Below are 60,948 nucleotides of genomic sequence, written 5' to 3' on the forward strand. Positions count from 1 at the left end.
TGACTAACTAGATTCTTTTATTATCTTTAGTACACACGATGTGGCTCGCAATGTTTCTACCCATATCTTTTCCCTTTTGCATTAATGGTTTTCCTTTGGAAATTCATACTTCCCCACCTCCCTATTGCTCTTACAGTGCTTCATTTGTTGTCATCATATATCCCCATCTTGTAATTGAAGGGGACTTAGTGCTAGTTATTACATGATTTCACAAAAGGTGCAAATTCCTTGGAGATTGGATTATCTGATAAGAAAGGCTAGGCATCATTGCAAACAGTGGAATATCTCATTTTCATGGAAACCAAGGTCGGCAAACTCCTTAGCATATACTCTTTTGTGAGCCAAGAGTGAGATGAATAGACATACTTAGTACATAGGGCAGGATTGTTTCTTGATTGTTTATGTTTTCTTATGCTATTTAGTTTGAGCTGCAGATCAAAATGTTTTTTTTTTTATTGAATTCCTGCTGTTACGATATTGATCTTAGGATTTTGATCTTTGTATCTTTGCTGGAAGGTGAAAACAACAACATAACTTGGGAAAGACCCTCTCTCTCTCTCTCTAATGCAAATCAGATCTTACTATAAAAAAAAACACATCTTTTTTTTTTTTTTTTGGTTTCATGGAAAGAAAGAGAAGTTGATTAAAATATAGTGTAGGTTAGATTGGCAAGATCTGGGAGATCTAGGATTGTAATCAATAGAATAAAATTAGCGAAAGATTTGCATGACATTGAAGGAAGATTAAGTACAAAAAGAAATAAAGATCGATGACAAGGAAAAAAAAGTTCAAGTACTAGCAACAAAGCATCCTCACTTTTTTTTGGGATTAATTTTGGTTATCAAAACTTGTCCACTTTGCATGATTTGGTGCTGTTTGTAAGGTTATTTACCTATTTAGGAAGATCTTCATCTTGTGAATTTGAGTTGTATGAAGAAGCTTAAGATTGATTTAGTTTAGGTAGTTTAAAAGTTTAAGCAATGTTATGTTAGTCTTTTATTTTGTTTATGATAAAGGATCTATACTAGCCATTATATTACATTAGAACTGATGGTCAAGAATTTCAGCATTGATTTTCTTACATAAGCAGTGAGAAGGCCAATCCTAAATAGTTTTTTTGTTATTTTTAATACTATTCCTGAAGTTATTCACTTTTCTTTTTATCTTTTGAGAAGCTTGAGTGCTATTTAATTTATTTGACTCCAAAATATTGTTAGTTTGTTTGGTTCCCTTTGTTGATGTTAACTACTATGCTTCCCAACTTATATTTTTATTTAATTATTGTTACGAATTAAGTTCCAACATTTTTAGTATATTATACTAATGTTTATTCCATTTAACTTGATCAGACTCGTGTTGTTGCCGAATGCCGAGAAAAGAAGTTAGTTTTTTTGGTAGAAGGAAAGAAGCTAGTAGGTGAACAGTTTTTTAAATGTTGCAAATATAAAATTTGGATAAAATTATCTAATGTTCAATATGGTTTATCATGTATATTTAATAAAATGTGTAGTTTTATCTAATAGCAAGTAATCGCAAGACCGGTTAATTGGGTGGACTAGGGTGTCTAACACCTTTCTTGAAGTATAACATTGACTGGTACTCAAACCGATGGTTCGACCAATTTCCCATTGGGTAGTCTTGGAGTTAACTTTTCGTTTTATATGGGTCGTAGACCCTAATCTAGGAAGTGATTCTATTTGATTCATTTCATCTATGTGAGGTGGAGCACATGTCGTGATCTCGCATTTGTCCATTGTTTTCATAGTGGTTGACACCTTTTTTTTTTTTTTAGGGGTTCCTCCTTCCTGACACTACTTCTATTTGGAATGACCAAGCATCATCTCCATTGAATTGTCTTCCAGATTTGCTTGACCCTCCATTTGAACCATTAGCATCCATTGGCACTGGTTGGATTAATAAGGTGGGATCAACCTTTGTTGCACTAGGGCTAGGTGGAGGTTCACCATATTTATTCATGTTACTTGAACTACCAGGATTTTCTTAACTCTTTGGTACAATGCTCGATGGAGAGAAATTTGACAAATCTATCTATAATAGGATCTCTAACCCAATGCTCCTTCTAGCAAGAAATAGTGCGATATGGGGGAGATCATAATATGGGATCCCACACGGTTGACGGATAACTAGGGATTAAAGAAAATGGGAAAATAAGGACAAAACAGGTGGCAATCTCTTTTCTAAACACTGGTTTAGACGACATGCATACACAATAAAACTCGACCACATAGACGACAAGCACAAGCAACAAGACTCGACCAAACAAGAGTTAGCTCAAATAAAAGTGACGTCAACTAGGTAGCATACTGAAAGAAGGCTTATCTAAGTTAAAAGGACTATCAATTGATAGATGAACCACTTTGTTTTCTAGGACCTTATCTCCACATTATAGGATGTTTTCATGGGTGGAGCTCGCTCAATCAAGACATCCTCTTCTTCACCCAAAAAAGGTTGTTTAATTGCCTTTGTGAATTCACCTAGAGGAGGGGTGAATAGGTGAAGCTAGGGAATAATAAAAAATTTATGCGAAAATTAAAATAATTACCAAAGTAAAGACAAGCAATGAATAAAAGTGACATAAAGGATTTATAGTGGTTAGACCAACACTTGCCTACGACCACTCCCCTCACCTTAGAGAGAATTTCACTATGTCAAATCTTGAGTAAGAGCAAGAGGACTCGTACAACTCTTGAAAAATGAGCAAGAGGACTCAACAACAACCAATCTTGATTATTGAGCAAGAGGACTCATCCTACTCTTGATTCCGAGCAAGAGGACTCAAAACAACATATAAATGTAAATAAATACTAAGATTAAAGTTACCTCAACCTTAGTGAAGCTTTGCTACCTTTCAAACTATGAAGCTTTATGCAAAATGAGTGAAGGAAGCCAAACGAGACTTGAATGCCTTGAATGAGTGCTTGAATTCTCACTTGAGATTGACTTATCTTTGGAGACTCTTAATTATGATTAGCAGTGGTGTTTAGAGCCTTAAACAAGTGGGTATTTATAGGCTAAGTGGCTTGAATTAATTAGGAATCCAAGTAAAGATCGGATTCTACAAGCCATATATAATCCAGTATGCTGGATTCTAATCCGGGATGCCGGATCACCTAATTTCCTTTTTAAACAGAGGAATAATGGTCAAATATAAACACAGTAATACACTCATCCGGTATACTAGATAGCCACCCAGTATGCCGGATCAGGGTAATATGCAGGCAGGCAGGATCTGGTATGTTGGATCCTTATCCAGCTTGCTTAGGAGAGCCACTGTGACCATTATCCTGAGATTCCCATTAATCCGGTATGCTAGATGGAAATCCGGTATGCCGGATTGGGAATTTTCAGTGTAAATAGTCCAATGTTAAAAAGGGTTTGGTTTGGGAGGGTTCCAACACCAAAAAGTCAAATGTCTAAGGGGTCAAATTACCACCTAAGGACATTCTAAATGGATGTATGCGTGTGTGTGTGCATTACATCAATTGTGACTAAAATCTTACACATGTTTAATTACAAAGTCTTCAAATCTTCAATCTTCAAAATGCTTAAAGCCTTTTAGTCTTCAAGTTTTGACTTCCATGCCTTTTGAGATGTCTTTGAGCAATGTTCTTGTAATGTATGCAATCTTGTGTATGTTCTTGTAATGTATTTGTATATGCTCCCCCTCACTTGGTGCTATGCTTCAAATCTAAATAACTTAAACATAAGCATTAGTCCAAGGGTGGTCTTATTTGTTATCATCAAAACATCTATGTCATCATGGAGATGACTTGGAGTGTATAGGACCATTTGCATTTCCCTAACAACCTTATCTCGTTATTTAAAAAGTGATGCGACGCAATCATGATATTTTCAATCCAATGAAACAAACAATTTGATTTTTTTTAAGAATAAAAGAGTAAGCAGCCCTGCCTCATCATTAACAACCAAACTACCTGGCATCTAGATTCAACCCAAATCTCAAAATCGTGATGGCAGTTATAGGAAAATATTCAGTTTGGGCTCTAAAGCGTACGTCCATGGCTGAGTAGGCGGGAATCTCCCCATAGTACCCAATCATGTAATTAAACTTGTGAGTCCTTATTGGTATGATCCCAATTGTCGGAACACGAAGTGAGTCAAACCTCTATATCGAATGAAGTGAGGATCATAATGAACAGGACTAGTTACACTAATTTTTGAACAAAGATCTCTAACAAGTGCTGATGTTAGTGTTGTTGTTCCTAGGTAATGTAATGGATCTAGGTTCGATATGATGCATGCATAGGTAGGCCATAGGACAGAAAAAGGTCACCTTTGACAAGGACTATCAGGTTGCCTATCACTTGCATACGCATAGTGAGTCAAAGGCGGTTGAAAAGTCCCTTTGCTATACATGTAAAAGCCAAGCAGTTCGACAAGTGTAACGTGCCTCCAGGAGGACCCAAAGGACAACGTCAGTGACCACTCTAGCCGGTGACTCCACAATGCACAAGATCAAAGGTTGTGATTTCATTATGGGTTGTCCAAGTATACGTAAGGGGTCCAGACAACTACACCACGAAGTTTAAGTTTGCTATGCTATGATCCATCCCCCCAAGTGTGTGTGTGTGTGTGAATGCAATAAAAAAAATTAACAAACAAAGCCTAAGCAACAAAATGTATGCAACTAGGTCCGAAATCAAGAGTCTGACGTCCCTACTGGAGTCCCCACTGTAGAGATACACAGGAACAAATTCCCTAATGTGTCATCTTGGGGATACACCGGATATACCACCCTTAAGTCTTAAAAGGTAGACCTAGTCAAATGAAGGGAGTCTCCATCTAGGTGTAGGGCCTAGGGCCCAAAAAAGATTCTCTTCATTTTAGAAGAGAAAAACTAATGACTCTCATAATGGATAAGGTACCGAATTTGCATCCGAGTCTCCGGGTAAGTGTCAATTTACAAGTTGGGAAGGTGTTAGGCACACCCGACTTGCCCGACCCTAGGGTCAGACTCTTTCTATTCGGGACCTAGTATCTTATTCATGAATAAATCAACTTTCCTATATTAAGTATCAAGGTACAATGTTACGTCGTCCTAGACCCATTTTCTATGTCCTTTTCTATCCTAAGGCATATGTTGATAATACAACAAATGAGATGAAATATCACTATTCACACAAAAATTAATAATTAGGATGTTCATGCTCAAAACAAATGCACATGAATACAACTTTGAAATGTACAAATATGTTAATAACACAATAGACGAGGTAAAATATAACTATTCACACAAAAATTAATAATTAGGACGTTCATGCTCAAAACAAATGCACATGAATAAAACTTTGAATTTTCTCTTTATTTGTTTTAACTTGACATTCTTGAAAGATAAAACAGAATTTTGAATGTAGGCCTTTAGTCTTGTTGGAATACCAAACTAGTTGATATCCAAGCACCCTAGACTTAGACTACCTACCCTTGACTTGGTGCCGGACTCGTTCTTTATTAAGGAATTACCCTAGTCCATTATCAGCCCAACTCAGTGGTTGAGTGTTGTGCTTTTTGAAGAAAGAGGACAAGATTTTGAAGGAAACCAGCTGGATTCGTGTTCAAACCCATGTGAAGATGAATAACGGGCTTTGTTTGTAAGCCCTAAGGGTTGGTGTTCGAACCCTTGATCAAAAATGATATTTGGAGGGTATGACCTCCAGGCCAATGGACTAACCTTTGTCCATCCCCAATTTTGATTTATAGACTAGAAGGTCACTTTAATGTAAGCCCCCTTTTGTTGAAAATCAATAGATGATCCAACTTTGAGATTTATGGCTAGACAAAATAAAAAGCACATTTTAGAAACAAAATCTTTTTGTTTTTTAAGAAATTATTTAAAAACAAAACAGCAAAAGACAAGAACAAAACCAATAACCCAAAACAGATCTAATCAGACCCAAATCAAATCAATGTGATTGAACTCAAATCAATCACAAAGCTATATGGATAAACTAGAATAAAAGCCCAAAATCCATCAATTAAGTGGAATATGAGTTGAAATCCTAACTAAGCAACTTAACCCTAGATGAATAAAACAAAAACAAATGTATAAGATTGGGCTATACAGTAAAGGTGAAATCAGAAAAAAAATAAAGACATTTTTGTTTTAAAATCAGAAGATCAGTGTTTAGATCATGAAGATGCCTACTAAAGTGCAAGTAACAGAATGCATTGTTTAAACTTAAAAATTTCAAAGAAACTCTATTTAGATTAGGCACAACATAGCAGCAATAAATGATTATAGGAAAGAGTAGTTAAAAGTCGAAGGCAAAGTTCTCAAATACAGCCATAGCATCACAACGGTCATTAGCATTCTTGCAAAAGGCTAAAATCAAGTAAAAGTATGTCAATTGCAGCCATGACAGCAATATAGTCAAACATCCATTAAAAAAAAAAGAAAATCTTGAAATATCGAATCGAATCAATAGAGCATAGCCATAACAATAACATGACAGTAGCACAATAGTAAAAGCCCTAAAAAAAAATATGATAAGGTCAATCTTGCATAACCAAGATGATAATTATGACAATTGGGCTCTTAAAGCAGAATAATTTTGAAGGAAAATCTCATGAGATGAAGTATACTCAGCTGTAACAGAGGCATAGCAGTGAAAAAGTGCTTGAAAAGAATCTAATAAGATCAACCGAGCACAATCATAAAAATGGCATAACTACAAACATCCAAGTAAAGAATTTGAAAAATTAAGATAACACTAGTCAAACAAGTGTAACCATGGCAGCAATGTAGCCCTGACAGTAGCTTACCTATAGGATTTATGCATAGACCCTATTGGTTTGTAACAATAGGGATCCATGTAGTAAAGATTGTAAAGAATCAAATGAGGTAAGCCAAAATGCAACCAATGCTGTAGCATAACCATAAGAATTCATATTACAGAAATCATGAAAAAAACTAAATGAAATCCACCAAATACAGCTCTTGCTGTTGCATGACCATAAGAATTTGTGTGTTAGGTACTTGACTGATATGCCAAAAGATCCGAAGCTGATGGAATACGTTAAATCAAGCCCTTTAACCTATCCCATACTAGGTTGGCCCAATCTAGCGCCCATACACTAGAGTGAGCCTCATTAGGCACATAACAAACCACCATGCTTTCGCAGCCATCATCCTCGACTACTCTCATTCTAGACAACTTTCACTCTGGCGGTAGGTAGCCCTTTCCACATGGCTCCACTCTGCTCCAGGGCTTTTGCCTGGTAGTAGGTAGCCCTTTCTTGATAGCTTTCACTCTACTCCAGGTAGCCCTTTCTTAGGTAGCCCTTTTCGTGACTCGAACCCGTGACGTGGTGCCCAACTCTGATACCAAATGTTAGGTACTTGACTGATATTCCAAAAAGTTCCAAAGCTGATGGAACGCGTTAAATCAAGCCCTTTAACGTTGGGGTAGTTTCTGGTCTATATTTTAGGTTGTTACCGTTTTGGGGATTGAAACGTGGTATTCTCATTTCTTATGTATTTATGAGTCCAATGGGAATAAAGGAGGAAAATGAAGTTTAATTATATTCAAAGACTTTGTCTTTAATTGGAGGTTGGTTATTCCTAAAAAATAACCATTATCGTTCCATTTCTCTAATTACAGCTCGTCTCTTCCCATGTTACTCGACAATATAGGGAAATCCAAGAAGGCCAAGTGGTTGAATAGGATTCGAACCCAGGACTACTTAGAGGATACTATCTGATTGGCATTAGAGCTAGGCATGATAGACGAGCAACGGCTTAGAAAGTTGGAGGCAGAGGTGGGTTCCCTGGCCACCGTGTAGGAGAAAATACTCAAAGAAATGTAGGAAATGTTCGCTGCGATGAACACCCGCCTTGACCATTTGGCCGCCAGCAACAAGGACGTGGGTGAAAGCTCTAACAATAGGAATGGGATTTCGTGTAGCAATGGTCACAACGGGTATGTTCAGTCTGGGTCCTCCATGTCAGCGCTTCCCAAGTTGGCTAGGCTCAATTTTCCTTGTTTCAATGGTGGGAAAGATCCCACTAGTTGGATTTGCCGCGTCGAACAATTTTTTGATTTTCAGCACACACCTGAAGATGAGAGGGTACCTCTAGTCACCTATCATCTTGAAGGAGATGCACAACCATGGTTCCAACTATTAAAGGAGGAAGAGGGGACTGTTACCTGGGAAGTTTTGAAGAATGGCCTGCACTCACGGTATGGGCTTACCAATTACGACAACTTCTTCGGAGAACTTACAAAGCTGAAACAAAATGGGTCGGTAAGAGATTACAAAACTCAGTTACAGAGGCTATTGAGTCGGTCAGAGAAGATGAAAGCCAAACAACAAGTAGGCTGCTTTGTTAGTGGGTTAACAAATTCTATTAGATTAAATGTGCAAGCTTTGAAACTCGCATCCCTATCAGTGCCAATTGGATTGGGTCGGTTGTATAAAACCCGCAACGAAACTCAAGTAGTGCCTACGAAAAATAATGAAGATCCGGTCCAATCAATGACTCCGATTCCAGTTAAGAAGATGACCCAAGCGGAATTGCAAGAGAGACGTGCCCAAGGCCTTTGTTTTAATTGCGACACTAAGTCTTCCCTGGACACTGTTGCAAAAAGTTCTTTTTAATTGAGGCTTGTAGAGAAGATGAGGCCTCCCATGTTTCAGGGGTTTTGGGTAATGATATTTACTCACCAAAAAAAAAAAATAGATAAAGGACTTCTCATGAGCAATATAATTGTACATGAACAAGCATTTAAGAATGGGACAATAGATTCAAACAAATCCATATGTTAATGGTGTGATGAAAATTCATTATAGAATATAAGTTTACGAATTTATTGAAATTAGATAAAGTAGATAGAAAATTGAGGCTTCATCAATTTGGAGTTCATATGAACATACAACAATGAGGTTCAAACAGATCTCTTCAAGCTTAAAATGTTAATGACGAAGACATCATAATGGATCACGGGTGAAGGAACGATTAAGGCATTGAGGACAATGCCGGTCTTAAGGGGGAAAGAATGTTACATGACTAATGATTTTCCTATTTTCTTATTTTATTATCAATAAAGTGTATAGACTTAGAGTCTTAGAGTCATAGTACGTTGAAGAGGTCATTGTTTGTTAGTTATTAGAGTCCATGTGTCCTAGTGTCCTTGCTGAGAGTCCATATATGGGATGGGGTTTTGCCTATTATTTAGGAGTTGTTGGGAGGTTAACGTTGGGGTAGTTTCTGGCCTATATTTTATGTTGTTAGATAGAAAAGAAAAGCAAGAAGGGAATGCAAGAATACAAGAAAAGGTCTACCAGAAAGAGTAAGAAAGTGTAATGGCAGAACCTAATGCATCACCAGCTAAAAACAAAATCAGGTAACAAAAACACTAACCATCAATGTCAGTGTTTTTATTACACTGCAAGGCGTTAGTTGGATCCACGCAGGCTTCACACTGCAAAGCATTAGTTGGATCAAACCCCAACCCCTTCTTCCTTGATCAAACACAAGGCTTCTCTATGGAGAAGATAAGTTGCAACAACGAACTTCAATTTCAAAATCATGAGTAAGGTGATGAACCTTCTCATGCAATTTCCTTTATATAATAAATCTAAAGCAACAAACCTCCAACCAACTCTATTAAAGATGTCTAGCCACTTAGTCAATATTGACGACTCCATTAAATGTGCTAGCCACTTAGTCAATATAGACGACTCTAATAAATGGTCTAGCAACTTACTTAGTCAATATGGACTTCAATGCTGGGTCCACTTATTAGATTCACTATAATTTAAAAGACTGAAATTAAAACACTTGAGTTGAACAAAAAAAAGGGCATGCCCAGTGCCCAAGGCTCCCGCCACTGTGGGGTCTGGGTAGGGTGATAATGTACACATCCTTACTTCTGCTTTGCACTTCGCAGAGAGGCTGTTTTCAGAATTGGACCACATTTCAATTAATAAACTAAGGCTTAAAATAAGCTAAGCATATGAAAGCAGATAAACAAAACAAAACAACAACTGTTAGGCCACGGATTGGCCTAACCCCTTGGATTTCTTTCTTTGAGAGTATGTCTTTCAATCTGCATCAACTCTCCCCGGCTTGAAAACATTCGTCTTCGATGAATGAGTGAAAGACATCTAATGCTCATACAAGTCGGGATCGAGCTTCTTGAATTCATCAACATGAATCCAAGTACTATCATGTCGTGGATGATGTTTCCAAATAATAAGGAAAATATGGTATCTAGTGCCACAAGACGAGATCTCATGCGATACGACGAGTTTCTCGATTTTTCAAGACCTCGAGACGAGATCTCATGCAATACGAAAAACTACCCCATCTCGACGAGATCTCGGATAGACATCTCGGCGAGATCTCGGGTCGAGATCTCGACCCAACCTAGATCTTGACCCAAAGTCAAGCATTTAAGTTCTAGATCTCGACTCTATCTCGGTGGTTTTGGTCATCTCGGTGGGAAATATTGATATACAGACACCTATCTATGCAAACCTTGGTATATAGACACTTATTTATGCTAGAAAGCAGGACAAACACTTATTTGTATACAGACACTTATATATGCTTTCAAAACAAGCTTTCCAACAAGTCCAAGGTTGCTTAAATCTAATTTATATTGAAAGAGTTATGTACCGATCAAATTTAATTTGGTGTGCGCAAATGCTATCAAAATTGCTCAAAATGAAAATATTTTCTTGGGCATCAAAACAAATGAATATTTTACCGCACTTTTGGTTTTTAGCAATGTTTTACCATATTAAGATTTATAAAATTTTTAGATTTGAGAAAAACCCTTACATTAGAAAGTTGAAAATTGCACCTACTGCCAAAAATCCAATTTTTGTTCTTGAACTGGAGGGTTGAATTTTTTTTCCTTTTGGATTTTGGGCCTCTTTGGTATCACTTTTCATTTTCATTTTGGCCTATTTGAAAAAAAATCATTACTAAAATCCATTTTGATAAAAAATGAAAAACTGTTTGGTAACTACTAAACACGATAGATTGTAGAATGAAAAATGAGTTTGGTAACTACCTATATGTAAATAATTATCACAATAGATAGGTGAAGAAATTCTCCCATTACGCATCTTCTTTCCCATTCAAGCTTTGGTGAGTCGATTACGATTCTGCCGTGAAGAAAACTTCAATCTCTTGCTTGGTGAAACGATCGTGACTCCCCCAGAGGAAAGCTTTCAATCCCATACTCACTCACTGCATCAGCCTCACCACAGCCCTGATGCACCAAAATCCTGCACATCAGCCTCCATGCACTGCACCACTAGTGTCGCCCAGCCTCCATAGTTGTAAATGAGCCCAGCATCGCCCAAACCCCATGGCTGCAACTCTATTCAAACACTGCTACCCCTGCCCATTGACCATCGACCAGTAAAATCAACCCATCTGCAAGCCCTTGCACTGTATGCCCTTGATTAAGCTTCAGATCTACACCCACTACTTCAGATCTATACTCACAACTTCAGATCTGCCTCATAGAAGCACCGCTTCACTGAGCTTTTCTACAGAAATTCCCGTGTTCTTATGATCGTTGTGGGGTTTCCAAAACCTCAAAAATCTTCTCTGCAAATTCCTAAATTTCAACCGCTGCTACCCCTACCCATCGACCAACGCCTAGCAGGAAGGTGGGCTATAGAGCCAGACTAGCATCTGATCGGGTATGAGTCACCCTATAAAATCGAATACGAATCACTGAGCGAGAGAGAGATCTTTTAGAGGGGACTGAGAGAGTATAAATGGAATGGTGACGGTGTGTGTGATGTGGGAAGAACCGACACACAGATGGAGTAGGTGAAGAAGAAAAAGGAGAATGAAGAGTTTTTCTAAAATCAAAACAAAATATCTATTTTACCCTCACTTATTCTGCTTTACGAGCACGTACTCATTACTTGAGCAAAAAAATGAAGAAAAATGGTTTTTGTCCATAATCCATAATGGACTCTCATTTTGGGGGTGTTTTCAATTATTTTGATGTTTTGTGAATAGAAATAGGGTCCATAAATTGTACCAAACACTTATAAAAACGTTTATATGTCAGAAAATGAAAATGAAAAGTGATACCAAAGAGGCCCTTTGATTTTTTAACTATCATTATTGGATTCAAATAGGGGGTGTTTGCTTATTTATAAATTATATCTTAAGTAAATGAAATACAATTTCATTTATTTAAATGATATTAGTCATAAATAAGTGTTTGTCCTGATTTCTGGCATAAGTATATGTCCTGAGTTCCCACTAAATGAAACTCCTATTTGGACTTTGAGTTTTCAAAATCCGATAGTGTCATTGTGTTTAAATGGCCCAAATTAGGCTGTATTCCAACCTTCATGACCAAACTAATTCTAAAACCCACTGAAACCAACCATCGAGCTCAAAAAAGAAAAAATACCCCAACTCGTCGAGATCTCGACTCAACTCGATTTTTGGCCAGTTCAAAACCTGTACTTGAGACGAGTTCTTGATCTATGCCAATAACATCATCAGTTGATGGCTTGAGTTGGGGCAACCTCAACATTTGTTTAGTGTCATCATCGTCTGAGTGATGTCCTACATATAGATGTAAGTCAGCCACGTTGAAGATGTTGCTTATGCTCATTTCAGTAGGTAACTCGAGCACATAAGCATTAGGTTTACTATGTTTCAGCACCTTGTACGGACCCATATTCTTTGGATGGAGCTTGGTATTGACACCTGGTTGGTATCGCTCAGGGTTAGCACGAACCATCACCATAACTCCTGCCTTAAACTCCACATAACGACAATGACGATCAACTGTATAGCCTTGTAGACATCATTGCATGGGGTGATACGTCGTCGAACGTCTGCATGTACTTCTATGATGTGGCATAAGAATTCATCAGCTTCAAGGCTGATTTGAGCCTAGGGTGGTAAAGGAACAAGATCAATAGGACATCTTGGCTGAACTCCAAGTAATATGTCGAAAGGAGTATGTCCTGTGGTCCTGTTCACTGAACTATTGTTGGCAAATTCAGCAATATCAAGAATGACTGGCTATGTCTTCTCATAATCTCTGACTAAGCACCTCAACAGATTCCCAAACTTCTATTCAGTACCTCTATTTGTCTGTCAATTTGTGTAAGAAATGCGATTCAAAGCTGTAGCTTTGTGTTAGTTTTCAGCCACAATGTCTTTCAGAAATACCTCATGAACTTGATGCCACGATCAGAGACAATGCTATTCGGCAGCCCATGTAGTCATACAACCTCCTTGAAGAACTACTTTGCAATGTGAAATGCATTGAAGGTCTTATGACATGGCAAAAAGTGAGCCGTATCTTTGAGAAATGATTGACTACAACCATGATGGAATCATATCGTTCTCTCCTAAGAGGTTGCAATGGTGCATGAGGAACTGGTAGTGGTGAGTATAGACATGTGTTCTGCTTGGCTCCCTTGGCTAGTTGACAAACTCGACATCTCTTGATAGCATGATCAACATCTTTTGCAACATGAGGCCAATAATATCAATTAGTAACCTGTATGATGGTCTTATCCTATCCAGAATGACCTCCCAAACCTCCTACGTGTAAATCCCGTATGATGTGATGCCGTAGGGAAGAGTTTGGAATGCATAACCACGTTTCCAAGAACAAATACCCGTCGTGAAGCGGTGCTATTCCGCCTTGTTGTAACTCCTCATGTAGTACGCTGAAATCTTTGTCAGATGTGTACTCATCACATATCTGATCAATGCTAACTGTATGTGCCGAAAATGTGTTAAGAGTAAGTACTTTTTGGCTCAATGCATCAACCACTGTATTCTCCTTTCCAGCTTTGTACTTCATCGTGAAAACAAACTCCTGTAGGTAAGCAACCAATTTGGCATGCCTATTGCTAATTGATTTCTGTGAATAGAGGTGTTTGAGTGCCCCATGATCAGTGTAGATAATGAACTCTTTGCCTATGAGATAATGTCTCTAGTGGCGTAACACCTGGATGACAACATAGAGCTCAAGATCATATGTTGAATAATGTCACTTGGTATCATTGAATTTCTCGCTATATAAAGTGATAGGGTGCCCATCTTGCATCAATACACCTCCCAGACCAATATGTGAAGCATCAGTTGCAACCTCAAATATAAGGTAAAAAATCTGGTAGGTGGAATACCAGAGCCTCTGTAATCTTTCTCTTGATAAGATGAAAGGCTTTGGCTGTCGTAGCTATCCATTCAAACTTGCTCTTGCTCTGTTTCATACATTCGGTAATAGGTGCCATTGTTGCACAAAAGTTTTGAATGAATCTCCTATAAAATGAGGCGAGTCCATGGAAACTACAGACTTTAGTGATTGTCTTTGGGGTAGGCCAGTCAATGATGCTCTTGATCTTCTCCAGATCAGCTTCAACTCCCTGTGATGAGATAATAAAACCAAGGAACACAACCTTGGGTAGCATAAAAGAGCATTTCTTAAGATTGATATATAACCTCTCTGGGCAAAGCACTCTCAAGACTTGCCATAAGTGATTGATGTGGTCATTTGGATGATTGCTATAAATAAAGAGATCATCAAAGTATATGACCGAAAATCGACCAATAAAAGGATGAAGTACCTATGTCATAATCCTCATGAATGTGCTAGGTGCATTCGTCAAACCGAAAGGCATGACTTTCCACTCGAATAGTCCGTCATTGGTCTAGAAGGCGGTCTTCAATTTCATCTCCTGACTGAATATGAATTTGATGGTAGCCGCTTCTAACGTCCAATTTAGAGAAGACCTTAGCTCCGGACTGTATATCTAACATATCATCAAGTCTTGGTATAGGAAACGTGTACTTGACTATAATCTTGTTGATCACCCTACTGTCCACAGACATATGCCATGAACCATCCTTTGGAATAAGCAATGTTGGTACCCTTTGTGTAGTAGCTCATCAACCTGTTGTTTGAGCTTAGTATGCTTTGTAGGGTTGAGATGATAAGTTGGAAGATTTAGTAGCATTGAACCGGGTACTAAATCAATAGTGTGCTGAATGTCTCGCATAAGAGGTAGCTCATTTGGTAGCTCATCTGGTAGTAGATCAGAAAAGTTGCTAAGTAGCTCCTTGATACGCTGCGGGAGTTTTACTTCCAGTTGTGGAAAGACTTCTCTAGTAACAAGAGCTAATATCATACCGGTGTTGTGGCTGGTTTGAATGTACTCCTTTTGTGGAATGGCTAATAGCTTATGCTCAAAGTCGGTGCTCTTCTAATTAGTCCTCAAGGATCGTCGCTTGTGCATTTCAGCTGGTATGTTAACAGGATGAAAGACTGTACGCTACCCTCTATATTGAAACACACATTGATTCTTCTTACCCCCAACCTTGACGTCATTGTCATACACACATTGGCCTAACCCCTTGGATTTCTTTCTTCGAGAGTATGTCTTTAGATTTGCATCACCATAGGCCTGGTCCACTATGGTGGATCGTGGGTTAGACCCCTTAGGTTCTTGTGGCCTAAGAACCTATCTAAATCAAGTCTACTTGGATTTGAATTGCCTAGAGATAGGCTTCCTTTGACCCAAATCTTAGGCAAGGTTCAAAAACTTGGATTTTGGTCTCGTTTTGGCCTGACCAAAATGACCGAAATATATCGGAACTACCAAAATTTTGCCAAACAGTGCATTTTTTGCTAGTATGATTCGGTTGGCCATGTCGGGGGGCAAACAACCATATTAAACTCTGATACTTTAGGGAAGCCTTATTTTAGCCTTTATAAACATATGTAAACCTTTATATTGCAAGAAAAATCACATAAAGTGGTGGTTTGGATTTGCACCCTTGGTCGACAGCATACATCGAACCCTATTGTATACCTTCTGTAATGTTCACTATTCTACACATTGTTTTAGTACTAGAAGACAGAAAAGACAAGTAAAACAAGTAAATTATGCACCATGAATGAAGAAACATAGTATTAGTTAATTATCAAATATTATAAAGTATTTAAATAATATAGATTTTCTCCTTCCCACAAGCGAAACAGTCGATACTTACGAGTTATGGCCAAAATTTTGACCAGAACTCGTGAAACATTGTACTTAAATATCCCCAAAAGTTGTATTGCAATCAATATGACACCGAAACATCGACCAAAATTGTGTCGATTCCTTAATTCACTAACTGTTTCGTCTTGGTCTTGTCGAATTTACCGAAAAAACCAAAATTCGATGAGTTTTTGAACCATGATCTCAAGCTCAAAGGGTAAGGAACCAGGGGGTTTGAGGTATTATATAACACTACCAATAACAATAGTTGCAGGAACAGAGAAATAAGACAGTGCCAGGATAAGGAAGAAGAATTAGAATAAAGGAAGGGAAAAGAGGAATTGTACCTAAGAGTAGGAGGGAGAAAAGGGAAGACAGGAAGTATAGTCGTCCCACATCACAGCCAATGAAGTTATCATAAAATTAACTTCAAAATTCCTTCCAAAAAATCTGTCTAACGAGGGACTACCTACATCTATTTAAAGAGTTGTAAATAAGAAACCAAAACCTGTTCAGACTGTATAACTGAAGTAGAGTTTGAATCAAACTCCACAACTCATCTCCTACGACTCTATCCTAGGAATTAAAAAAATGAAAACAAAATAAAGCAATCCTAATCTATCTAGTGTGTAACTACATCATACTTGTTAGTTTCACTCTTTTAACTCAACTGTCTACCTGCGGTGGAACTCAAATAGTAATTTGCTTATGTAGGACTTGGACTTAGAATGTTTTAATATATCATACACATTTATTTTTGAAAGAGTGTCTCACATCCATAAGGTGTGTGCCTTGCATCGCATTGCATGCACCAATAGGCCTTTGTTCATCAAGTGCATCTGGTGCCCTTAATCATTCTGGTTGGTTGGACCTAGAATTAAGAAAGAGAAAGGTCAAAATGAGTTAGATTTATGTTAAATGCATTTGGGTTGATAGGATAAGTAAGCTAGCTAGTTTCTTAGATGTTGATGGAAGGTTGAAGCCCTCATGCAGAGGCAATGGTTAAGCAGATTTGAGAATTCAGGGGGAGTACCGAGGCAGCACATTGTTGAGAATCAAATTTCTTTTAATTAAGTTTTGGTCTCCAAGAGAGACAATATATAGAACAAGTGTATAGCCCTAGCCATCAGTTACAAAGAGATTGATATCATATGTGATTCTATGTGCTTAAGAGGGATAGACATGTACATGGAATGGGAAACTGTAAGGAGAACCGAATAAGAGGTTTCCTAAATGGAGAAAACCTCTATTCAGTCAATACACCCCCCTCAAGATGAAGGGCAAGGGCACCAAACCTTCAACTTGTCCCTTAAAAACTTGAATCTTGTTGTAGAGAGTGCTTTGGTCAAGGCATCAGCAATTTGATCAGTGGTGGAGATGAACTGGACAATAAGCTAATGATTAGCAACTTGTTCACGAACAAAGTGATAATCAATCTCAATATGCTTGGTGCAGGCATGGAACATAGGGTTGGCTAATAAGTATATGGCGCCCCGATGTTGTCGCACCAGTGAATAGGCGGTCCGTGTAAAGAAAAACCCAATTCAGTGAAGAGGGCTTCAAGCTAGATGACTTCAATAGATGCATCAGTGAGGGCCTTGAATTCAGATTCCTTAGAGGAATGGGCAATCGTCTTTTGTTTGCAAGATTGCCAGGAAATAATATTAGGGCCAAAAAAAACTGCATAACCACCAATAGAGCATCGGTCAGAGCTGTCGCCCGCCCAATCGGCATAAGAGAAAGCCTATAAGGTAGGACTAGAAGAGCACTCAATCAACAAACCATGCATCCTTGTGTGTTTGAGATAGCACAAAATGCATTTGACGGAGGATCAATGGTCATTGGTGGGGGAGTGCATAAACTGACAGACCCAGTTAACAACAAAAGCAATAATTGGTCGTGTTAAGGTGATGTACTGAAGAGCCCCAACAATGGATCTATACTTCTTGGGGTCATCCATAAGAGCACCCCCTGAGTCAAATGTAGGGGGAGTAGTGGCCATCGACGTGAGCATAGGCTTGCAATCAAGCATGCCAAGCCATTGCAAAAGATCACTGATATAGCGGGATTGAGAGAGCAATAACCCTTTAGAATGAGGAGTGGCCTCAACACCAAGGAAGAAGTGAAGGGGACCAAGATCTTTAATAGAAAATTCCGCCGCAAGGTGGGTCAATAAAGTATGCACCTGAGTTGGGATGTTACTTGTAACAACGATGTCATCAACATAGACTAAAATTTAAGCCACAATTGAACCTGATTTGTAAAGAAATAGAGATGGGTCGGTCTTAGAAGTAACAAACCCCAATTTAAGGAGAACCTGTGATAGCCGATGAAACCAGGCACGAGGGGCCTGTTTGAGACCATACTGTGATCGATGAAGCTTACAAAGATGCTTAGGTTTATTAACATCCTCAAACCTTGGAGGTTGCACCATGTAGACATCGTCTGTCCAGACCCCATGAAGGAACTCATTATGGACATCAAGCTATCGTATGGACTAGCCTTGGGATACTGCAATGGACAATATGGTGCGAATAGTAGTAGGTTTAAAAACAGGGCTAAAGGTCCCATTGTAGTCAAGCCCTTTCTGTTGATGAAATCCCTTTGCCACTAAGCGGGCTTTGTAGCATTCCAGGGTACCATTAGCCTTGCTCTTAATCCTGTACACCCATTTATAGCCAACAAGATTCATATATGAAGAGGGTGGAATCAAGGACCACGTGCCATTCTTCATAAGGGCATCAAACTCGGTAGCCACTGCGTGGCTCCACTTAGGATGTTTGCAGGCTTGAGAGTAGCAGGTAGGTTCGGTCAGGGGAGATGTGGTAAGGGAGAAAGCATGCAGTGGGTGTGTAGATGTGTGGGATCGCAGGTGCATGGAATGAGTCCATTGAGGAGGGGCAATGGGTGAGGGGATAGGAGGGGGGAAGAGGAGATACTCGGATTGGATGGGGGAGGGGGTACACGAGGTAGAGAGGCATAGATATCACTCAAAGGGCGGGTATGCTGTGGGAAGCTGTAGAGGAGGTAGAAAGTAAGGAAATCGGAGTGGGGGAGGGCACAGATGGGAGTGGTGAGGGAGGTAAATCAGCAACGGCCATCGACATTGGTAAAGGAGAAGGAAGAGGGTCAACACGAGGGGGAAGGGAACGCCATGGGGCAGAGGTGGTAGGTGAGGCAGTGGAGGGTTGGGTATCAAGAACCAAAGAGACAAAATTAAGGAAAATAGCTCTCATCAAACTGAACGTGGCGTGCTATATACATCCAATTAGTGGAAAGATTGAGACACCAGTAACCGACATGAGTGGGACTATAACCCAAAAAAACACATGGAATAGACCATAATGCAATTTATGATGATTGTAAGGGAAAATGTAGGGGCAACAGAGACACCCAAAAATCCTCAAAAAGGTATAGTCTGGAGGTTTATGATGGATGAGTTGAAAGGGGGAAACTCAATTGGAGGTCTTAGAGGGCATGTGGTTACTGAGGAAAACAACGCTTTCAAAAGCATAATGCCAGTAATGCATGGGAATAGAGACATGGGCAAGAAGGGAGAGACCGGTTTCAACTATATGTCGATGTCGTTGTTCCACAAACCCTTACTGTTCATGGCTATGTGGACAGGAAACACGGTATGAAATACCAAGGCGTCAAAAAAATTGTGGGAACTGGTATTCCCCTCCCCAATTAGTTTGAATAGCCTTTATCTTACGAGAAAACTGTCGTTCAACAAGAGACTGAAAAGTAGTGAAAATAGAGAAAACTTCTGATTTATGCATAAGGGGATAAAACCAAATGTAATTGGTATTATCATCAATAAAAATTACAACATGAGAGGGACCCCATACATCACTGTGAATTAAATCCAGAGGAAAAATACTGCGAGAATGAGTTTCCCTTAAAGTAAGATGACTAGCCTTTCCTAAATGATAGGCTTGACAAACTGACCGCAACTGTGTGGACTAACACGTGATATTATTGGACTGTAAAATAAATCGGAGAAGATCTGCATGAGGATGACCAAGATGATTGTGCCACCCATTAATTGACATGCGTGCAGTAAGATGAACACTAGGAGAGGACGAAGAGGAAGGAGTCAATGTTTATGGCCCACCTTTACTTGGTTGCGAAGAGCAAGGTTCTCTTGGTGGTGCGATCCTTGACAAGAAAATACCCAGGTGAAATTCAAAGTAAAAGTCATTATCACATGCAAATTGATGAACAGACAATAAAGATATGGAAATTGCAGGAACATGAAGAATATTATTGAGATCAAATAAATGAGAAGAAGAAAAAAATGGAAGAGTGGTGGTACCAATATTGGCAATGCGAAGGCCCTTACCATTGCCGACATGAAGCTGATCATTACCAGTGTAGGGGTCATAAGATAAGAGGGATTGAACGTCAGGGGTAACATAGTGAGCGACGCCCATATCTGGGTACCAGATGAGAGCAGTAGAAGGATTATAGAGAGGGGGGTAAGATAGGGTGGGAAGAAGTGGGGCATTGGATAAGTGAGCAGATGGCGGATTGGTAGAGTAAGAGGGAAGTGAAGGTTGCAGGTAAGTTGGATAGGACTGTGGTTTATAGAAACAAGTTTGAGCATAATGATTTGTTCTATGGCATATGGTGCAGTGCCAACCCCCTGGCTCCATATTGGAATAGAACCTACCGCCACGGCCACGGGTGCCATGACCACCACAAAATCCACTTCCACGACTTGAACCCCGAGTAGTAGAATAGGTGCCCTGATCGGAGCATTGAACAGTGTTAGCCAAGAGTGGTGGAGAGCTCGATACAGGAGCTTCAGTCAAGCGCATTTTCTGAAAAGCCTTGATGCTTTCATGACTTAAGAGTAGTCCACTGAGTTTAGCATAGGATTGTGGTGTCAAGCGATTCAGAATAGGAGAAACCGCATCTTGTAAGTCAGGAAGGAGAGAGCGAAGGACATAAGTGTTGAAGTCCTCTGGTGCAAGAGCCTTGCCGGCAGCGGCGAGTTCATCGGTAATAAACTTAGCACTTTGAAGGTAGTAGAAATTGATTCCTCAGGGCCTTGTTGGATATTTTGAAGACTCATATTGAGAGCCGTGAGACGTGTTGTAGAGGCAGAACCAAAAGCACCTTGAAGAGCAGTCCAAATGTCATAACTGGAATCCTTGTCAAGAACCAAGGAGTGAACCTCATCAGAGAGAGGCGAGAAGAAGACTGGTAATCACGGCATCATGAGTAGACCAGTCGGCAGCGGCATCTAGATCAGAAGGGCAAGTATGCGAGCCATCAAGATAAGAAGAAAGCAGTTGGCCTTTGAGATATGCCAGAATCTGTTTCCGCCAGGATAAGTAATTCTTGAGTGTGAGTTTTAAAGAAACGAAGTGCTGAGCATGAGGGAGAGTGACAGAGGAAGAAGAAGAAGAAGAAGAAGAAGAAGAGAGGGTAGTAGTGATTGTTCCTGAGGCACCCTCCATTGCGAGAAGAGAAGGCTAGGGCCAAAAAAAAAAAATTAATTAGGGCTCGGTGGAGCTTGAGGCTCTGTATACCATGTTGAGAATTAGATTTCTTTTCATTAAGTTTTGGTCTCCAAGAGAGACAATATATAGAACAAGTGTACAGCCCTAGCCATCAGTTACAAAGAGATTGATATCATAAGTGATTCTACGTGGTTAAGAGGGGTAGACATATACATGGAATGTGAAACTGTAAAGGAGATCCGAATAAGAGGTTTCATGAATGGAAAAAACCTCTATTCGGTCAATACACATAGAAGAAGATCACATTTGAAATTTAAGGAAGAAGAAGCAGCAGTAAATACCAACAGATCTATTTGTTCCCTCTCAAGTTGTGGCTAAGAATGTCGTCAGATAGTATCATTTCTCTTCTGGACTGTTGGAACAATCCAAAGAATAAAATTTCCACAGGCCCTACTATCCTTGTATACAAACCAGTAACACTTAACTTGCAAGGAGTTTAGAGGGTGTATGTACTGGATTAGGTGCTGTTTAAACGCAACGAGCAGGATCGGATGATAGCAGTAGGTGTAGAGCAACAGCTCTTACATGCCAAACAGATTCTATGACATTTACCATTCAATGTTCTGACCATCCCTATCAAGTGGCTAAAACAACAGTGAAAGATGACACTGTGAAGCTTCTTTAGCGGTTCAATGTTTCAGAATTTCTTATGTGCTGAGCGAAGTAAACAGAATAGCTCACAACATGGGAATATAGGGTACCTCATTTGGATCACGGATTCTGGATTTCCCCTTTGCCAATGCTTAGCACCACATTTCTAACCATGATTTTAAATTCCAAGTATATCCACTGCTTCATTTACTTAGGCTCCGTTTGGTTGCAAGGGGAATTAAAGGGAAGGGAAGTGAAATTTTCATACTTAAAAAAGAAAATTTTGTAATCATTACCCCATGTGACAATATCACTAACTCCAAACCATACCATATTTGGTTATTAAATTCCACTTTACTTTGCATCCAATTCCCTTTGGTTTAAAAAGTACAATAAATATTACATGTAAAATGTATCATTACTAAATATGATAAGAAATTTAAGTAATTTATAAAATCACATGGGGTAATGATCACAAAAGTTTATCTTTTAGGTTTGAAAATTTTTCCTTCCCTTCCCTTTGATTCCCCTTGCAATCAAACGGAGCCGACAATGACAGTCTTGTGAGTTTCTGGGAAACACATACCTTTGTGATGTGAATATTTTTCTAAAAATAAAAAAATAAAACCAGAGGAACTATCTTTCATGTGTATCTTTCTAAATTATTTTTTTTTTTTGATGAAAAAAAAACTTCTATATATAAGAAAACAGAGGGTTACATAGATTTGTACATGGAAAAGGAAGTATCACACCACTTAACAGTTATATTTGTAAAATTCGCAAAGACTTCAACAAACTCAAAAATCTTCGGACTGCAAGGATTTCTTTGAAAGTGGAGTGGCAGTGCTATTTAGACGGTTTGAACTGGGCACTGCGATATCCACAAACATGTCTCTTTCCTGCTTTTCTTCAAGGAGGGCTGCCGCCCAATGTGTATCACTGGCATCTATTTGGAGAATCCGAAGGCCGGTAGATGGGATTTGGAGAGGAGGAAGCTTCTGAGCAATAGCTTTGAGGTGCTTGACTGTTGTTGTATGCTGGGATGACCATGTTGGAGGGTTCTTCTTGAGGAGGGCATTCAAAGGGCCTGTATACTGAGTTTGATTGGGGATGAACTTAGTCATATAGTTTATGATCCCGAGGAATTGCTGAAGCTATTGAATGGTAAACAGTCCATCAGAGAATTGTAACAAAGATTTTCCAATATGAGGTTGAAGCTCATATTTTCCTTGGTCAATTGTGATGCCATGAAAGTCTATTTTGGGAACCCTAACTTGCATCTTTGAGGGAGAGAGCATGATTCCATACTTCAGGGTTATTTCATGGAAATGATGGAGTAATTGGTGGTGCTTTTCTTCTGTTTTGGAGAACAGTAAGATATCATCGATGTAGATCAATGCTTGAGATTAGATTGGCTCATATATCTTCATCATTGCTTTTTGAAAGAGTGAGGGGGCAACCTTCAATTCAAAAGGCATTACCGTCCAGTGAAAATGGTATTCTGGGATACAAAAGGCTATCTTGGCCCTATCTTCTGGATGAACTCCCAATTGCCAAAATCTTGCTTTCAAATCAAATTTGCTGAAGATGTTAGCTTCCGAAAGCTGCAACATCAGTGAGGGTCTGGTAGGCAAGGGGAATTTATCATTAGTAAGAAATGCATTTAGGGGTTGGTAGTTGATAACCAGACGCATCTTTCCACAGTCTTTCTCAGCTCTTTTGTTGACATAAAAAGCTTCACATGCCCACTGAGAAGAAGTATGTTCAATGAATCCTTGATTTTGGAGTTGGGATACTTTTTCTCTTTCCAGAAGGAGGTGATCAGGGTTCATTCCTGAATGACTTGCTTTGGTTGGGTTAACATCTTCATTCTTCTTGAATGGCAGGCGAATGAAAAACTGAGTAGTCTGCCATAGAGGGTGAGCACAATTGTCCAAAAATTTAGTATGAGAATTTGCACATGATTTTGACAATATCTACTGCTAGATATTTGCAAGAGGTGCTGCAAGAAAAAGATTAGAAAGAGTTGTCCAGTGAAAGAATTGTTTCTTGTAGGTCAGGCCCTCTGAACTCCATCAAAGAGAGGGAAGTTGGCTAAGAAGATCAAAGCCAAGAAAGAGATCTCTACCTGGGAGAATCGATCCTAAAACTCTATGGCTGACCACAAGGGTGGAAAAGAGTTTTATTGGACAGGTTCTTTGGAAATGAGGTCAACCGTAAAAACTTGACCATTTGCCACTTGGAAATGCTGCTTGTGGGGTTTCCAACAATGAGAGGGAGGATTTGAGGAGCTAAAATGGTCATGGAAGCTCCCGTATCAAAATATCCAATTACTTTGATCGGGCGGTCATATGAGGTTGGGACAATGTATACAGGGGCTAGTGGAAGGGTAAAGTTGGAGGTGGATAAAGCTGGTAATGGCTGGGCTATGGATGGTGGAGAAGGTGGATGAGAGGTAAGCTAGTAGAGGGGCTCAAAATCCTCGGACTCATCTGATGTGTCTGATTCTTCTTCTTTTGTGACTTCAATTGCAAATAACATATCAGGGGAGAAATCATCATCAATGGAGTAGAGTGACTCAATATCTCCATCATCATTTGGGGAAGTAAACGGATCAATCATAGAAATAAACTTCTTCTGCTTGAATTGATCAAGGCAACTTTTTGCAAAATGGTCTTTCTTTCCACAAACATAACAGCGGTCAGAAGTTTTTCCTCTAAATTTCTTCTTCTTCAGATATTTCCATTTCTTCTGATATCCTTGCTGGTGCCTTCCTTTTTTTTGAAACCTGGAATGATGCCTTCGGTGCCTGCTTACTGGTGAAAAATGTGACTTCTTTTTAGTAGGACAGCTGCAGTTATTGTCCTTATATTTGATCTTCAGGTAAGAAGTGTTGCAAACATTGCTTAGTTTTTCGGTGGTCTTTTCCCAATTTTTCCAGAATTCTTGCTGGCTGCATAACTTGGATAGAGAAGTTAAAACTTCTTGGTACAATCGTCCAAGAGAAGCCTATTAGATTTGGATACCTTGGCCTGTTAAGATTTTTGCTGCTTCTTTTCCGAGTGGTTCTTGAAAAGAGTTGAGAAAAACCTACTTCATGTTGACATCATCAATTCCTCCAAGAACGTAGAAACGTTCGGACATACGCACATAGTGCTTGTCAAGATCTTTTCGTTGAAATGAACAACATTTCATTTGAAAATATTCTTCTCTGGCCTTGGTTCTACTATTTTCCACCGGGCCTAGAAATTCATTGTAGAGGGCAACAATGAATGCTGAAATCTCCATTTGCACCCATTGCATTTGCCTATAGGGACCCAGACTCATGTACCATTCTCTCTATATTTCCCATTGGTTTGTATATATTGTTTATGCAATTTGATACATGGAATCACATATCTATGTGAGAAAATCAAAGACTAAGAAGATTAGAAGTAAGGGTAGTTGTTGAACTCTCAAGTCTCAACTCTAATCCTAATCATAAAAACGGTAAAGATGTCAACGAATAGTCGAAAATTTGTATTCGATCCACGTTCATGTCCATTTAGGAGAATCCGCATTCAAAAAACCACTATCCGTTGTCAAGATCTTTTCATTGAAATGAACAACATTTCATTTGAAAATATTCTTCTCTGGCCTTGGTTCTACTATTTTCCATCGGGCCTAGAAATTCATTGTAGAGGGCAACAATGAATGCTGAAATCTCCATTTGCACCCATTGCATTTGCCTATAGGGACCCAGATTCATGTACCATTCTCTCTATATTTCCTATTGGTTTGTATATATTGTTTATGCAATTTGATACATGGAATCACATATCTATGTGAGAAAATCAAAGACTAAGAAGATTAGAAGTAAGGGTAGTTGTTGAACTCTCAAGTCTCAACTCTAATCCTAATCATAAAAACGGTAAAGATGTCAAATAGTCGAAAATTTGTATTCGATCCGCGTTCATGTCCATTTAGGAGAATCCGTATTCAAAAAACCACTATCCGAATCCGTCCGAAAACCGATAGGATATTATCCGAATCTGTCCGAATATAAACGGATACGAATATGATAATGCCACTATCCGACCGAATTCGATCCGTTTACATCTCTATGTCCCCCCTCCACCCCCAAGAAAAAAAAAAAAAAAAAAAAAGTCTTTAAGTGATGCAATTTTGCACATGAGAAAATAAAGGGTAGTTATGTTATTTTACTTAAAAATATAAAACCACCCAACCTTATCTCCGATTCTCCGTCTCTCTCTCCGCCAAATCTCTCATGCCATACAAATCTATCTCTCCTAGGCTTTGTGCCTGGCTAAGCCAACATGGATCAAGTTCGGGCTTTTTGAGATCCTAGCCTAAGTTTGGCCCAAGGTGGGCTTCAACTGAGGTTGAATAATTTTGTGCTGGGCTGGGTTTTCAAACCTTAGAATCCAATTGAAAATTTTACAGTTTTATTAAACACATATTTTTAATTACAACGAAAACAGGTGCAACTTCTGTCCAGTCACTTGAAAGTATTGATGAATATCGTGTGCCAACTTTGGATCCCCAATCCGATTTGGCACATGATGTTCCAATTGATAATCCGAATGGGGACTTGGTGACCACTCCACCTAATGCGGATGATAGTGCTTTTGACGTCAATGGCAGCGGAGTTTTTCGATCTAATGGTGGATTTTTGTATCGGGGGAGTCTTTCTTTTTCTTCCAAGAATCAAAGCGGAAGTTGGGCGATTCCCCCCATTCCTCGTCATAATCCTCATGGGAAGAAAATCAACTTTATATACAGTTGATTGGTTGTTTGGGTCTGATTATGTCCTTTGTTCTTCGTTGTGTGGTTTCCCTTTAGCTTGATTAGACTGCAGGTTAGTTGTTGTTTTGTTGTGGAGCTTTTTCCTTGTATTCTTCCATGTTTTTTTCTTTTTTATTTTTTTTGGGAAAAAGATTCTTTGTGCTTTGTTAATATATTTTTCATTCAACCAAAAAAACCAAGTATTGTTGAAACAAAGGGGTTTTTTTTTTTTTTTCTTCTTTTTCTCAAATGGTTTGTTTCATTAGTACTTCCAATTGACTGGGGAGGATCCGTGATCAACAAAACAACGAACAGTTTTCTGTTCAGGGGGAGAAAAAAAAAAAGAGAAGCAAAAACATTGTCAAATGGAACATGCTTGTATTCCTATTATTAGAGGATTCCAATATTTGGCAGCTGACATGGCAGGAATCCCTCCCCCCCCCCCCCCCAAACACAAAAAAAAACCAGAATACTTTTCGATCATACAAGTGGCAAAGTCTGTGTTCTTTAACTGGATATCTTTCTCACCTGGGACATTAAATAATTTTCTCAGGACTGGCATTGCATACATCTCAAATGTTGCAGTTCGGGAGAGGGATCGGCGTAGAGGGATAGCAAAGAGGCTTGTAGCAGCAGCAGAGGCACAAGCAAGGAGCTGGGGTTGCCATGCCATGGCACTCCACTGCGATGTGAATAACCCTGCTGCTACACATTTGTATAAAGGCCAGGGATTCAAATGTATAAAGGTGCCAGAAAGAGCAAACTGGCCCGAACCCAAGACCTCACCAAATATCCAGTTCAATTTCATGATGAAGCTACTAACCACCCCAACACCCACTTGACTCATTTTTTGCCGGACTTGAAGTATAAAAACAAAAAGATTCTTTTGGGTTCCATATATATATATAAAAAGATTATTTTGGGTTAGCTTCTGTATATATGTATGTAAACAGTTATTCTGGTAGATTCAACACAATATGTGATATCCAAATTATAAAAAGCAGAGATGGTATTCTGATCATTTTCTATGGTTCAAGACTACTATGATATGGCCCTTTCCCTAAGAAAAATAAATTGCAGAAACTTTCCACTTCTTTGAAAGATGATAGGGAATGAGAAAGGAATGACTGTAAATTCTTATTATTTATTTCATATTATACTGGCATGGGTGAATGGTTCAGTAATTCAGTTAGACCCCCAAAATATAATTCAAAGGGAAAAGAAAAAGAAAAAGAAAAAACTGGGAATTTAACCCGTCCACTAATACATTAAAACAAATACTAGGTATTTAACTCTTGATGCCAGCCCAAACATGAGATTGATCAGTTCTATTTTATGAAGAATGAGACCTCTGCAAATGGTAAAAGTGAACCTAGGATACAGAACTAGAGAGTTCAAGAAAAGAAGGTTGAAGATGTTATCATTGGTACAGATTTTATTGCTTTCACCGGTACTAAAATTCATGGGTGCTACATCCTAGTGCTGGCCTGGCCACGTCCACTCATCTCACACTCCAGGTCCTCATCTCCCAACTCCCTTTCTTATTTTTATTAGATGTTTGCTCTTTTATTTTCTGTTTAAAATTTTACGACACCATACTCAGTCACTGGTATGGACAAAACTGTGCTGATTGAATCAAAGAAATCCTGGTAGAAATCGAGCTCCATTAGTAAGCTCAAATTATATTTTACAGAAATTTTGCAAGGTGTAAAATAGCTGTTGAAATAGGCTGCCTACTGCTTACCCGATTGGGGTAAGCAGTCCTAGTTCCACTAGGATTGGTCCTACCTGTCCTAGCTTACTCGGATTAGTCCTAGTCGAGTTAGGGTGGTTAGTCCCACTTTATTTATGTTTATTTTTCTTTATTTTTTATTCCTTTTATTGTTTTTCCCAGCTGAGTCCTAGTTTGGGATTCCTAGTTGTATTAGGAATTTTGTTCTTTATATAAACAGAGCCTGAATGATCGATTTATTCATTCAAGCATTCTCTACATCGCTCTTTTAACATGGTATCAAAGCTAGTCTCTCAGATCTAGCCTGGTTCCTAGCCCCCACCCTCCTTCCATTATCACTCGATCTCCATCTTCCCCCCCCCCCCCCCCACTCAACTCTCTTCACTTTTTCTGGTTTTTTCTCCACTTAGGGCAGATCTAATGAGGTGATTTGTAGATGCTGCCCTAATTTTTCACCTCAACAATTGATGATTTAAGAAGTTCTTTGATCGATAGCTGCTGCCCACACTTCTGCAAATTTTTTTTTGGAGTTCTCCCTTATTGAAGATCAGATTCTCTTACAATTACAGGCTGGTTTTCTTGGGATCCAACACTGCAGGTTTTTCTGGACAACTGCTGTCTCTGTTTCTCTTCCTACCATTGAGGCATTTATCCATATCACTCTCTAGGTTTTTTTGAACAAATATTCAAGACCTGCTGCTTCTCGATCTGGTTTATTTCTCCTCTTTGCGTGGGCAGTTTTGTTGCACAGATCTGCATCAACTTTGAAGACAGATTCTGCAATTTTTTTTACGACTTGAAGACCCCTGAATCTCAATCGACTTCTCTTCTAGGGTTTCCTCAAAACCCTACCTATCGATTTTTTATTTAGGGCTAGTTCTTGTTGCTACAGAAGGGACTCATCTTTCAGTTTTTATACTGTTTTGTCTACAATATAGGGGACTCAGATGTAACCACGACCAACTCTGGAGTGGATTCTCAGCTGCGGACAAAATTTCTCCCTTATGCTGCAGCTATTAAACTTGAGGGATCAAATTACCTCATCTGGGCCAAATCAATCTCCTTGACTGTGGCTAGTAGGGGACTCACTGGCCATCTTACTGGCACCACCACACAGCCTACTGAAGAAGGTGATGCCCGTACTAAATGAGCTGCCAATGATGCTATGGTGATGTCCTTTATTACGAATTCTATGACCACTGACCTCTTCAGTCAATATCTACTCCTTGACACTGCTACCCAAATCTGGACTGCTGTCAAGGGAACTTATGGTCGTTCAGGTAATGATGCTCAGGTGTATGACACCAGGAAGACACTCCAACATACCACTCAGCAGGAGTTGTCTGTCACTAAATGCTATGCTGCCCTCAAGTGTTTATGGCAGCAATTGGATCACTATGCTAGGTTTTCACCTACTACTACTACTGACATCACTGCCTATTATTCCTATGTTGATAAGTTTCGGGTCTATGATTTCCTGGCTGGCCTCAATGATGATTATGATCCTATCCGGGTACAAGTCCTTGGTCGGATTCCTTTCCCCACTTCAGAGGAAACTTTTTCTTATGTTCACAGTGAAGAGACAAGAAGGGCTGCCATGATGATTACTCCCAAAGTTGAGAGATCAGCATTACTGACTGCTGCCTCTGCTCCCGTTACTTCTTTTGACAGTATTGGTGCTACCACTACTAAAGAGCCTATGAAATGTGAGCATTGTCACAAACCATATCACACGAAGGCTCAGTGTTGGAAATTACATGGCAAGCCTGCTGATTTTGAGGCCAAACGAGGACGTGCTAAGTCTAAAAGCAAAGCCAATCACACTGAAAGTGTAGCCCCAACTCCTACTGCTGACATCGATTTCTCCCAGGAAGAACTCCAGGCTCTCCGTCATATGTTGAACACATCCACTACTTCTACTACGACTGCTGCCAATACAGGTTCCTTCTTTGCCCGTACAGGTATTTCTTTTGCTGGTCATTGTGCATCGGTAGTATCCACTCCATGGATCATAGACTCCGGTGCTACTGATCACATGACAGGTCCTTCTAGCCTTTTTGATACATATTCTCCTGCGTCTGGTAAAGATAAAGTCAAAATTGCTGATGGGTCCCTCTCCTCCATCTCAGGGAAAAGATCCATTGGTTATTCTCCTTCCCTTACCCTGTCATCTGTGTTGCATATTCCCAAATTTACAACTAGCCTTCTTTCCATTAGCAGTATCACTAAATCCCTAAATTGTAAAGTGACTTTTTTTCCAACTCATTGTGTTTTTCAGGAGCTGGATTCGGGGAAGACGATTGGATTGAGTAAAGTGCATGGTGGATTGTACCTGCTTGATGGAGATCCTACACCTACTCAATCTTTACCTTTAGCATCTTTCTCTTCTGAAATACATAAATGGCACTCTAGACTAGGCCATCCCCCCTTAGGAACTTTATCAAATTTATTTCCAGCATTATCTAAGGATTGCAATAAGGAAGATTTTTTTTGTGAACCTTGTGTCTTGGCTAAACAGACACGTTCAACTTATCCTATTTCTAATAAGAGATCCTCTTCCTTATTTCATACTGTTCATACTGATGTATGGGGGCCTAGTAGGAAAGCTTCCCTGACTGGCCATCGGTGGTATGTCACTTTCATTGACTGCTATTCTAGGTTCACTTGGGTATATCTTATGCACACAAAAAATAAAGTTTTTTCTTGTTTTCAGCACTTTCATCAATTAATTAAGACCCAATTTACTGCCACTCTTAAAATTTTGAGGAGTGACAATGGGAAAGAGTATACGGAAGGTCAGTTCCAAAAATATCTTGCTGCCCATGGAATCCTCCATCAGACCAGCTGTGTTGACACTCCAGCCCAAAATGGTGTGGCTGAGAGGAAAAATCGCCACCTCTTGGAGGTGGCTAGAGCTCTTATGTTTGCTCGCAATGTCCCTTCCCTTTATTGGGGAGATGCAGTTCTTACTGCAGCCTATTTAATTAATAGGCTGCCCAGTCGGGTTCTTCTTTCCAAGGTCCCTATTGAGCTATTACTTGGCTCTTCTTCCTTCATAGTCCCACCTAAGGTGTTTGGCTATGTTTGTTATGCCAGGGATACAAGGTCCCCTGGTAAACTTGACCCACGTAGTCTCCGCTACATTTTCTTGGGTCACTTTGCTACCCAGAAGGAGTATAGGTGTTATTACCCTCCTTCCCGTCGGACTTTTGTTAGCATGGATGTTGTTTTTCATGAACATGTTTCATATTATGTGTCCCCACCTCTTCAGGGGGAGAGTGTTAGTAAAGATGTGCTGACTATTGACTCTCCACCTCCACTTCAGTCTGTTTACCATGAGTCTGAACCAGTTTGGCCTATCCCCAGTACTTCCCCGACTCAGGGGGAGAGGTTCCTAGACAAGGGGAGACTATCTCTATTCAAGAGGAGCAACCTACCCTGGTCCAGACTCCTATCCAGAGAACTATTAATGAATTTCAGAGGAGGATTGATGTCCGTACTGTGAAGACCTATGGAAGGAAACATAAGCAGGTTCAATCAACTGTTGCTCCAATACCCATCCAATTGTCGAACCCAGATCCATAACTTGCCTCTCCACCTGGTAATATTCCTTCTCCTGAATTACCTATTGCTCTTCGCAAAGGTGTCAGGACTTGCACTCAGCATCCCATATCTCATGTTGTTTCTTATAACTCACTTTCCCCATCCTTTCATGCTTTTGTTTCCTCTCTTTCTTCTGTTCGTATTCCTAACCATTGGCAGGAAGCTCTATCAGAAGGAAAGTGGAAGGCAGCTATGATGGAAGAAATGGAGGCCTTGAAGAAAAATAACACATGGGAACTTGTGGTTCTTCCACCTGGGAAGAAAACCGTTGGATGCAAATGGGTGTTTATGGTGAAACAGAAGGTTGATGGCACTGTGGATAGGTATAAGGCACGGCTCGTGGCCAAGGGGTTTACTCAAACATACGGCATTGATTACCAGGAAACTTTTGCACCTGTTGCAAAGTTGAATACTGTTCGTGTATTATTATCTTGTGCAGTCATCCTTGGATGGGATTTACAGCAACTAGATGTAAAAAATGCCTTCCTAAATGGAGCACTGGATGAGGAGGTGTATATGGACGTCCCACTAGGGTTCTCTTGTGACAGAAACCAAGGAAAAATGTGTAAACTGAAGTGTGCACTTTATGGGCTGAAGCAGTCACCTCGAGCATGGTTTGGCCGGTTCCACAAAGCTATGATTTCTGTGGACTATAAGCAGAGTAATGCTGATCACACACTCTTTATAAAGAGGACTGGTGAAAAACTCGCTGTTCTTATAGTTTACGTCGATCATATAGTAGTTACTGGTAATGATGGTGATGAGATCAAACGATTGAAGACCTTCCTTGGACAAGAATTTGAGATTAAAGATCTAGGAAAATTACGATACTTTCTTGGGATTGAAGTGGCCAGATCTTCTAAAGACATTTTTCTCTCCCAGAGGAAGTATAATCTAAACTTATTAGCTGAAACCGGGTTGCTAGGCTACCATCCTTTAGATACTCCTATGGACCCTACTGTTCGACTCAAGGAGAAAGAAGGGGAGCCTGTTGATAAAGGCCGGTACCAAAGACTTGTAGGGAAGTTGATTTATCTCTCACACACCCGTCCTGACATTGCTTTCGCCGTGAGTACTATAAGCCAGTTTATGCATGATCCCCATTCTTCTCATATGAAGGTTGTTCTTCGTATCTTACACTATTTGAAGTCAGCTCCTGGAAAAGGAATTCTTTTGTCTACGCATGGTCATCTACGGATAGAAGCATACACTAATTCTGATTGGGCTGGTTCTGCAGATTGCAAGTCTATTTCTAGGTATTGCTCCTTTATAGGTGGAAATCTTGTCACGTGGCGTAACAAGAAGCAATTGTTGCCCATTCTAGTGCCGAAGCTGAGTTTCAAGCTATGGCACAGGGTATTTGTGAGTTACTCTGGCTTAAAGGATTGTTAGAAGATCTTGGTGTTCCTATTCGTCTTCCTATGATGTTGTACTGTGACAACAAGGCTGCAATCAATATAGCACACAATCCTGTACAGCATGATCGTACCAAGCATGTTGAGATAAATAGGCATTTCATCAAAGAGAAATTAGAAGATGGGCTGATTTGTATTCCGTTTGTGACATCTGCAGATCAACTTGCTGATATCTTCACCAAGGGATTGTCTGAAAAATTGTTTCATCCCAATTTAATCAAGGGATTGTCTGAAAAATTGTTTCATCCCAATTTAATCAAGTTGGGCATGATCGACATCTTTGCTCCAACTTGAGGGGGAGTGTTGAAATAGGCTGCTTACTGCTTACCCAATTGGGGTAAGCAGTCCTAGTTCCACTAGGATTGGTCCTACTTTTTCTTTATTTTTTATTCCTTTTATTATTTTTCCCAGCCGAGTCCTAGTTTGGGATTCCTAGTTGTATTAGGAATTCCTAGTAGGACAAGGACTGTGTTAAGTTTCTATTTTCAGTTGTAATTCTATTCTTTATATAAACAGGGCCTGACTGATCGATTTATTCATTCAAGCATTCTCTACATCTCTCTTTTAACAATAGCAATTCTTCTCATTCTTTTCTGCAGTTCTACAATAGGATTCCTTCCATTCTTCCCTGTTAGTTATTCTTGTACCAGTTATCCCCAATCCCCACTCCCTCTCTCAATAAATAAATAAATAAAGCACATATACGAGTGTGGACAATGAAAGTTCGAGTAAAATAGGAAGGTAAAATAGCACAACAAAGAAAAGTTGCAATATCTTGTGAATCTTCTGCTGAAAGTATAGGGAATTTGTTATTTTCTAGTTGTCTCTTGAACTCTAAGACAGACTAGCTCAAAGTGAAGGCTACTTTGATGTGATCTCATAAGCAAGAGTATCAAAAACTAACTGGAATCTCTGAAGCACTTCAACATCACCAATACTTGTCCAAAGGAAACATCCCAGGGGAAGCATGGGAACACAGTAGGGAGCTGACAGGCAACTACACTATTTAAAGCTCTTGGATTTAAACTTGGACAAACTTATCCAGGGCAGATGTGTCCAAAGCTGAGAACTCTTTTACAGCAGCAAGCACAGCAAGTCCAAGCTTCATAGCATCCTCTTTGCTTGGAGCCTGCAATATTTGTCATTCTGTGGCTCAACAGATGTTCTATCATGTAATAGCTGGCAGTCTTCAGACCCCATAAGAGTAGAATTTACCTCGATGTTGAGTGGCAAAACAGGGTCATGAAGAGAGAGTCTAAGAAGGAACCACCCGCCGTAGCCAGAGACCCGAACCTGTTTACACAAAATGTGAGATATAAGTAAGGATGCAATTATGTGATTCTCTTGACCCATAAACAGAATTCTTATAACTGCCCTATCTTGCTTAATGTTTTCTTTATAGAAAAGCCTACACCAAGTTTTTTTTTCCCTGTAGAATATAAGAAAATATATAATTGTATTTGTTTTATATGTAGAAGATGGAAGGTATATAAGAGTTTTACAGTCGTATCCACTATTTTGTCCAAAATCTGTAAAACAATGTAGGAGAAGAAAATATTTCACCTACCTTAATTTACTACCAGGCATTTTACATTAAGGAAAAAGAATTCACAGCAATGAACAGAAATTAAAAAGGCTCCGTACTGTCATTTAAAATGGAGTTTGAATTCACACATATGTCACATGCACCAGCACTTCCTGAACTACATTTATATATTTTTGACTTCCAATCAACTGAGACAATGAATATGACCAACCACCTCATGATATGTGAGTGTTCATCATACAGCCATGTATAAATTCCAAGTTTCCAACTGATGTTCTTGAACACCCCACTTACCGGGAGGGCGGTCTCAAGACTACATTAAACCTTCCAGTCACAACTGCTACTGAGTTGAGCTCATTCAGCCCATATATGTGTTCAAGCTGAACTGAACTTAATTTCTTTCTGTTTTCTTTTCATTTTCATTTCAAACAGAGATATAAGTAATTATTTTCCCGAAATATAGACTATTCGGGAGTTGATAACTTAACATAGACTCTCAGATCTAACCCCCCCCCCCCTCCCCCAACCACCCCCAAAGATTAAAAACAAAAAAGGATTCACAGAAAATGATATTTTGCTCTATGTTGTAGCTTACTCCCTCATAATTAACAGGTGCCTTAAGAAGCTTTGGATTTGAACAGGTTGTGTTCTCCAAGTGTTTCAGAACCGTTTCTCCATATTCCCGGAAAGATCTGAAATGAAAAATTTTAAATGAATCCACAATATAAAAGAGCTATCTAGTGAAAAAGAGGGTGATCATCAAGCATACCGTCCTTTGAGATCTGAATGGTTCTGATCTATCTTTAGTCGAATTTCATCTGCAAAAGCTGCTTCCTCCAAACCCTCTACTAGATCAGTAAGAACTTTGCTGCCATTACCTGTTCCAGAAACTCTGGCTGAAGCAAGTTTATTTAGGAGTTTGACCTGTAACGAAAACCACAGAGAAAATAAAAAGAAAAATAAGGATAATAAGGTTTGTAAAATGGGAAAAAAACCTTCATGTAGATTGTAAGGATCAGTTCCTACCATAAGGTATGCACCGTCATCAAGCCAAAAGTTCTCCTTGAGGGCCCCATGGCCACTGGTTTCAATAGCCAGATGTGATTCCTCACCAAGAGAGTTCTGTCAACATTGTTTTAGCTTCAGTAAGGGATGGAGAAAAAAAAGGGGGTACTAGACTTCACTCTAGTTCTGTCAACCTGTTCCTACTTCGCTTTTTTGTAGTACCATCAGGCACACCATGACTTCACTCTAAAAATCCCAGAGCACCATTTTCCACTCTCACATCCTTTGATGTGGGATCCTAGTCATGCTTTTAAGTTGTTAAAGATTTAAAGCACAGGAAAGCAGGCCCTCCCTCCACCTCAGGAGAAAAAATCCCTATCCAGCAGGTGTCTTCTAACTGGATACCAAACCACATATCCTTCATTACCTCCAAGCATCAGGCAAACCAAGACCTCCTTGTGTTCTACAACCTATACATACATGCGTATTTCCACCAAGCTATTCTAGTTTTGAAACACCTTACTTGAGGACCAGCCCCAATCTGTAGACTATTATTCAAGGACTTTTGGTCAAAAAGCAAAGTAGCAAACCTCTATTTTCATCCATTTCTCATATCATTTACAATATAAAAAATTCAAATATTCAGAAGCTTAGAAAAACAGAGTTGAGAAGCAGTCATAAAATACAAGAGAACCATAAATAAAAGACAGAATGAAAAAGGAATAAACCTTCCCAGGAAAATGAAATAAAACATGTTTGCAGTAAGAAACAGTCTAGAGCTCATGCATGAGTTGTAAAATGCAATTGGTGTAAAATAAAAATCTCACCAAGCGAATTCCTTCATCGATGACATTTTTGTATCCTCTTTTGAACCGGTGGTGTTTTCCTCCTACAGAAATTATAATTGATGAGAACAAAAACATAATCCATCAAAAAAAAAAAAAAAAAGAAATATTTTTATATTTCAGTTCCTCACCAAGTTTCTTTTCAATAAATGTAGTTAACCCATCTGACGTCACGCTGTCTGTGACAATAGTTGTTCCCGGATGCTACATTTGAACACAATAGAATAAAATATTATTAAACATTCTGACAAGACTTAAATGTCATTGTCACCAAGACAGATGCATCAGGGAGAAATCTTACTTCCTCAAGAACAATGGCAGATATCAAAGCAATTAGGCGGTTGCGGTTGAATTCACAGCCTGAAGAATCCACAGCAGCAGATCTAAAGGAAACAGTTTTTCAGTAATACCTTATATGGATTAGATGCAACACATGAGCAGTAGAAACAATCACCTGTCGACATCTGTATCAAAAATGATGCCCAAATCAGCCTTGTTATTAAGAACTGCTTGGGTTATGGCTCTCATTGCTGCTTTATCCTCTGGGTTAGGAATGTGATTTGGAAATAAACCTGATGCCAAAGTCAACTTTTCAGATATGACACATACAAAAAAATAAATTAAATAAAAAAATGATGGCTTATCAGAAGTAAAAATTTAGAAATTACCATCTGGCTCTAGAAACTGACTACCAGTAGTAATAGCTCCTAGAGGTTCAAGAACCTTTCCCTGATAAAAGTAAAATAGATGAGCCATAGTTAAATGTATAGCAAAAGGTTCAACATCCATGCAATTTACAGACATGGTACATGTTAGCCTAACAAGCAGATGATATCCATTCAAACTTTTTCACGTGGTAGTCAAATAAGAAATTCATGCAGTAGTTTCATGAATGTCTAAAGGGACCACTTATTTATGGAAGTATAAATTCTTCATTTAACTTGGACTGCTATACAAGAAGATATCTGCTTTTTTGGTGGATATTTTAATAGGTTCAATGCAAACATTTACATATTCCAGGTTATACAATAGCCAAACACAGGCTTTCTAAATGCTGACCAAAATCACCAATGAACATTCATAGAACAAAAGAGGCCAACAAGATCCTGATATGCTAGAAAAGGGGAATCAAAACATGTTCCACAAGACAATCACTTCTAAATTGCTATGTATCATATGATCTCATTGAGGTTAAACGTGAATCTCAAAAAAAGCTTTCACAGTTTTCAACAGGTGCAGGATAGGGAGTAAGGCGTATGGAAGGTTTAAATGCAGGGTATGCATATCCGAAAATTGGATTCAATGTGTTGATGAATTGAACCAGCATATCCAAGATCCCAAACGGACTTAAACCAAAATGCGTAGGATATGATTCATGACCTTCAAAACTAGGGTCTAGAGGGTAATAAGGTTAGTTGCAAAAGAATTTCAAAAAGAAAGAAAAATTAATAATAATAAACAAAGGAATGACACTTATGGGTTTGAAGTATTCACATTTGTTAATAACTCTAAACAACAACTGAGCTGTATCCCAACTAAATGGGTTTGGCTACATGGATCCTTGCAAAGACAAAATAATAAAAATAATAGTAAAAAAAAAAGAGCACAACAACATCGACATCAACTCAGCAATAACCCACCTAAATGGACAGAATGAACATGGACTCTTAATCATGTTTCTAGGCCATTCAACTCAAACAACTCCTCATATTCACTAAATCCTCAACTTCAGATCTCAACATGAAACAAGCCGTGAGTCCACCAAAGCTCCAGCCCATTAGCAGTGACAATAGGCTACCACAATATAGAAGTCCAAGAACTAATCCAAAACTTTGAGAGGATGCCTTCTGTAATGATATGAGAACCTGAAACCAGTACTTATGAGAGGAAAGAAGAAGAAGGAACAAAGAGAGAGATTATGATGGAGAAAAAGGGGGGAATCCTAGAGCTACGATAGGATTCAGAATAGTCCCTAATGTGGCCTAGGTCCACCACTTATATTGCTATTATTAGGAGTCCTACTAAAAGACAATTAAAACCAAAGACAACTGAAGTAAATAACAATGACTTGACATAAACTATGACCCAACGTAGATTCCAATTCTCAACTTAATACAAACTCTCCATAGTAAACCCTCATGCATATATATATATATATATATATATATCCCATACCCAGTTTGGAACAGCCACTAAGAAATGTAAGCATAAACGTCTTAATGAACATAACGCCAAGTTGATTGCATGAGTTAACAAATGAAGAAGAGATCAGTTTCTGCATAACAACATTCCTCACAAAACAACAGTTGACCTCAATATGTTTGATCCACTTATGGAAAATCCAATTACTTGCAATATAGATCGCAGCTTGATTATCACAATACATCTCCATAGGCTTAGTGACTGAGAATTCCAACTCCTAAATGAGAGATTTCAGCCACATCATTTCAGCTAAAGTATGTGCCATAGCCTGATACTCAGCTTCTGCACTCGACCAAGCCATTGTAGTCTGCTTCCTACTCCTCCAGGTAACAAGATTTCCACCAACAGACGTACAGTATCCAGTAGTAGATATGTCATCACCGTTCAATAATAATCCAACAATAGAGAACTGATAGAACCAGTAAATGGCAACGCTGGCCAGCAAACAACAGCCCAACAAAGATCAAGGTAAACACTCTCTGATGGTTCCCCAAGATTGGAGAGAGAGAGCAGATCATTAGGGGATACAAACCCCACAATATCACAGTAATCTGACAACGAAATAAAAAACCAGCAGCAAAAATCCAATTCTGAAATCATAAACCCAGAATTTGGGAGATTTCAGACAACAGAAAATCCAGGTGTCGGATTGACACCAAATTCTACCATATTCTGGTCGAAAGTCACTTCTGAAGGGACATATCAGCCCTAAAATATTGGCCAGATCAGATGGACAGATTCCCAGAGAAGGGAATCTCGATCTGGCCAAAAACCCTTGAAAAACAGGGAACCGTAGGGTGCTGTAATTAGGTCTTTAATCAGTAAACTAAAGTATAAATTAATACCAGTAGAGGGTAACCTTAAGGTATCACTGCTGCAAGTATCCACCACTGCAATATCCCTCATGTAACTGACATATCTGAGGTAGATTCATCTTCCAAGTAGATTTATTACAAAGTGGAAGAACAACAACATATGGAGAGAACCTAGTTTCTCTTCATATAGCTACCAACTAAGGTTCCATAGAGCAGATATGGCAGCATAGGTTGCTGCAACCAGAAGGGGAAAACCTTGAGAGAACTTCAAAACAGAGGAGAATAGGGACTGGTTAAGAGAGCTCTGATACCATGTAACGATATAAGAACCTGAAACCAGTACTTACGAGAGGAAGGAAGAAGAAGAAGAAGAAGAAGAAGGGGGGGGGGAGAATCCTAGCACCACAATAGGATTCAGAATAGTCCCCACCATGGCCTAGTCCACCACTTATATTGCTATTATAAGAATTTAAGAGTCCTAAAAGACAAATCACAAGCAAAGACAACTAAAGTAAATAACAATTCACTTTAACTATGACTCGATATAGACTTCCACTCTCAAGTTAACACACTCCAACGTTACAATATTTAACACTTTCAGCCTTCCAAAACTGCTTCGCCACGGATGAAATTTTTTAGGCAACTTATAATTTATTGGTGCTCATAGAACTAAAACAATGTAGGCACCTCATGGGGACCTGCAACTAAGTTTTTAGGCCCACGGGGTTGGATAGTGAGAAAAGGTCTTACCAAGAAACTTTTAATGAATATTTTAGCACTATGAAATGATTTCATGTAACCGACCTTATTTAGTGGGGATTAGGCTGAGTTGAGGGAGTTATGAAATGATTTCATGTGATTGTGTATGTATAGACCCATCAGTCTAAGAGTTCGTTTTGACTGCTAAGATAAGAAATATTTTATTTACTTAAGAATAAGATAAGAAATACACTTACAGCAAAAAAACCTCCTGCTCCATTCCCCGCATCAACAACTATATGAAAACCCTCCAATGGCTTATCTGAGCGTAGAAATAAAGAATAATTATGAGCACAATGAAGACAAGATCATAAAAAACCTAGATAACTAAAGAGGATATTAACAGATGATATGAACATACTAAGCGATAAAAACAAGGAAAAGAGCTATCAAGCAATAATAGATTAACCCAAACCACACAGTTTACTGCCTGGATTGAATGGTTTGACAAAAGACCAGATGATTCAAATGTCTTTCCAGGTTTCTAAACACTTTAGGTTCAATAGCTAAACAGAACCAAAGACATGCTCAGGCAATGGACTGACCCAACTAGGTCGATCCAGGTTAAAAACAACTGTTAATTACTTCTAATGCTTGAATCGCTTTACTACATCTATCAGAAAAATATTACCGATATTCCCTGCAGCTTTGCGAACTGCCTTTACAAGGTCAGAAGTGTAAACAGACATGTAGTCCACCCTTTTTATGGATGCAGAAGCTGACTGTTCAGAGGCTCTCAAACCTTCAGCTGAAAATTTATCATATATACTTGCAGCACGCTCCAAGATATCAGTAATGTCACCTTTCCCCAGTCCTCCAGAGTTTGTGAAAAACTTAAACCCATTTCTGTTGTATGGAAGATGACTAGCTGTTTGCAGAAATACATCTCAGTTATACAAATCTTGATTGATCAATCCCACAGTAAAAAAAATCCTTTGAAAAGCCATAGAATGAAGAAATTATAAAAATGGGTAAGCCAAGTGATAACTGATCATTTCATAATAAAGAATTATGTCTAATGTAGAGAATCATGATTAGTAGCAAGGTACTAAAACTCGGGTCTTGGTACCAACTCGGCTCTTGGAAAAACCGAGACGAGTCGAGATCTAGCCGAGTTGGTGCATTTTTTTTTTCCAACTCGAAGCCTCAACTTTGGGTCAACCCAAGATCTGGACCCGAGATCCGAGATCTCGCCGAGATATGTCGAGTTCTGTCGAGTTAGGTGAGGTATTGAAGTGGTAGGTGGGTTAAAGATATAGATCGAAACCGAGATCCGAGATCTCGCCGAGATATTGCACTTTTGAGACTCGCAGGCAGTATCGTCTCGGCTTTTCCAAAAACCAAGAAACTTGGCGAGATCTCGGCGAGATCTCGTGAGTTCTCGAACTATGTTTAGTGGAAAGTTCTGATCAAGAATGCCATATTATTAAGCACCCAATCCTCTTACAATATGCTACTGAAACCAATAAAGATGCTGCAAGATACCTGTTATCATTATGGATCCATCAACCGGACATAAAAAGTCATCATTTTCCGTAATTGTGCTGTTAAACATTGCAGGTGTAGATGCTAACCTACAGACAGAAGAAGCAAATACCCAGGGTCCAGTTATAATGAGTAACAGGCAAGAGCAGAAGTATGCTTGAAAATGGCATCAATACGTACCAGAGAGAGAGAGACAGATAAGTCATATCGCTTGTAAATCACTTAGCAATTATACCACTTGTGATCGCTTAAAAAGACATGACAAATGAACAGTATCCAAAACAGATGACGAATAATTATGCAATTACCACTTACCCATACTGAATAGCATCCAGGCCAGCACGAGTAATTCCTCGAGAAACTGCATCCTGAAATTGGACCATCAAACTTTTAGAAATCTTAAATTAAAAGAAGTAGTTAATAAGTTAATAAGTTCATAATTAACTCAATTTATTGCATCTAGTCTTATTATCCCATAGCTCCAAGCCTCCAACCACGAGAACTAGAGAGAGAAACAGCTCTTTCTCAAAATCAAATCAATTTCTATTTCCCAATGTCATAAATTGTATCACTTGCATGTATGTATACTACTTTCCTACTTATAGGAAAACAAAAAACTTAGAAACTAACAACTAAAAGACACATACTTCTGCTATTCTGACCAACTAAAACCCAAACTTAGAAATTAAATACATAACCTTCACTATATAGACTAAAAAAAAGCCCTTAACCTTTAGCTCTATGGAGATTGGAGAATCAAACTCCCCTAAACATCCCAAGCTGTCCCACATCCACAACTGATGTACCTTGGAGACTCAAAGTCGAGTATACATGGAAAGAGATCTCGGTCGAAACCAATTGAAACCACCAAGATATTTCGGTTTCGCAAGAAACCAAGACGAGTTAAGGTGGGAGTTTGAAAAGTACAGGGTTTCGATTGGTTTCGACTGGTTTTGACCTGTTTCGACATGTTTCGATCATATTTTGCTAGTTTCGACCTGAATACCTATATAAGTGTCACTTATCCCCCTCAAAACTTGAAGAAACCTGGTTGGAAACCAGGACAGACACTTATGTATGCCAAATATCAATTAAGTAAATGGTTTTATATTTTGTTATTTCATTTACTTAAGATATTATTTATAAATAAGCAAATACCCACCTATTTGAATCCAATAAAAAATAGTTAAAAAATCAAATTCCAAAAAGATAAAAAGTCAACCCCCCAGTTCAAGAACAAAAACTGGATTTTCGGCGGTAAGTGAAATTTTCAACTTTCTAATGCTGGGGTTTTTCTTAAATCTAATCCATAAATCTTAATATGGAAAACATTGCTAAAAACCAAAAGTGTTGTTAAATATTCATTTGTTTTGATGTCTAAAAAAATATTTTCATTCAGAGTGATTTTAAATAACATTCACGCACACCAAATTAAGTTTGATTAAAACATAACTCCTTCAATATAAAGACAATTCTACCCTTGCACCCATTTACAGCGCTCCCCTCAAGTTGATGCATAGATATTACACATGCCCAACTTGGAAACAATAGAATGAAAAATCCTACCACTAAGTCCCTTAGTAAATACATCAGCCAACTGATCATGAGAAGGGACAAAGGGAACACAAATGAAACTAGACTCCAACTTCTCCTTGATGAAGTGAAGGTCAATCTCTACGTGTTTAGTCCTATCATGCTGAAGTGCATTATGGGCAATGCTGATGGTGGATTTGCTATCACAGTAGAGCATCATAGGAAAAGAGAAACAAGAACAGCAAAACCAAGTAGAAGCCCACGGAGCCATAAAAGCTTACAAATGCCATGTGCCATAGCACGAAACTCTGCTTCAACACTAGAATGAGCCACAACAGCCTGCTTCTTACTTCTCCAAGTAACAAGATTACCACCCTCAAAGGTGTCATAACCTGTGGTAGACTGAAGATCATCAAGAGAGCCAGCCCAATCAGCATTAGTAAAAACCTCAACTCAAATATGATGATAAGCAAAAGAATCCCATGGCCTGGAGCAGACTTCAGGTAACGGAGAATATGATGAACCATAGTTGTCAAGGCGCCACCCAGGTGTCCAGGCGGATTTCTAGGTGCCTAGGCAGCTGCTGCCTTATTGTAGGGTGCCTTGCACTGGTTTAATTGGTACTGAACTAGGTTAGTAGGTTCTGGCACTTATTTATGCCAAATATCATTTAAGTAAATGATTTCATTTAGTTAAGATATTATTCATAAATAAGCAAATACCCCCTATTTGAATCCAATAAAAATAGTTAAAAATCAAATTCCAAAAGGATAAAAAGTCAACCCCCCCCCCCCCCCGGTTCAAAAACAAAAATTAGATTTTTTGTAGTAGGTGAAAATTTCAACTTTCTAATGCTGGGCTTTTTCTCAAATCTCTCCATAAATCTTAATATGATAAAACATTGCTAAAAAACAAAAGTGTGGTAAAATATTCATTTGTTTTAATATCTAAAAAATATTTTCATAAATGCGATTTTGATAGCATTTGCGCACACCAAATAAAGTTTGACTGGAACATAATTCCTTCAGTATAAATCAGATTTAAGCAATCTTGGATTTGTTGGAAAGCTGGTTTTGTGCTCTATCTAATACAAAGTCTCATGTAAAAATAAAATCATTTGATGAATCAAATTTCTTAGAGAACAAGAACATTTCCTCTGAATCGAGAGCAGGTTAATTACTTATTGATAAGATCATATATTCTAAGAACCATATAAACCAAATGTGAGACTAGGTATACCTGAAAATGACCAATTCCAATAACATATAAACCAAATGTATGTTTTGATTGTTTCAAACTTCCAACAGCTTGCTTCTTCAGTTCTATTGTCTTCTATTTCTATGTTGATTTTTGATGATATAAGGTACCCCTCACCAAAAAAAAAATAATATTAGAAAAGAGGGGAAATAAAAAATAACATTTGGGCGCCTTGGTTGCCTAAGCAATAGGCACCCCTCCACCGCCTTAGGTCGCCTTGCCGCCTTGACAACTATGCGATGAACTGCATCTACTGACTGACTAAGCTGATCGCATAAATAATGTCTGGACGGGTATAAGCAAGATAAATCAACCGGCCAACCAAGCGCTGATATCTTCCCTTATCTACAGGCTCACCTTCTTTGCTCAAGAAATGAACATTTGCATCAATAGAAGCATCAGCCGGTTTGCAGCCTAAAAGTCCTGTCTCGGATAGGAGATCAGGAGTGTACTTCGCCTGAGACAAGAAGATACCATGGGCAGATCTTGCCACCTCAAAGCCAAGAAAATAATGAAGCTGTCCTTAGTTTTTTATTGCAAATTCAGTACCCAAGTAACTCTTGAGGCAAGCAATCTCATCAACATCATCACCGGTGACAACAATATCATCGACATAAACAATCAAAACAACAATCTTACCAGCAGATCGCTTGATGAACAGTATGTGCAAGGTTTAAAGTATCGGTATTGGGTATCGTATTGGTCGGGTGATTTTAAGAGATGTATTGTATCGTATCATGTCGTATCGTTTCGAAGATACGTATCGAAAAATACATATACGCATAAAACTGATCAAAATACACATGGAAATACACTTTTGGAACAAAAAACAACATAAATAAGCAATACATAATAAGTGTCATGCATAAAACCTAAAATGGTGAATCATCTATAGCCATGAAGAGTATTGGATGATGCAAAGGATGATGTTGTAGCACTCTTTGATTTGTTTTTTTAGTTTAAGAGTGTGAAAAACCAAGATTAAATGCAAGATTTTAGACTCTTGGTTGAGAGTTTTCCTTCATTTTTTCGTTAGATAAGGAGTTGTATCGAGTCTGAGTGAAAGTGGCTTTTTTATGGAATGTATCGATGGTATTGGCACGTATCGGTATGTATCGGTGCGTATCGGTATGCATCGGTAATGTATCGGTATGTATCAAGCCGTATCGACCAATACGTATCGATACATATCGATACGTATTAAACCACCCATAGAACTAGGCCTGTAAACGGATCGGATTCGGCTAGGATACAGATCGGATGTAATCAGATTCGGATATTTCCTGGTCGAATACGGATACCTCTAAACGGATTCGGATGGATTCGGATGCGAATCGAATTCGGATTTTCGACCATCCGTTTACACCTCTGCCTTGTGTAACCCGAACCTTCCTCCCCCTAGTGGATACAATTCACTCTCAATCCATAGTTTTAGATCATGATTCTCTTTTCCTCATATTCTAGAACCTGTTGAATCTCCAAAAACCCTCAAGATCGTTATTTATTTAATTTTTTATAATTAAGTATTCGGATTCGGATTTTTATCGGAGTATTCGGATTTTTCTCCGGATATCTCTAATCGAATATGGATGCCCCTAAACGGATACGGATGCATATCGAATTCGGATTTTCGGTTATCCATTTACAGCCCTACATAAAACCCTTTACTGGACGTATCGATGGTATCGATACGTATCGGTCGTATCGTATCGTATCGGCCCGTATCGGGCGATACATTTAAACCATAGTATGCAGCGTTTTCTCTATGAAAGACACAGAAATCCCTCTTTTCTCTATGAAAGTAATTTTCCAAGATTTTTTTATCTCCTTCGAACCCTAGCTCCACCACCGCGGTTCTTGCATTGCATCGGCTCTGTGCATCGATTCAAGCATCGGTGCACGGTACAGTGGTGGCATTAGTAGTATCATTAAGAGCAGGAGCATCATAAGCATCAGTAGCAGTAGCAGGCGAAGGAGTTTTACACCGTTTTTACCTATGTTCGGTTTCTTCTCTTCTCCACAGTTACCCCTTTATTTTTTTTACCTACGAATTTAAGTTTGGGCTATGGATCCTCCTCCTCCTCCTCCTCCTAGTTGGCCTGACCTAACACAATACCTACTAGCTTTTCATTATACATTAATCCAGAACGCATTCGATGAGCTTGTGGACACAGTAGATGCCTTTGCCCACTGTGTGGACGGCTACTTCCAAGATATGAACAACAGGTTAGATCGTATCCAGGATGGGATAAGAAATAGCAATAGAAGGCTATTCAACTCCGTGTCTCACCGTGATGATGCGATAGATTGGCTTGTCAACGACCATACCATACTGATGGAGACGTATCAGTATGTATCGTATCGGTATCGACTGATACCGATACATATCGATTGTATCGTATCGTATTGGTCGATACTTTAAACCATGAGTGTGTGGTTAGCATTACTTTGAGTGTAACCAACAAACACCATAGCCCTATGAAACCTCCAAACCAGGCCCGAGGTGACTGCTTCAATCCATATAAGGCACGTTTCAGCTTGCACACCTTTCTCTGAGTCTTAGGAGAATCAAAACCCGGGGGGGCATCCATACATACCTCCTCTTGAATTTCCCCATGAAGAAAGGCATTTTTAACATCCAATTGTTGTAGGTCCCACCCCATATTCACAACTATGGATAGAAGAACATGGATAGTATTAAGCTTAGCTACTGGAGCAAAGGTCTCCTTGTAATCTATCCCATATGTCTATGTGAAGACCTTGGCAACAAGTCTTGCTTTATACCAGCCAACCGTACCATCAACCTTCTGCTTCATTGTGAAGACCCACTTACAACCAACATTTTTCTTACGTGGAGGATGAATAACAAGATCCCACGTATCATTTTTCTTCAGAGTCGGCATCTCTTCCATTCCACCATAGCTGCCTTCCATTATGACTCCTTAAAAGCATCATGCAAGTTCTTGGGAAAAGAAACAGATGAAAGGGAAGACACAAAAGTGAAGGAGGAAGAAGAAAGGGAATCATAACAAACAACTTAAGCAATAGGATGATTAGTGCAAGACCGAGTACCTTTGCGGACAACAATAGGTAAATCAAGTGTGGGATCAACTAAAGAGTCAACAACAGGAGAGGAAGAACAATTACCTTCCAAAGTAAGACCCATATCAGGATTGAGGGGCGGCAGTTGATTAGGTAGGGTAGGTACAATGGGCTGTTTCTGCTGCTTTCGAACATCGACACGCATCTCTGGTCTAGGTCGAGTAGTATCCTGAGCAATCTCCCCTTGAGTGGAATGATCTGGAGGATCTGGAACTAACAGTGGCAGCAGAGGCGACTCATCTTCCAGAGAAATAGAAGGCTCCCCTTGAAGAGGAGTTGTAGAGTAGTAGGCCATGGTCTCACGAAATATCACATCCATGGTCACAAACTAACGACGGGTAGGAGGATGGTAACATTTGTGGCCCTTTTGGGTGGCTAGTACCCGAAAAAAATGCAGCGGAGACCATCGGGATCAAGTTTCCCATGGGGATGATGATTATGAGCATAGCAGATGCAGCCGAAGACCTTAGCAAGTACGGGAAATGCAGAGGCCTCTTATAGGACATCAAGAGGAGAACTAAAATCAAGCACACAAAATGGCATCCCATTAATGAGGAAGGCTATTATCATCACTACATTACTCCAAAATTGAGGAGGGACATGCATTTCGAACATAAGAGAGCAAGCAACCTCTAATAGATGCCGATTTTTCCTTTCTGCAACCCCATTCTGACCAGGAGTGTCAACACAACTAGTTTGATGTAGGATCCCATAGGTAGCAAGGTAAAACTGAAAAGAACTCTCCATGTATTCTCGACTATTGTCACTGTGAAGTATCTTAATTGTGGCAGTGAACTAGGTCTGAACCATACAATGGAAGTGTTGGAAGCAGGAAAAAACTTCGCCCTTGATCCGCATAAAATAAAATCCAAGTAGTTCTAGAATGACAATCAATAAAAGTGATAAACCAACGGAAGCCTATAATAGCAATACAACGAGAAGGGCCCCAAATATCAGAATGTATTAAAGAAAAAATAGTATTACTTTTATTATTTGAACTAGAAAAAGCTGATCGAGTTTGTTTGGCCAAAACACAAGCCTCACAGAAAAAATCACTCGATTTATAATGCGAGCTAATGTTCCTAAAGGGGGATGACCCAAACACCTATGCCATTGAAGTAGGTCCGAATGGGCAGGAGACACCGTCTGAAGAGCCTGACTAGAGACTAGAGAAGAGTCTTCATCAAGTAGATACAGACTATTTTGCACCCTACCAGAGCCAATCGTTGCCCCTGTCACCAGATCCTGAAAAACACAATGAGAAGAAAAAAAGGTAACTTTGCAATTGAGATTGACTACTAATGGACAAAAGGTTAGTAGAAAAATTGGGAACATGTAAAATAGAGGAAAGAGATAAAGAGGGAGAACACTTGATGGAACCCTTTCCAGAGATAGGGGAGAGGGACCCATCAACCACTCGAACCCCGTCTTTACCAGAACATGGAGAATATTGGAAAAATAGGTTAGACGAACTAGTCCTGTGATCAGACAGAGTGTTCAACGGACATACCAAGACCGACAAAATGAATACCTAAACTGGCACTGTGAGGAGCAGCAAGGGCAGCAATGGAAGCAGATGAAGCAGGTGCTGGCTGATCCATACGAGAGAAGACGCTTGAAGGTAGTAAGCTCATCTGGAGACAAAGAGGAACCGGGTGCAGCAGGAGCAGGTGTAGGGAGAGCAAGTAATGTAGTCCTAGGTAGGGGTAATCCCACTAGGAGCCAGGGTAATGGGGTCACATATAAGGGCTGGCCGATTGGGTTAGGGTTCAGAAATCTAGGTCAAAACTAGGGTTAGGGTTGGACAATGGCAATGGGGTTTATGGGGTTTTAATGTGCAGGTCTAGGGTGCTTTTAGGGCATATAAATAATAGGAGTTGGAAAGGTTTTAAAATTCTGCAATTCTGGACAGAATTGTGTTGCAGGTTTTGGGTTTTAATGGAGTGAAGGAATGGCGGGGATAGAGTGGGAGTTATGGGCTGGGTTTAGGATCGAGTGTGGGGAGAGGTGTGGGGGTTGTGTACTGGAAGTATGGTTTTCGAAATTGATGGTCAGATCTGTAGTTATGAGGGAGTCCTAGTTAAAGTAGGAATTGCCGGTTTAATGGAGATTAGGGTTTGATGGATGGAAGGGGGGTGTGGATTAGGTCTAATGAAAGGGGACTGGCTAGGCAGAAGAAGGTTTAAAACAAAGTGCAGGTTAAACTTACTGAATTGCAGAAAACAATGGCAGCAGATTGATATCTTGAAGAGACCTCCTGATCTTCACGATGCAAGGAATCGCAGGAGTCCACCCACCCTATACCACCTTGAGATCCACAAGGATATACACTCACAAGGAGCAGCAGCAATAACAGCAAGGCTAAGAAGCATAAATTTTTAATAATGAACTGTGGGGGAGCCTCCCACAAATTGCTGTATTTATAATAGGGGGCTGATCCATCAATCAGCCAATCAGTCCTATTCAGAGTAGGAGTTGTAGTCCTAACTCTGAGTCCTAATGACAATATGATCAGAGTAGGAATTGTAGTCCTAGCTCTGAATCCTAGTTACAATGTGAACAGATCTTATAATCTAACTTAAAAAAAAAACAAATCCTCCTTTAGAAATTGTGGAGGGGGTTAAGACAATAAAAGGTCAAATGACCATTATACCCTTACTAAAGTACTGAAAAAAAAACTAAGTATGGAAAAAGGGAAAAGGCTCCAACGAAAAACACAACAGCAGCCATATCATGGCTTCTTCTTCTTCCCAGTGATTGGACCTGCATCAGCTCTCCCCAGCTTAGAAACATTCATCTCCGATGAATGGGTGAAGGCCATATAGCGATCATACAGCTCCGGATCAAGCTTCTTGAAGTCATCCGCATGGATCCAAGTACTGTCCTGGCGTGGGCGACCTTTCCATTTGACAAGGAAAGAATGGTAACCGGCGCCTTGTCGAGTGGTCTTGTGCATGTCGTGAAGAACCTCCTCGATCACATCTTCAGTAGGGGACCTGAGTTGGGGCAGTCTCAACATGTGGCCCGAATCACCATCATTTGAATGATGCCCCGTGTACAAGTAAAGATCAGCCACGTTGAATACATTGCTTATGCCCATATCAGCAGGCAACTCGAGAACATAAGCATTGGGTCCAATACGTTTCAGCACCTTGTATGGACCCATCTTCCTCAGATGGAGTTTGCTATTGACACCCGGTTGTGTCTCTCTGGGTTCACCCGGACCATGACCATGTCTCCAGGTTTGAACTCAACAAACCGGCGATGCTTATCAGCAGTGGCCTTGTAGTGATCAGTACTGAGTGCTATCTTCCTTCGAATATCAGCGTGCACTTCGGTGATATGGCGGAGGAACTCATTTGCTTCCACACTTACCTGAGCTTGAGGGGGTAAAGGAATAAGATCAATAGGACAGTGGGGGTAATCCCACTAGGAGCCAGGGTATGGGGTCACACACAAGGGCATCAACAGGTCTGACTGTCTTAGTCTGATTGGTCTAGGTCGAGTTGAAGCGACCATGACCACGGCCAAAACCATCTGCAAGCCGACCACAATATTCCTTGGTGTAACGCTCCTTGCCACAGTATTCACACTTCACAGAAGCCTTCTTAGATGAGGAACCACTAGTCCGTGAGGGAGGGCTCACCATGGGGCTGGTTACCAAAAAAAAGAGCTGATCGCTCTGGAGTTACCGATGTAGGCTGTGGAAGCATAATAGAACGGAGGCTATCCTCCAGTTGGATCATAGAATAAGCTTGTTCTACAATAGGAAAAGGATCACGACTAAGCACTTGTGCATGAAGCTGATCATACTCAATATTAAGGCCTGCCAAGAAGTCATAAACTCGAAGTTTGCCCTCACGTTTCTTGAAATTGGCTGCGTCAACTGTTGTGGTAGCTTGAAACTCTTCATAAAAATCCAACTCCTGCCACAGGCTTCATAACTCAGCATAGTATTGTGACAGAGTAAGTTCTTTTGTTTCAGTTCATGGACTTTCGTGCGGAGTTCATAGACATGGGCATCGTTCCCAACTTGGGAGTATGAATCTTGGGTAGCTTTCCAAATCTTGGCAGCCGAATCAAGAAGAAGATAGCCCTGGGCAATTTATGGTTGCATGGAATTGATAAGAAAAGCCATAACAGAGGAATTCTCACATTCCCATTTATCAAGGGTTGCACCAACAGAAACAGGCTTCACGGAATCTCTAGTAAGATACCCATAAAATCCACAAGAGCGAATAGAATTAAAGCATGTACGTGACCACATCAAATAATTTGTGTCATTCAATTTAACAGAACACATTGGAAAGGAAAAATAATTTTTTGAGGAGAAACATTCATCCCAGTAGATGTAGAAGAGATCTCAAATGTCCTTGGCATAATAGAGCGTGTGGCTTTTAATCACAAGGGAGACAAAGTTGTAGGAGTCACCAAAAAAAAAATCGAACAAGCAAGGATTTGCCCTGAAAAGGTGATGAAACTTCTGAAGAAAAGCAGGGATTACCCTGAGAAATCTCCATAAGAGGATGAAGAATTAATTCACAAACCAATCCCATGAAGAACAACCAAAAAAATTGGAGCAGCTTGTTAATTCACGAACCAATCTCATGAAGAACAACCAAAAATATTGGAGCAGCTCGTTTAATGCATCACGGCAGAGCTGATCGAACCAAGGAGGGAAAAAAAAGAGGTGCCCTCGGTGGCTCTGGCTTAAAAGAGAGCCACCGAGGGTGGTGGTGATGGTGGTGCTACCTCTCGCCGACTCTCGGTGACGCTAGAAGAGGAGAGAGAGCCAGGGATAACTCGAGAGGGAAGCAGGTGGTGATTGGTGGAGGAAAGGCTAGATGGAGTAGTGCTCGGTGGTGGCGGTAATGGGGAAAAACGAAAAAGAGAGAGAGAGAAACCAATAAACCAATTAGGGTTGGAAGATCCCACTCTGATACGTTCAAGATTGGGAAAATTATGACTTGTGTCTAATGTGATACAGGCCCACTTTATTTATAATATGGAGGAGAATATTTTAGAATGAATACAAGACCAAATTACCCCTATAAAACAATAAGACAATTCTACTCTTGTACCCATTTACAACACGATTTAATTGATAAACCAGCACTAACAACGAAATCGAAACAGAGAGAGAAAATTCCAGCAATAGGAGAAAACATATAGAATCAAATCAAATAATCAGATCAGGCTATAAACTTGATCGAATTCTCTTTTTAGAGGGTCTGAACCTTGCTGAAAATCTCAGCTTGATCCAATGGCTGGATCAGAAATTATGGAGGATTCCTAGAGACACTAGGACAATCAAATCTGTCAAACTACAATTCAGATGCATGATCAGATTACAAAATGCCAATTAAAACTTGATGTATGATATTAAAATCAAACGAAACCGATCAATGTATGAGGGGTATCAACTTCAGCATTCAAACCAGCAAACCCAATCCTACTCAAAGTAGGACTATACCAAACAGCAACAGAATCAGGGTCTGGAAACAGCAACATTGATTGAAGATTTCTGAAATCAGAGTTTACTCAAAGTTAGGAATCATAGGAGCTAACTGGACAGAATTGCAGAAATTATATGGACAGAATAGTACCTTAATGAATGACAAATAAAGAACAATGGCACCTGGGCTTCTTACCGCAAGTTGTTGACTTAATTCACACCAATCAAACCTTGATTCACACAAGGAAAAAGCACTCCATGCAGGCAACGCAACAGGTTTTATTAAAACATCAAATCTTGGGCTATGGGAGCACCCTTGTCTTTATTTATAAAAGCTATAAAGCAGTGTATGAATCTAGCTAGGAAACCCCCAAGCCAATTCCTATTACAACTCACCATTCCTTTTTAAAGTCTAAATAGTCCAAGTAGTCTTTAAAAAACAGGAAGTGGACCCAACTTAAAACACTTAAAGACAATAAACAAAATATCTAACTTAAACTGAACTGATTAAACCACCAGTTCGACAGGGACAGACTTAAAACAACTTAAAACAAAGTGGACCTGAGCCTTTAAAATAGGCTGGGCCACGCTAAGCCTGCCATTTCTTGGAAAAAAAATGGTAGAAGGATAGTTTCCAACTTATAATAAATATGATCACTTTGCGGCATATCTCGAGCATTAATAATAACCACTCCATATAATTTATTTTAGTTTGACATTATGATTCCTAACTTAACATTTACTCAACTGCTCAAGTCTCACCTACCAAAGACACATCACCAGCAAACAGCATACACCGCAGGACATCATACTTCATATGTCCAATAGTGTATTACATTCACTGATGATATAGTTTTGGTTGATGATTCTATAGAAGGTTAGTTTCCAACTTAGAAATTAATAATTAAGACAGTGGACATATAGAAATGCCTTCCTTTATTTGAAAGAACCTAAAATGTCAGAGTTTTGGACTGGAACCCTAGAGCTTAGTTTTGAAGTTGAAAGAACCATAGTTCATAATGTCACCTTTGTCAGCTAGAGGCAGCAAATGGGCAATTCGAGCTCAGATGAAAACTGTTCCCTCCTTGCAAGCCTAGTTTCTACAACTTAAACAGCTCTCATTCCTTGCACATATACAAATACAGAAGAAATATCTCCAATTTGCAGCCAAATGGAACATTAGGCAAAAGGTTAGCAGTTGGCAATAGTAACACGATCCAGGAGAGACAGCATCATATGCAACTTGTTTCCTTCTAAGAACCAATAAAATATTAAACTACAAGAGTATCTTCAACCCGAAGGTGAATTTCATCTAAAAATGAAACATTAGAGGATATTTTTGGCATTGACATGTCCACGCAACTAATTAGCCCTTCACTGATATATTTTGTTTTTCATTAAGCCCCAGTTAAAGGTGGAAACAGTGATGACCCTTCAGTTTCAGAAACACTACAAGTCTACAACTAATACAAGCGGTGTAAGGAGGCAACTCAGGAAAAACAAAAAAGTGAAAGGAAGGACAGACCATGTGAAGCATTGCATGAATTACCTGGAGTATGAACATCAAAAACTACCAAATCAAATGATCCCAATATATCATCTCAATTTTGATGTTCATTACATAAGTACAAAACTACCTGTAGTTTTTGTGCAGAAATCCGTGAATCATGGCCAATTGAGACTTTCAAACGCCTAGATGCATCTGCTCTCTTTTTGTCTAATAACCACGCAGAAAAGGCAGCAGCTATTGCTTCTGTAACTGCCTCGGTGACGTTAACAGGTTCTCCTTCAACACCAGCAACAGCAACACCTCGAATATCGCTTCATGAAAGAATATTAGTTGTTAAAATCAATGAAATGCTCATTCCAATAAATTATGAGTCTTATTAAACTAAATCAGCACTCATCAATGACCCAAATATCAGTATTTTTGGCTCTACACAGAACTACCACACACCCTTAAAGTGGTGACTTACAAATAAAGTATGCACTGCAACAACTATTAGTAGAAAAGATCAATAGTTCATGGCCATATGACACACTTCTTGTCATCAACATGTTATTTTCATCGATGGCAATACCACAATCTGATGCATGAACGACAACCACGTCATTTCTAACACCCCCCCCCCAACACACACACATACACAAAATAAAAAACCAACAACTACAAAAAATGATGCCCCATTGAATGGTAATGCCCTTTGTTTAAACTTCTTTTTTAATCATCACCCATTTCCTTTGAAACGAGGCATGCCAAAAAGCAACAGAAACGACAAAAGCAAGAAAACATAAACTCTGATGCAATGAATCCACTAAAGCTTCCCTCAGTACCAAAAGTATACGACTGAAGCAATGTTGCCATAGATATTTTCATTCCAATCCATTATACAATATAACTACCCACAGCATTAGTACTTTCATCAGTTACTGCTGTTGCAGTACCTATTATATCCTTTGTTTTACCACTAACGTAGAATTTGATTGGCATCTAGAATATCTTTTCTCTTTAGATATTAATTATTACAACAGGTTTAATCATAAAACTTGAAAAAGAGATTGTAATTAATAAACAAACCAAAAAAAGAAAAGAAAATTGAATAACAGTATAAAGATCACGGGAAAAATTAATAGAACTAAATGAACAGAGGGAAGAAACACGTATAACATTTATATTTTGATAACAAGAAGACCTATCGCTGTTATAACTGAGAATGGTAAAAGTAGCCCCCAAGAAATAGCAGATAAAATTCTCCGTAAACATAATTTTTTTTTTGGTAGGCAGCATCAAAATCGAGAACAACTGCTAGAACTTGACTTGTTAAGTATGGATGAGAATATAGAAGTTTCTTCTTCTTCGTGAATCTGAGTAATCTATGACCAAAACAACTAGTAAGACAATGTAAGACAATCAGCAAGCACCCAAAATGTAGAATGGTGGCTTCAAATCCCCAAGCGAAAAAAGAAAAAGAAAAAGAAATTAATTATTGCATAGCATGAGAATATTTTAATCAATCATGTTTTCAACTGACCTGGATAAGACAAGTCTAGGGGCTCAAAAACCAACCAATGGAACCCGATTATAAAAAATAAAAAAAAAATTGCATCCTTCAGGGACAGGAATAACTATGGCTGCCAACAAAGCATTATATTAACAGATATGCATACAATTCCTTCCTGCGAGGATACATACTTAGAAGTTTTGGGCTAAATCCAGCCCATGGTGAGACTTAGGATTTCGTTCATTATGTTAAGTTCATGATTATGCAGACCTAAGTACCTGACCTAAAAGCAGGGAACCTAAAAAAGCTGGCTAAGCTCAACATACCTAAGTTTGCCAACAGCTCTCTGAGTACTTAGTGAATGATATTTACCGTATGATAAGTACCAAACTCACCCATTAAGCTGCTCTCCATCTCCCCAATCAAAATGCGAAGATGAGATAGATGACATGTTCACAGGCATCACTAAACATCAAAGGTATGAAAAACACTAGAATCATCTATTGAATAGGTTTACTAGAAATTCAAAAGAATACTGGCAAGCAAATTATAATTAAAAAAAAGGGGAGGGTTGGGCACTCCGCTCGCTTTCCTGGAGCTAGCGGCTGTGCCCAATGGAGAGGGTGGGAAGGGGAGGGCAGAGGGGTCATTTCCATAGGGGATGGGAGAGAGACAGACTCAGGCTGGGTACACCGCTGGAGTATCCAGCCTTTACCCTTTAAAAAAAAAAAAGAAGATAAAAATAACAAGCTGCACTCAACCAAATGCATAGAAGGCATAAGCCAGTACCTTCCATTCTGAAGTTTTCGGAAATCAACCTTTTCAAATGACGGTATTGTGCTGGTAGATGAAACAGCTGCAACATAAAATCCCAATTAGTGAAAGAAATAAGCTGGCTTGTGAACAACTGCATGATATAGGTTAAAATGATTGCTACTTCTCCCTGACCAAAGTTGCTTTGAAAACATAACCAAAGAGACACTAGTGAGAGCAACAGAATGGGAAAATGGTCCATATTGCAGTTGCCAGGAACTGCATAATTTCAAGGGTTAACAGAATTAAACCACACACTAGAGATCAACCTCGGAGTCTAGAACAGACCGTTGCAATAGACACTTCTTCGGTTCTCAGGACCATTCTGGTATTTTGCCAAGGAGTGCAACTGCATGGGCAACATGCCAGCCCATGCCAATTTCCCTCCTTGAAAGCAAGGTGAATAATACTTTTTTGGGGTGAAACAGTCCCTGCGATATTGGGAGTCCAACTGCCTATTCCTTTGGCAACATTGTGCCAGAAAAACATTTTGGGCAACCTTCCCTGATATTGCTGCATACAAATTTGCAAACTATCAGCTCTATAGTTCATGTGAGCTTAATGACATATTTGAAATGAAACTCTGTGATTGCTTTTCAATGGTTTGTGTTTTTCCCTGAATGTATTGAAAAAAAAAAAAACAATTACATCATGTTACATTAAGTAGAACTGAACATCCATGAGATGTGAAAATATAGTAGTAGTGGTAATGTATTTAATCCAATCCTACATCAGCTGCATAAGGGAAGAGTTTGATCAACTTGGAACCATATACTGTGACTGCATCCTCGGTACTTATTACTGATGAACATAAGAAATCGTCATTCAGTGGACATATTTTTGTCTAGCTAATGTCAAATGATGACACTTCGACTACTGCATTACTTTTTTTATCTCCATTGTGCTAAAGCGTTTTTACCCCTCTCCCCTTTTGGTTTGCTCTTAATTCCACTGTGTATGGAAACATATAACTGTTCCAAAGAAAACCCTATGAAGTCAGCACTCTATCATCAAGTATATGTAAGACAAACAAACCGAAATTTCATAAGTTGCCATTTAGTTTATAAGAGTAACTTAGCAGATAGAACAGGGGAAATTACCTCTCATGAAATTGAAACCAATACATCAAGACCCCGTGTACTGAAAATGGAAGATGGGAAATTGGGAGCAGCAATTGTGATGATAGAGAACAAATCTATCTAGAACCATAAATAGATAGTATTACAAATATCTCCAGCGGGCTTAAGGCGCTTTGAACAGCTTCAAGCATTTCAGAACTCCAGAGGGAAGCATCTTTAAGGTCTAATCAACCTCTTGTCCCACTCAGATCGAGTTCAAATTATCAAGGTTTTTATGATCATTCAATAAAATTGGAACGAAACATCCAATACAGCTAGTACCCAATAATGAAATTTTCTTGATGCATCATCTAAACAAGAATATATGTAACAAATAGATCGAAGGATGGCAAATCATAATAGTAAGTTCAAAACTATATAAAACGACACGGCAAGATCAAATAAGCGAGAAGGCTTTTACCTGCCATTTGAATAATGGAAATTTGAAAACACGGGATTTGAGACTGCGTGCACAGGCGAATCGAGTCCGAGGGAGAAGAAATGGATGAGCAGATTTTCGATTAAAGCACGATGATTTAATCGTGTGTGCTGTGTGTGCGTGTGTGTGTTGTACACTGGCACCTACGTGGAGTTCAGATCCGTACATACGCTTCATGTGGCAACACATTTCCCTTTTGCTGCCATAATTACCCCTCTTTTCACGGCTAGGCCCCATTTACCCGCACCATCATGTTGTGGGATCATTATCACCCTCCAATTCCCCTACAATCCTTCACATGGGAGCTGAAATGACCATTTACTTACCCACTATCTGGACACTTACTTACCCACTGTCTGGTGTCCAGGCAGTGGGTAAGTAAGTGGTCATTTCAGCTCCCATGTGAGGGATTGTAGGGGAATTGGAGGGTGTCAGAATTGTAAGAGATAAAAATTCCCATGTTGTGCGACCATCGAGTTTTTTTTTTTTTTGGTGGAACAAAAATTTATTGGAAAGGACGTGTTACAGCCGAGGCTTCCAAATCACAGATGGTTAGCCAGGGAGTGGAATGAGGCCAAATTGTCTTAGACTTGATGCAAATATGAGGTTGGCCTTATTCCCATCATTTAGGATTCCCCAACTTTGAATCCAAAGATGAAACTTTGCATTTTAGATTGGGCAATAATGTAGGACATAGGGCTCCCAAACCACACAGCTTGAGCAAAAGTACATTGAAGCACAATGCTATCAGTGGACTCTGAGGGAGCACCGCATCTACGGCAAGAGTAATCAATAGGGATGTTTCGGTGATGCAAGGCTACACCCGAAGCCAAGCCATTTGCACAAGCACGCCACATGAAGATTCTTATCTTGGGAAAAGTTGGACATGCCCAGATACGATTCCAAACTATGTCATGGACCTGGGTCCAGAGCGGAATAGTGGAAGAGGAAGCTCTATCTCTCATCTTATCAGCAACCACATTCGAGAGAAGATGATAGGCAGATCGAATTGAGAACATCCCATTGTTAGCAGCTCCCCAAACCAGTGTGTCGACATGAGGGAAAAGACAAAGCTAAATCTGAAGAATTTCCTTAGCATCTGAAGGGTGAAAGAACGTGCTTAAAAGCTCCCTATTCCAGGACCTCTCCTCCTGATTGATAATATCAGAGACCAAGGTACGGTTGCAATTCTCTGGTCTCGGATACTGGGGAATCAAGTTTTGACCGTTAGTTAAAACTTGGAATTCAGATCTAGATCAGGTCTAGCCGATCTCAATCCAAGGTTAAGAATTAGCCAAAATCAGTTATAATTTGCCCTAACCCAAAAATCAATGCATGGATGGAATGACCAATACAAATCGTCTAGAATCGGGATCTCCATCGGCCAATTTTGATCCTGATTTTTGAATCCTTGGGGATTCAACAATGTTCAAGAATGTGCAAGTTGTGAACCGTGTTAGCTTCACAAGTTATACTTGTAAGAATCTTTAACATTGATAATCCTACATACATGATCTAGCCAATACATAAATGAATCAATGTCACACCCCGCACCCAGATACCTCGGGTAGTGTGACTGGGATGCTTACTAGCATTCTACCGAACCTCTAGAATCACAGATATAGTACATTAACCTCAAAGTCCAAATTAATAATAAAAAATCAGAGCAGCGGAAAGATAGAAACATACCGGTAAAATCTGATATTCGAAATCTACATTGTGATATCATATAAAAACTGTGTGTTGTTTATCCTCCATGCACAACCAATGATTTCAACAAAACATAAATATTATATTTATATCAACAAAATATACATCAAAGGGAAGTTACATCGAAGGAAAAATGTCAAGTCACGTCCACCAGTACATCAAAATATAATGTAACA

At 39.3% G+C, this 60,948-nt stretch overlaps 1 protein-coding gene across 3 annotated transcripts; it reads right to left on the reverse strand.

Moving 5' to 3' along the window:
• Window positions 1-34,391: 34,391 nt before the first annotated feature.
• On the reverse strand, window positions 34,392-59,147 carry LOC122656261 (phosphoglucomutase-like). Of its 3 annotated transcripts, none has more exons than XM_043850741.1 (18): window positions 59,045-59,147; window positions 57,794-58,018; window positions 57,482-57,548; window positions 55,328-55,511; window positions 42,659-42,711; window positions 42,344-42,432; window positions 41,490-41,726; window positions 41,056-41,120; window positions 37,751-37,811; window positions 37,537-37,654; window positions 37,384-37,465; window positions 37,214-37,286; window positions 37,065-37,126; window positions 36,259-36,354; window positions 36,002-36,156; window positions 35,828-35,924; window positions 34,902-34,979; window positions 34,392-34,815 (listed from the first exon to the last, which is right to left on the reverse strand). In XM_043850741.1, the coding sequence occupies exons 1-18, from the start codon at window positions 59,049-59,051 to the stop codon at window positions 34,708-34,710; spliced, it is 1,857 nt and encodes a 618-aa protein (XP_043706676.1). In that variant the 5' UTR covers window positions 59,052-59,147; the 3' UTR covers window positions 34,392-34,707. The 3 variants fall into 3 exon arrangements, with proteins under 3 accessions (XP_043706676.1, XP_043706677.1, XP_043706678.1); XM_043850742.1 differs by having other exon boundaries at window positions 37,751-37,805; window positions 41,050-41,120; XM_043850743.1 differs by lacking the exon at window positions 57,794-58,018.
• Window positions 59,148-60,948: the final 1,801 nt, after the last annotated feature.

The sequence above is a fragment of the Telopea speciosissima genome, chromosome 3 (genome assembly GCF_018873765.1).
Source record: "Telopea speciosissima isolate NSW1024214 ecotype Mountain lineage chromosome 3, Tspe_v1, whole genome shotgun sequence".
In the NCBI taxonomy this organism is placed as follows: domain Eukaryota; kingdom Viridiplantae; phylum Streptophyta; class Magnoliopsida; order Proteales; family Proteaceae; genus Telopea; species Telopea speciosissima.

Bases quoted from the DNA above. Each gene is read 5' to 3' on its own strand.
- LOC122656261 (XM_043850741.1), bottom strand. The intron at 57,549-57,793 runs GTCTGTTCTAGA...TTTATGTTGCAG, and splicing joins AAGAAGTGTCTATTGCAACG to CTGTTTCATCTACCAGCACA. The intron at 37,466-37,536 runs GTGATTGTTTCT...TGTTTCCTTTAG, and splicing joins TTTGATACAGATGTCGACAG to ATCTGCTGCTGTGGATTCTT.